Here is a 60,948-nt window from a genome sequence, read left to right as displayed (position 1 = left end):
AGTTGATAAAAACAAAATTCTAATTTTAACGATAGTAACAAAATTCTAATTCTATGATGAGTTCGTAAACTCGTGGCAATATTAGGTGTAGAGCATAAGTATCTCTATGGTTAAAAACTCTTAAGAAAAAAGAGAGCCAATTTTTCTTCGTTATTGTTTATTTATTTATTTATTTTTCCATCCTAATTCCAAAACTAACATCCTAACTAATTGTTTTTTAAAAAAACTAACAGCCTGTCTTCAATCATTCTTTCTTAATCCTGGGCAAATATTTCTCATTTTAAAACTTTCTCATAATTAACTTCAAATCTATAGCAGCAATAATAAATATTGGCAACTATGTACATTGCACATAAATATTTATTTAATTAAAAGAACCTTAATACTGGCAGAGGTTTACACGGCAAACACGTGGAGTACTTTATAAAAAGCCACGCATATTTTATCCTTTTTGCTCGGAAATTGTTTTTACTTTTTAAATTTATTTTGTTTGTTGGAAAGTGTTTTTTTTAAATTGATTTTTCTTGAAAAATAAATTATTTTATGATGTTTGGTAGTGTCATGGAAAATAAGTTGAAAAATATTTTTGAGTGTTAATTCATGTCATGGAAAATGAGCTGAAAAATAACTTATTAATTTTTTTTCTATCATTCCTTATCCAACCTAAACATGTTATTGATCAAGAGTGGCAGGTTGCGTTCTATCTTTAAGTAACCTCATTTCTTGATGAAAGATTGAAGCTTTCCAAGTCTTTTCTGGTGATTCTAGCTTGGAAAAAAATCACAACTTTACCACTCAACTTCGACTTTATTAAATTTGTATTTTAAATTAACAAAAACCCAACAAAATCCTAATCACTAAAAAGATTTTAAATGTCACTAATCTTTAATCAAAACCCACTTAATTTCTAGCTCTCTTTAGGTTGTATCATTTTTTTCAAAACATGAATGGCAAGAAGTCGGATACTTTCGAAATCAAAGTGAGCAAGATAGAAATCAAATCAGCAAACAAGCAGGAAAATGCAACGATTTTAACAGCAATAACGGGGGGGGGGGGGGGGGATGATTACCTCAAGAATTTGTTGTTCTTTTATATTTTTGGTGCTGTCGAAACCTGCGTTTCTTTTACCAGGGTTTCTTTCTGGTGATAAAAGTTGAAACGATGATGGGGTTTCCGTTTTTTGGGGTTTCCGTTTTGTTCTCTCTTTTTTTTTAATTGTAAGCATGATTGGGCTTATTGTTTCAAAATTCGAGTGGGCTACATATTTTAGTGTGGGCCACTTACTGGGCTGGGTTACCTATATTTTTTAGAATTGAATTTGATTTTGTGGTCCACTTGGATGGGCCTGAAAGTAATGATACGGCCTACGCTCTTAATTAATGAATGCCTTGTTTTGGATATACGATTGAGTAGTGTTGGTAATTGTGTTATATTTTTTAAAGTTTTTTTATTTAAAAGTATATTAAAATAATTTTTTTATTTTTAAAAAATTATTTTTAATATTAGTATATTAAAATGATTTAAAAATATAAAAAAATAAACAAAAAATAAATTTTTTAAAAAATATTTGTAAAACGTAAAAATAAACAAATTTTAAAAAGGTTAATGTTTTCCATTGTCGCTTTATTTTTTATTATTATTGTTTAAAAGGTTGCTTTTTTTATTTAAATATCAACTATATTTTTTTTTCGATCACATTATTTCTTCCGTTGATGTCACTAACACTGTTAAAAATTGATATATATCGTACTTCCACAACATGAAATTTGCGCTGATATACATTTTGGTTTCTAAATTTGTTTTTCAAAAATTTAATTCGATCTTTATATTTTAGTTTTTTTAAAAAAATGTTTTTTTAAGTATCATTTTTTGACATTTTATTTTACAGAAAATATAATTTAATCTCTTATTTTTCTTATGTAATCTTTATATGTTAAATTGTAACAAACATCATCGTTTATTTGATAAAATATAATTTTCTAAAAATTACTTTTCAAACTTTTCAATATTTTTTTGCTATTAAAAAAGTTGGTCAACGAAAAATATTTTTTAAAAATTGTGAAAAATTTATAAATATCATATTATTTACTGATTATAACAAATTTAGTCTTCAAACTTTTGATTATTGTATATTTTGTTTTGAATCTTTTTTTTTTCAACTTCACCCTTTAAAATTTGATTTTATTTTATTTTTATATTAACTCTAGTTTTTATTTTTATAATTATTATTTACTTTTCTCGTATTATTTTTTTAATTAAAATTTTTTATCTATTAAATTTGATCCTTATTCTTTTGATTGTTACTTATTTTATTTAAAATAATTTATGAATTGTAATTATTATTATTTTAATTTCATAATCCTTCAATTTTTTTATCTATTAGATTTTATCTCTATTATTTTGATTGTTATTTATTTTATTTGAGATAATTAATGAAATTATATTTTTTTTCAATTTCATTCTCATTCAACTTTTTAACTTGTAAGATTTATATAAGTTTAGCTATAGTGTAAAGAGATCGTGTTAGCTCTTCGTTAGATTGGAAAGTCTCTTTTGTGAAAATATCGTTTTATATTTCCATTGGCAATGGTATAAAGAATTAGTTCTATTTTCGCATATACATTTTATGGGTGCCTTGGTTTGGCATGCTGCTTTATAGGAAGTTCAGTTCCCTTCTGTGTGATGATCTGTTGAATCGTAGTTATGTTTAGTGGTGCCGTCATTCAAAAAATGACTTGACATTCCCTAATTCTGTTGCTTATAGCTCTTTTGAATCGTAGTATTAGTTATCTTTCTTGGTGCCATGATACAATAATGTTTTTACTATTGCAGGCAGACTGTTTTAATATGTCAGAACATTAAGCAGAATAGTTGAGCTGTCAAAGATATTCAACCTGTGTTTTTCTCTACGGCATTCACCTCCTCCTCTTGTTATCCACATATCCGAATCTTTTCTTTGGTTTGAGTGGAATGACAATTTTGTTATCGTTGCCTTTTCTGATTTGAGAGAGGTTAGCCTATTGTATTAAATGCTTAAAACGAAATTCTTTGAATGAGATGTGCAGGTAATTAAGAGAAGTTTTGGAGGGAGAAGTGGAAGATGAAAGGTTTGGTACCAAAATTCCATACAAAATGTTTAGACTGAGCTCAGTGTAATTATAAAACTAACATTACTGAGAGGGTAAGAGAAAAAAAATCCGCGAATAGTGTTCAGCATTTCCTGATTGTGCAGAATTACATAAGAAAAGTGTGAGTCCATTATTTTTTTTTTGTTGAATCAAAACAAATGAAAAGTACTGGGAATCAAATTTGGGAACACCGACATCAAGATAGATATTTTTTGTCTTTCTTGGACTCAAGGCATGAAAATGATGCAGCTCTTTGTTCAATAGTTGCTATATCCTGATATAACCAATTTCATTTCTGTCATATTGGTTTTATTGGTATGCGGGGGACAGTGGACGATACCTTTACGACATACATTTTCTTTGGTATTCAGGACAAGGCTTGGAAGTATGCCATCAGAATCTGATAAGTGGGGATGGGAACATGTTAGTGTGTTTGGTGGATTTGACAGGGAAAGTGGTACAAAAAGGTGGAAATGTAACCACTGTAATCTACGATATAATGGATCTTATTCACGTGTCAGGGCCCACCTTCTAGGCGTCTCAGGTGTTGGGGTCAAAAGTTGTCCTTCTATCGACAGGTCTTTACGAGAAGCATTTCAGGTCCTAGAAGAGGAGCGTGTTGCACAGAAGAAGAAAAAGAGCTGTGTCATTGGGAAGCCTGGTAAACTTATGCGGACTTCTCAGCCAACTCTTTCCTGGAAAACCATCACAAGAGAAGATGTAGATGACATAGTAGCTAGATTTTTTTATGCTGATGGTTTAAATATTGATATCATCAACTCTTCTTACTTTCGTGAAATGGTGAAAGCAATTGGTTCTTTTGGGTCTGGGTATGAGCTCCCATCAATAGATAAGCTGTCTGATTCTTTTCTAAGCAAAGAGAAAGGGAGGATTGAAAAATCAGTAGCTCTAGTTAGGGAGTCCTGGCCACATACGGGATGCACAATACTGTGTGCAGGTCGATTAGATGGTGCATTAGGTAGCCTAAACATCAGTATATTTGTCTCCAGCTCAAGGGGACTTGTATTCTTAAAAGCAGTTGATGTGGATGATACTGATGAGGGAGAGCATGTGTTTACTAGTGCTCTCACTGATACAATTATGGAAGTTGGCCCCACAAATGTTCTTCAGATAGTCTCACATCCAGGCGATGCATGCAAATCATCTGAATCCTATGTATTGTCGAAGTTCCCTAATATATTTTGGTCTCCTTGCACTTCACATTCTGTGTTCATGTTGATGGAAGAAATAGCTGAAGTGGAATGGGTAAAACCTATTGTCTTGCGTGCCAAGGCAATTGAGGAATGCATGATCACATATCAACACAATTCATCATGTTCTTTTGGTCAAAATTTGAAAGAGTTGTCTGATCCAATATCTGCCAAATTTGCACCTTCCTATTGTTTTCTCCTGAGGGTCTTCGGGCTAAGGCAATCACTTCAGGATATGGTTGTTAGTGAGGACTGGAAGCAATGGAAGCATAATATTGCAGAGGATGTTGTAAATGTGGAATCTGCCATTTTAGATGACGGTTTCTGGAGAAATGCTCATTCGCTGTTGCAGTTGTATGAGCCATTTGTAAGGTTGCTTGCTACCATGGATATTGGCAAATCTGTTATTGGGGCAGCTTATGACTGGCGGTTTCAGGCACTTGAAGCCTTGAGGAGTCAGGCAATTGATGATGGCATATTGAATCAGTTAGAAAGGCTGGTTGAGAACAGGTGGGATGTTCTATTTTCCCCTCTTCACGCTGCAGGTTATTTACTGAATCCTAGATATATTGGGAAGGGTCAAACAAAAGATAAATCTGTAATGCGGGGCTGGAAAGCTACTCTAGAAAGATACGAGGGTGAAAGCACAGCCAGGCGTGTTCTCAGAGAGCAGCTCAGCTCATACTGGCGTCTGGAGGGATCCTTGGGAGAGGAAGATGCTGTGGATTGCAGGGATAAAATGGACCCAGTTGCATGGTGGGAAAACTTCGGTTTTGAAACACCCAGCTTGCAAACACTAGCCATAAAGGTTCTGAGCCAGGTTTCAAGTGTTGCTATGTTTGAGGAGATTTGGCAAGCTAATGACTTCTCATGTCGAGAAGCAGCAGGCAGGTTGGGAGTGCAGAAAATGGAAGATCTTTTTTTCATTCGCAACAATCTCAGACTTCATGGTCGAATAAATGGGAATTTATGCTTCTCATTTGCCCAAAGAAACGCCTTTTCAAGCTCCTCTTCTGGAGTTAAGACACGGGAAGGTCTGCATCTTGATCAATCTAATGCGATGGTAGATATCCATGAAAAATTATAATAAAGCTTTCTCCGCTTCTAAATTGGGGCTGGACTCCGACCAAAGGCGTGCTTTTATTAATCAGCAGGTTGCATTTCAGCTACCTGCATTCACTGGACTTTGCTGTGCACTGATCAGGATGATCCTTTTGAGGTTAGTAACATCTCTTTTGTAAAATGAAAATCAATTCTGTATTTGTACTTGAAATGGTACGTGTTTATTGTTCACTGTTAGTGACCTCAAGTTTAAAAGTTCTCCATCAAAGAATTATAGTTGTGGTAAAATCTAAGAGCATTTTGAAGCATTAGATGAAGTGGATTAGCAATAATTAATATCAGTGACATTATGCTTACTTGCCTGGCGGATCAAGATTAAATGTGTTGTCTAGAGTAAATTAGCACCAACATACTTGACAACCTATGAATATATATTTCCAGACATTGAAGTAATTCTATCACAGCAGTGTCCAAAACCTTAATCACAGTGGCCCACTATCATGATCAAAATTTCAACGTGGGGCATTCCATTGGTGATTTGATTATCCCCTTTTTATAGTCCTCTAGTCCATCTCTTACAACTAATTAATTAGGTGCTATTCTTTTTCTTTTTAATCTGATGTTGGGGTACATGGCTGTTGCATTCGTAGAATAATATGAACAGTAATGAAATTTTGTCGGCACAAAATGTTCCTTATTAGTTGTTACTCCATGTTGTCTGGTTTATGCCTGCAGTGACCTCCATACTTGTCTCGAAATCACTGATTCATCATTCATTATCCTGCTTAAAAAATCTTGAGTAGTGGGGTATGTGATTTGAAAAATGGGCGAGAAAAACATCTTTAACTGGTATCGAACTCTGTAAGTACATCATTTACGCAGGATTCACCTCTTTTACGAGGTTATTAAGAAAATGACTGCCCTTTAATGAACTAAACATATTTGTAACTTTTCTTACTTTTCTTTGAATTAAGTTATTCGCCGTCATGTTGACTTCAGGAAAATCGATTTCTGCTTGAATCTCAAGAGTGGAGAGATAAATAAGAAAAGGAGAGAGTAACCATTTAGACGTTTTACCCGTTTGGGAATGGAGTCAGCTGCACAGTTGGCAGCATTCCCAAACAAAGCCAAGTTGGTGAATCCAGAAAAAAGAAGAAGAAGAACAGAAAATGCCTTCAGGTCTAAGCATAAAAGAAGCATACTTTCTGTCCTATTTACTCGATGGTGAACCTCTTGGACCAGCCCTCACCCAGGATTTATGCCCTTTGATGTACGAAAGAAGAATAAGTGGAATGGAGCAGCAAGAAGAGGTCTCTGTATTAATTTGTATTTGTTGGATTCGAGAACATTAAAACATATTTGACTCTCGACCCCATTGATCTACACAACATAAATCACGGTGCCTCAGGTGTATTGATCTTGTTCTTTATGAGTAGTGGAAAGGGATTAATAATAGGTTATTATCAATTTAGAGGGAGGATATCTTCTTTACTTGGACATTACGAAAACTTAAGAGCAATATCAGCGGGAGATTGTCGATTTCCATGAACAAAAATTAAAAAAAGATTTTTGAGAAAAGTGGGTTTGCTAAGAAACAGAGGAAGCATAAGACGTGGGGATCCAATTAAGATGTAAATGAAGGATTTATTGAGGAAAATGGCATTAATAAAGAAAATCTTAGATTCAGTATCTGTGTCTGCATTAGAGACAAACATGAGGTGGGAGTACATAAAGCAGCATATCAAAACCTAACTCTGCATTACCTTCAGGCCAGTAAAGTGAAAGCATTACTGATAAAGTATACTACTGTACTGCATGGAGGGAAATGAACCAAAAAGTAAAAGAAAAAAGAAAAAGAAACTTTGATTTCCAAAGAAGACTTGGGAATTGCGGGATTTCAGCATCCCAAAAAAATAAAAAAATAATAAAGAAAATCCATGCCGTCGTTGAACGTGGTGCGCCGTATCCCTTTTCCGTGGGCTCTAATGAAATGGATCCAAGAAGGTATAAAAAATTGATGTCAACTTGTACGCTTGAATAGGTTTTACTTTGAACCATTGTTTTTAACTAAAACGATCGTGTTTTATTTAAAATTATTTTGATTTTTTTATTAAAAAAAACTTGAAATCACGTAGTTTTGGTTTTAAAAAATCAAATTAACTTGTTGATATGTTCACTTGATCAATCGGTGATTCATATTTTCACGTAATTTTAATATATTTTAAAATTTTTTATAATTTTATGATTTGATGATCTGTTTTTATAATCCGAATTTATTTTGTATTTTTTATATCGTGTTAAAATAGTGAGCCTTGGAGAACTACATGTACTATATTTCTTCCTTCGAAGCTTCCTTTACCATTCTCGTAAAAGTTGCTGGAGTCAAATTTTGTAGGAGTTACACTGGAATGATTGATATTGCACACCAAGAGCCTCGATTTAGCTTTTAGATACTTTTCAAACCAAGATAGTGATTAATGTTGGATATTTTTTAAAAGTATTTTTTATTTAAAATATATTAAAATAATATTCTTAAAAATAATTATTTTTATCATGAACATATTAAAAGTTTAAAACTATTCAAAAAAATATATAAAAAAAAAATTTTAAAAAAATCAATTATTTTAAAAGTACAGCTAGACAAAAAAAAAAAAACCTAGAACTTAAGACAATATGTACTTAATTAATTCTGCTTGATCTAATCAAATTCCCTTTTCTTCATTTTCGAGTGTCGGTATCAGGCTTCATAGTCTACACAACAGTTCCTTTTCTCTTTTGTAGCAAGAAAGCAGGCATTCCAATCACAATAAAGCAATTTTGTTTTAATAAAGATGGGGTGGGGTAGAATTTGGGATCCTTCCATGGCTAAAAAACTTTAAGGTATTGAAAGACTAACATATATAAAAAAATTAAACACACTATTTTCTTAATTAGATATATTATATAGCCACTGATCTAGATTACAATCAAATTCTCTTGACATTACATTTCTTGTTTAAAAAATAATATATAAAAGATTGTGAAATATTAAAAAAAAAACTAATTTGAAGAAGTTCACTAATTAAAGAGCAGTGGCCAGCCACTGCCTTGTATAGATAGGTCAGCACACAAACGTAAGATCTTTAATTAATCAAATCCGTGAAGGTTAGGTGACAATTATCAATGGAAAGGCAGCTTATATGCCTTTAATTAGTTTTGAATAATTCTCGTCTCAGTTTATTATTATTAGTATACAACGATGTTTTAACAGCATCAATTACACTGTAATCGTGACATTAATAGCTATAGACTGATAGTAATGTTGACATCTGCAAAACTCACATTAGTTTCCAAAGTATTCATCAAATATTCTCAACTCGATCCTAAACGAAGACTTCTCTTAACCGAGTGTCCAAGGTTTCTCAAATGTCTCGATAGAATCCCCTTGAACGTGTCCATCTAAAGTGAGAATTTTCAAAATTTGAAGATGATTTTATCAACCAAAAAATAAATAAATAAATTATAAATATCGTAAATTATAATTCTAACCTAAACCTAACAAGTCAATTTGTTATTTGTCAACTCATAGCCTAGATCATACCAAACCTAGCAAAATTTATAAATGATTTTGACATTCTCTATCAACAAAAATAATCATAAATACCTTAAATTGTAATTTTAAAAAACTTGATCAAACCTAGCAAGTCGATTTGTTATCTGTCAACTCATAACTTAGACTATGCCAAGTTTTTTTTTCCAAAACTATTTATTTAATTGATTTGATTGGACTTGGGTGACTAATCAAAATCTATAAGAGACTCAGTCAATACTTTTGGTCAAAATATTGTTTTGGTTTTTTTTTAAATGATATAAAGACTTATCTTTAGATAAAAAATAAAAAATAATAATTAATCTAGATCAATCTACTAACCCATGAATTGACTTATTTAATTTGTGAACCGATATGAGTTTCAAAATTATATTTTAGCCGAGGTGTCCATTGGAGTATTTTGAATAAATGGGCAACTCAAGCAACAAAAACTTTTGTTTGGGAACTACACTGAAACTTGGCAAAAAGTCGGGATACTAATATGAGGTTAGGTTCGCATGCCTCACAAATATTCTCAAAAGACTCAAACTACTGCATCTAAATAAAAAAAAATCGCATTAAATTTAAAATTAATTAGAAATGTATCATAAAAAGTTATAGAAATGTAATCAATTACATATGCATGAGACTACCTTGATAAATTCATGTTATATACGACAAAACTGCTTTGATTAACTCTAAGAATGTTTCTCGAACTCAGAACACGTCATTGTTAACTTGGTTTATCGTTCATCAGCAAGAATAAAAAGAAAGTGTTTGCTGTTCACCACCCGATCTCCTTCTCTGAAGCACATTGCCTCCCGCTTGTCTTAACAGGAGACAAGAAAAGGTGTGCTAGCGGTTCTCTAACACGAGATTAAATAAACTCTAAAAAAACAGGAATCCGAGGGTTGAAGAACCAACCGACAATCCTGGTATACAGGGAACGTAAGGGGTCGGGAGAGACGTGTCCTGATTTGTTTCAGAAAAAGAGGGATTACGTAAGAAGAAATGGAGAGAAGCTTCACAATTACTATTTATTTCTGCTTCTCAATCCTTTTAATAGCTAGGCTTTTGTGTACAAGAAACACATCTCCCATCCACATTTTTTATTTATGAGGGTCCATCAGCCTAATTATTGGTCTGACTTGGAAATCTTCACATTTTTTTAAAAAAGATTTGGAAAATTCCTTGTCGATTATTTTCTACGACATTTTCTATATTGACCAAGTTTAACATTGTCTGATTCAAAATAAATAAATTACAGTCTCAAATTGTACTTCTGTCCACTATAATGACTGCTGTAAATTCATCAACTAAATACTGACAAAGGCTTAATTAATGAGTAAATTATTTTACCAAAGCATGATGGAAAGGGATAGGACTCGTATATATTAATTCAAGTGTTAATTTGTTCCCGTTTTACCACTCCCTGTGTATAAAATTAATAAAGTAGTAACGGAAGAGAAAAACAACAAGAAAAATTAATTAGTCTCACATCCTTGTGAAACATATATATATTTTCTGGGGGTAAAGGCAGGTAGGGCATATAAGATAAGATTAAAGGGGCTGGAGGCTCCACAAGCCACACTCTCAATGTGGTAGGTCACCGTATGTCTTAACTTTTGACACATTATTATTGTGATTAGCCTCACCTTCCCAAAGCAAAAAAAAAAAAGAAGAGGAAATCTGGGCTACCTGCCAAAAAGATAAGGCATAGTCGGTTTGCCTATAACATGTCACTCGTGAGAATGATCATCACTATAACCAAAACCCTAATCCAAACTACCCTTTAATTTTCTCATGTGGCTTTGACCTGATGCATGCATGATAATCATCCATGTACCACTGCGCCTTCACCTAAATTAATAAGTGATGAATCAAGATTTTATTAAAAAAAATATTGAATCAAGAAAAACTTACGAGTATAAATTTCTCGGAACACAAACACATTTAATGAAGGTGTTTTGGGTCTGGCACTAGCCACATCCAGCCACAATTGGGCTTTGCAGTATGTCAAGCTCAAGACATGTTGGGTTTAGATCTTAGGTTTGATGCTAGTCAAATCCAATCATGATTGGACTTAATAGTGTATTAAGACCCGCACTTGTTGGGTTTGACGCTGACCAAACCTAATTACGATTGAGTTTAGTAGTGTACTGAGCCTTGGACACGTTGGGTTTCACCACTTCTAAACCCAAATGCAGCTGGAATTGACATTATCGCCGGACCTAGCTACAAATGGGCTTGACAGTTGATTCTTCCTTCAGCCCCCACTATTAGCCACTAGTACCTCCACCAATCTCATGCTAGACTAGTGACGATAGTTATAACCCTGCGCCAGGTGAGCTTCCTTTTCTCTAACACCAATGTTCGATCATGAATTATAAATCATGTTTTGTTGTTTACAATGCAACTTAGTCATTGGGTTGGCTAATGACTAAGTTGCGCTGGGCTGGACTCGTTTCGGCCCAGTTTAACCCACCCAAAATAGAGAAGAAGGGTTTATTGGGTTGCTAGTTGGTCCAATCCAACTGAGTCGGGTTAGACTCGTTTTGGCCCACCCTAGATGCCTTAATTGGTTCAGTCCGATATAATAATAATAATATAATATTGTAATAAAAAAACTAGTGGCACGCTTTAATACCAGCCATCTTAGCCTACCAAGTACCAAATATAAACTATCAACTATCTTGATTAGAAAGAACGAATAAGATTATTAGGATCAATTGATTAATTGACCATCTAACCCGTGAGCCTTGTTTCTAGACTACTTGAATTTTTGGTACTACATCAATGAGTAAATTTTGAATCCTCGCAACACCATTTGGTGGATGTATTAAATTCTAAACTTACAAGGAAAATTAATATATATATATATATATATATATATATATATATATATATATATATATATAATTTGACTCAATGATAGACATATGACCCATGTATCTAGATTTGTTGGCATCCCTGGTGACTGTTCTGTTAGTTAAGATAATTATTGTAGGCAGGGATTTAGCCAAATAATTTCCAAAACCCTTGATTCTTGGCCATGATGGTCAACATTATCACGGGATTACAAATTGGAATTGTTAATTTATTAGCAAAATCAGTATTTTTATTGCTAATTAACACGTGGATGCACGGGCCGGCTGTAGTACAACACTACTGTCTTTTAGCAACGTACGAAATTGCGTTGATAAAAAAGAAAAAGAAAATCGAAAAGAATGGCTTCTCTAGTTTTTATCTAGTTTATGTGGGACTTCTTTCAATTACCACAACTTTTGTATTCAAAGAGATTGAAAGAAGAAGAAGAAGAATCCTGGAAGAGGGTGGTGGGAAGGCAAAAGCACCTTCCATTGGCAGCGGCTTGTGATCTGACACGAGGCTCTAGGCTTTAAACATGCTCTCCTGTTGCTACAGGAAAAGCAAAGCAAAGCAAAGCAAATCTATACAATCAGAACATATGTTACCCTCTATTTGTTTAACAATCAAATCAATGAAAATAATTTCGATCCATTTATCTCCTTTTTCCTATTTTCTTAAGTGCTAGAAAGATTTTATTCTTAATAATATTGGGTGGGGGTATTTGAATATTTCCACATTCTAGCCACAATCAGACTTATCATAACCAGGTCCTTGGATTGGTCAAATTCATCCATGAATTTGTAAATTAATTTAAATTTATTTTAAAATAATATTATTTTATTTTTTAAAAAATATATCTGGAAAAGAAAAAGCTTATACTAGTCTATGAGTTATGCGAAACTTCAAATTTATAATTTATCTCATTGATATTTGAGCGATTGAATTTAAAGTAGGTTTAAAATTATGATAATAATTATGATTTAAAGTGTGTTTTTTTTAAAATGTATTAAAATAAATTTTTTATTTTTTAAAAATTATTTTTTATATCAATACATCAAAATAATCTAAAATCATAAAAAATAATTAATTTTTTTAAAAAAATTAAAATTTAAAAAAACACTGACATTCCCAAACAAGTTCTGTAATACTCATCGCTGCAACAGTCATTCACCTTTAATTCATGCTTAAGTTTGTCGGTCTGCCCTTGCTAACATCACTGGGAGGCTGTCGAAGGTCATATGGGTCCCTGGCAATATCATTAAATGGCAAGGGTGTCCCTGCCTTAAACACCTTCACACAGTTTGTACCAAAAAAATAAGAGTTTGCACGCACCCACGGTTTAACCGCTATATTTACACATACGGTCCTTTGAGATTTTTAATTTATTAATTTAACTACCTTACTAAAATTGTTCAGGCCCATCAACCCCTACGTTCCCAGCTCTTAATTTCATTTTCTGGGTGATGGTGTGCCCAGGATTTCAATAAAGGACCTAAATGATCAACATGAAAAATAGAGGGACCATGGCAGAAACAACGCTTGCAAGGAAATGAAAATGCCAAATTTAGATTAAAGCAGGGCTTGTTTTTCCTGAAGATTAGATTCGATATGCCTGTTCTAAGAACTAGGATTGCTTGAGTAGGGGATGCCAAAATACAAAACTATTAGGATAAATCTCAAAATAAGTTAAAGTTAGAAAGATAGAGTGAAATATGATATCTTTAGACATGCCAAATGCAAACAATTTTAAAATAAAAATAAGAAAAGAAGGGTCAAATTGAAAAATCTCAATAAAAACACACTTGAATTCACAGAAAACAAGAAAAAAGGCCATTAATTAATCCCAATCTCATTTTATTAATCTCTTCTTTAACATCATTTTTATCCACTCTTGACCATGCAAGAACTTTGTCTTTTGAACAGTTTTTACTAGTTTAATTGCATGGACTGGCTGACTGACTTATCATTGCATAAAAGGGAACAAAAAAACTAAAACTGACAAGGAAGAGGACCCCTCAGGCCTCAACCACCAAGGCAGGCAGTGGCCGCCTGTGGTCAATTTTAGACTGCGACCGCAGCGCTAGAAACCCTTGCGGAGTGCCATCATGTGCGGAGTGATTAATGTTAGTAACTATCTATTTAGCAGGAAAAAATCCCTTTCCCACCCCCGTTGATTATGAGAATTAAGACTGGAACATGGGATTGTCATATATATAGATTTTTTTAATACATCAAAACAATTCAAAAATTTGTAATATTAATTTTATTTGAGTCATGAGCTATTTGTTTCATAAAAAAAGAAAAGAAAAACCATTTTTGTATGTTATTTCTGGCTACGTACGTACTATGTAAAAATATTTATAACATGCTAATAAAAGAGAAAAATATACGATGGTATACAAATAAATAATTCACACAAATTTTAATTGACATTCAGCAAAACATAGTATATATATAGTTCCCTATTGATCCATTGCGTTTATTTTACTGAAATTCTTTTATTGAATATAAGAGGATTTGGGATCTCATTTATTGGAAAATATATAATGCTACAAAAAGTAATAATTCATGATACGTTCCTTTTATTGTAAAATATAAGAGCCAGGTTGCTAGAAAAAGATTAGTTTAGTTGTTTTTTTTTTGAAGGTTTTAACTGTTAAGATATTATCAATTAATTAGCTTTTACACACTCAAAGATAATATTAATTGTTTCGATAGATTTTATAAGTAGAAGATTTTTTCTGAAATAAATCCAAATTGAAGGACATAGATCCCATCATAGCACGTTTATTTTTTTTTAGCATAAAATCTATTAATTGGACATTAAATGTAAACCCTACTGGCAACACGCCATTTCCCCTCATTTCTTACTTGAAATTCAAGCCTGTACTTTGTCTCCTAAATAAGCTTACATTCTTCACAAAGTGGTGAGGTTAACACCAAATCAGCTAGCAATATACCTTTTGACACCTAAAAATGAATCATATCTCAAGTATTCTTTTCCCAGACCAGAAGATGAGTGGACCGTTAATTGATTTTTCTCACTCGTGGAGCTAGGAATTGCATACGAGCAGGCTAAGAATGGCGTGCGAGCCAAAACTTGGACCACAAAAATTAAAGGGGCAGCTGCAATAGCTCTTTCTTTCTAATTTTTGCCCGCGTAGTAGTGTTACCTGAGTGTTTGTTTTTATGTTGTAATTTTTAAAATGTTTTTTATTTAAAAATTAATGTTTTCTTAAGTGTTTTTAAATTATTTAGATATAATCATGTCAAAGCACTGTGCGCTACTACCTTGAGTTATTTTAATTAAAATCTTAAATAGATAATGATTTACTTAGATATATTTATTTTTATATATTTTATGACACAAAACGTAATATATATTAGAATTATTTGGATGGAAGTACTCCAACTTGGGACTTGAACCCAGCATTGAGTTTAGGTTTAGTTTTTTTTTACTGGATTAATACATCATTGGCTCGAGTTTTGACCCTCCTCACGTGTGTACTTTTATACTTTCAGGTACGGGCAGTTAATAACATAACCATGATGTGAACCTAAAACGGTGAAAGCTCTTCTACTTTCACTTGTTTACCCCTATATTGTAAATTTGTTATACATCACTGACTAGTCACAAAAGTCAACCACAGCACTTTAATTCGTTGTTTTTTTTTTATTTTTAATGTTCTGTTTTTTCTTTATCGGGTTAAAAAAAAAAAGTAAGTAGATATTTATTGTTATAGAATAATATAAATTATATTTTGAAATCTCATCTAAAACCTCAGGTTTTTGAGTTGAGATGATTCTTTAATATGGTATTAAAACTTTGATAATCAAGCGGTCACGAGTTTGAATTTCACCATCCTTATTTATTTGATAAAAAATTAATCACAAGGTAATATGAGTCTATGTAAATTTTAAACTCAAATAATTTTTACACTTGAGGAGGTGTGTCAGGAAATAATATAAATCATATCTTGAGACTTTATCTAAAAATTTAAGTTTTTGAATTAAGATATTTTTTTTACATTTATCATCTTTTACTCCTGTATCTAACTATTATATGCATCCAGTATTTTCTAAAATAAAACAGGTTTGAGACATAATTAATGTATTATTATTATTATTATTATGAAATTAGGGAGAACCACTCCATTTCTCCTCTGGATTTCCGAATCCCCCAATAAAAAAAAAAGGAGAAAATCTTGACGAGGCCATTTTGGTAATACAAACAATTCCCATTCTTGAAAGTGACAAACATATCCTTTCCATAAAATTCCATGCAGGGTATCTGTGTGCTGTAATTAAGACTCTACTTCACACTTTGTAATTGGAACGGTGAAGTTTATAAATCGTTTTCTGGGCAGATAATACTTCTTGCTAGGGCAAGAAGTAAATTTACTTCCAAATAGTACCAAAATTGACTATAAAATGACCACCTTTCTCTCTCCCTCTCACAAAACCCCTTCTGCTTCTCCCTCTCTCCCAGCTCTGCCTCACCTCTGTTCTGCCCCTGCTTCATTAGATCAAAAGAAACAGAAGCATTGGATGGCACAGATTGTGAGAGAGGAGAGGCATTGAAAGAGTGAAAAGTAAAGGTTTGTTGTTCTTTCCTTTTAAGGAGAGAAAGAGAGAGAGAAGAAACAGGAATACTTGAACTGGGGTTCTATAGCATTTAACCAAGTTTTCCTTGTAATCATAGCTCTGTTCCAAATATATATACAACCTTTATTTCTACCACATTGCTGAGAATCCAAAAAACCATACAAGAAACAAATTTACTGTTTCTTTTTTGTACTAGTCTTGATTGTTCTTTCTGCCAATTTAGCGTATCCCCTGTTTTTCCTCTGTTTTTCTCTGCTCTTTTGGGATAGAGAGAGACAGAGAGATGGCTGAAGTTTCGCCGAAAGTCATGATACCTGAATCATTTCAGTTTCAGGTATCAAGTTCTGATATTGCAGGTCAGCTTACACTCATCTGGGAGCTACTAAAAGCACCATTGATAGTTCCTTTGTTGACACTTGGGGTTTACATTTGCTTAGCCATGTCACTCATGCTCTTCATGGAGAGAGTTTACATGGGTATTGTCATAATCCTTGTTAAGCTCTTTTGGAAGAAACCAGACAAGCGTTACAAATGGGAGCCCATGCAAGATGATTTGGAATCTGGCAATCTTAACTTCCCTGTTGTTCTTGTTCAAATCCCAATGTTCAACGAAAGAGAGGTCTCTAGTTCCTTCTCCGTGTCCTCTGTTTACTTTATTTTCAGTCAGTTTGTTTCTTCTTCATACTTTATTCCTGGGATTTAGAGAAAAGTCTTTGAAGTTTAGAGCTTTTCTTGCTTTTCGTCATATAATTATTGTGTGTTTTGGACAGGTTTACAAGCTATCCATTGGTGCAGCCTCTAATCTTTCCTGGCCAGCAGATCGTCTTGTGATCCAAGTCCTGGATGATTCAACTGACCCTGCCATCAAGGTAGTCAAAAACAACAAAAATCACTTTAATCTGCCCCCAATGTAAATCTTTTATAATTCCTAGACGCCCCCTTTGTTCTTGATTGGTTTTGATCACATTCGCGTCATGTAAATCATTTTTGTTAAGCTTAGCAAATCGGTGTAGGCTCCAATTGGCTAATTTTAGTCCAAATTTATCAATTCCGAGAAGGACTGTTAAATCTCTGATCTGGGTTTTGCTCATGCACTTAAATTAAACTATTTTTTTGGTCAATGAGTCACGTGTTGTCATCAATGCAGCAAATGGTGGAGCTAGAGTGTCAAAGATGGGCGAGCAAAGGCATAAACATAAGGTACCAAATCAGGGAGAACAGAACAGGCTACAAAGCTGGTGCTTTAAAAGAAGGCCTAAAGAGAAGCTATGTTAAACACTGCGAATATGTTTGCATCTTTGATGCTGATTTCCAGCCTGAGCCTGACTACCTCCGGCGTGCCATTCCTTTCTTGATCCACAATCCTGACATTGCCCTCGTTCAAGGTCGCTGGAGATTTGGTAAGCTCGCTAAAAACAGCAAAAAGTTTTAAAAAATAAACACACCAAAACCCTAATTAAGCCAGTTAATTAAAGTCAGTTGATTATTTATTTTCTTAAATTTCTAACATTGTTTTTGCGAGTGTCGGTGGTCTTTATGTGCTATAGTTTAGTCCTTTTATGATAGGAGACTGCTTCTGCTATTCCTGCATGAGGGTGATGATGTGGGTTCACCCAACAATCACGGGATGGGGACCACTGTACCCTGGCTCACTTGGCCACCTTGATTTTTACACTTGGGGGTCTACTGACCGTCTATCACGCTGCCATGGAACCCACATGAACAAAAAAGAAAAGAAAAGTTCTAACGGGTTCAGCGAGTCTTTCCCATCTTTAATTTTGTTTCCAAATTATGTTATCAATCAATCAATTAATAATAATAACTCCCTAAAAAAAAAATACCAGTGTCTTCCTTTTCAAATTGAAGTTGCTGAAATTAAGAAAATTTGTTCCTGAAAATTGCTAATTGCCGTGGCATTTTAGTCATTTTAGATACAAGAAAACAAAAGTGGTCGTTTTGGTGTTCTTACATGGACGCCCCACGTTGCACGGATCACATGGACAGCCCATGCTGTGGGGGCAAATTTGTCATTTACAGTATCCCTTAACCTTCTGTTCTTCTAGCGGCAGCTAATCCATTATCTGGTCACGTGCGTTTTACCCTTTCGAAGTGAGTTCGCAGATGGGGTGGGACCCTCTCTTAAATTGCCGACACCTTCATTTTTTGTATTTTACGGTAAATGAATAAAAAAAAGAATATATTTTTTCTACTACAGTTAAAAAGAATAAATAAATCAAAGACCGTTACTGTGGATAGCCACTGACGTTACTCATGTGAAGACAAAGAAGTAAACGGCTAGTCTAATTCATTAATTTAATGTTTCATAGTTCATTAATTTAATTACATGTTTAATGATTAATGATGATACTAATGATTTTACTTTTGGGGGTGGTGAAATTTTTGCAGTGAATGCAGATGAGTGCTTGTTGACAAGAATGCAAGAAATGTCTTTGGATTATCATTTTACTGTGGAACAAGAAGTTGGGTCAGCTACTCATGCATTCTTTGGCTTCAATGGTAATTATTAAAATTTAATCTGCCTTGTTTCCATTTCGGTCTGGCTAAGTAGATTGATACGATAATATGATGATTCAGAGTTTCATCTGAGTCGGTTCGGGCTTTACTTTGATCTATTTTAATATTGACTTGATGGTATTAGATTAATTTGAAAGTTAATCTGGGTGATACTTAAAATGATTAATTCTAAGAATTTTTAAAAATATTTTGAACAAAATAATTAATTTGAATTGACCCGGGACGTGATTTGAGTTAGTTGTGAGAGTGAGGGCAACTTGTAATAATGATGGAAAGTGTTTCCTGGATTTAGAAACTTGACGGAGGTAAAATAATAAGAATTAAACGAAGGTGAAAATGTTACATAAAATTTATAACATCTAATGTATTTTGTGATGTGACCAATGAAAAGATTTTTAATGTGACGATGAATGCCAATACAGGGACTGCTGGGGTATGGAGAATTGCGGCCATTAATGAGGCTGGTGGGTGGAAGGACAGAACTACAGTGGAGGACATGGATCTTGCAGTCCGAGCTAGTCTCAGGGGCTGGAAATTTCTCTACCTTGGTGACCTCCAAGTATGTAATTAACTATCCTCAAGTACGTTCCTAATACTGGTTTTAGAACAATTCATCTCAGGTTGATGATCTTATTTTTTTAATTAACGGTTGATTTTCTTGGCAGGTAAAAAGTGAACTTCCAAGTACATTCAAAGCTTTCCGGTTCCAGCAGCACAGGTGGTCCTGCGGTCCTGCTAATCTGTTCAGGAAAATGGTTATGGAGATTGTTAGAAATAAGGTTTGGATCTTTTTATTCTTCATCTTTTGTTGCTAATTAGGATTAGTTTCAAATTAAAGTTAATATTTTGTGCTATACTCCTAATTAAATTTCTTTTTTGCGTATTTCAGAAAGTTAGGTTCTGGAAAAAGGTCTATGTGATCTACAGCTTTTTCTTCGTTCGCAAGATCATAGCTCACATGGTGACCTTCTCCTTCTACTGCGTTGTACTTCCATTGACTATTTTGGTCCCTGAAGTCAAGGTTCCGATCTGGGGAGCCGTTTACATTCCTTCTGTCATTACCATTCTAAATTCAGTAGGAACTCCAAGGTATGGTCATTTTTTTCAAAATTTTACTCGCAGATTTAAAGTTTTCTTCCAAGAATCAAGACAGTACTAATAAATTGAACGCGCAGGTCAATTCACTTGTTGTTTTACTGGATCCTTTTCGAAAACGTTATGTCTTTGCACCGGACTAAGGCAACGTTCATCGGTCTGCTTGAAGCAGGGCGAGCCAATGAGTGGGTTGTCACTGAAAAACTAGGAAACACACTCCAGAAAGCAGCAGAGGCTAAGAAATCAAACCCCAAAGCACCCAGAAAATTCCGATTCAAATTTACGGACAGGTAATAATCCTTAACTTTTAATTCCATTGGCACAAAATATTTTACCTGTCTCGGATCATAATTACAATACCTTCATAAATTGTAAGTTTGTCCTAGTTGTGCTCGCTGTAGTTTTTTTATTCACAGTCAAGGGATTTGTCGGTCTATGAATGGCTGGCAAATACCAAACTAACAAAATCTAAATATCATATAGAAATATTATTTAGCAAGATGACCAAATCCCACCATCCTAAAATACATTTTTGCTTGTTTTTTTGCCTTCTTTGTTGTAGTAGTTGAGAATATTTGCATTGTTATTAATTTATATGGATTTGATGTTGGATTCAGTTAAATGAGATCAAGGGCCTACACTATCAACTCTAGATTATTCAATAATTTTGCAGTGGACCTCTCTCTCTCTCTCTATGTATGTGTGTGTGTGTATATATATATATATATATATATATATATTTGTCATCAGTAATGATGATCCAAGCTTGGTGTATATAGCAATAGCGTATGTTTTTATTCTTTTAACATGCCTTTTGTTTTTCTTTTTTCGATTTTTTACAGACTCAACACATTGGAACTGGGATTTTCAGCATTCCTTTTCTTGTGTGGATGCTATGACTTTGTTAATGGAAAGAACTGCTACTTCGTCTACCTTTGGCTCCAAACAGTCACCTTCTTCATCACTGGAATTGGATACGTTGGTACCATTATTTAATAGCTCTTAGCAGCAGCAGCCAGAGTGACGCACAAAAACAGCAAAACCCTCTTTGTGCATGTCATGCTGCCATTTGTGTTTTTATTTTTTCTCCTCGACAACACAATATATAATTAAGTGGGGGATCTGTGAGCAACATTTGATTGCAATTCCTGCCATTTCAGCCCATTCAAGGAAACAAAAAAGGTCATTCAACATGACTGGCACAAAAGTCATAGCCAATGCCTTCAGAAGACTTAGTGTGAATCATTCTAGTGAAAGTAGAAAAATACCAAAAAGAGATGCTGTTATTGTGGAAACACACCATACAGATTCAAGGAGAAAGAAGCGTCAGAGACAGCATTAGGCAACAGGATTGTTATTTCAATTAAATAGATTGCTTGTAATTGTGAGATTTTGTTCCTTTTCCCCATTGTTCCTTCTGCTTAGTTTAAGAGAATAAGTTGAAGCAATGACATGGTGTATTTGTTGTCAAAGTTAATTTATTGTCTCCTTCCTCTGTCTAATTACATTTTTACATAATATTTTACTATTGAGGCCTGAAGGTTGAGAGTGGCAGTGGTCTGAACACCTCCATCCCTCAAACATGGCCCCCAACAACAAAACAAAACCAGCGGTCTTTTGATGGAGACTGTTTGCAAGAATGTTAACGAGTCCCAGGCTCTAATTATTATTAAAAAAAAAAAAAAAAATTTGTCGGTGAGGTTTCCATTACAAGAAGAAAGACTTTGATTTTGCTTTTAACAGACATTAGTTATAAACCCAGTTTTAAAACCCGAGTTATGAAATTGGTCAGGTTAACTCACATGTCGGTGGATCAACCTGACGTGATTATGAGGGCATGTTTAGCAACTTGTGATGCTACACTATACTCTGTCATCATCGTGAAGAACTGGAATTGATTTTTATATATATTTTAAAAACATTTTTTGAAAAAAATTATTTATTTATTATTTTAAATTATTTGATTTTAGTATTTTTAGATTGTTTTAATATTCTAATATCAAAAATAATTTTTTTAAAAAAATATTATTTTAATATATTTAAAAAATAATATCCTCGCGATCTAATAACCATCTTAGTCATGTTGTACGCATGTATAACGCGCTATTCTTGCAATAATTGTATGGTTATTCACGTTCTGGCCTAAGCACATTTTAGCAGTCCTGTAAATCCAAGTGCCTGGCAATCCATTAATGTTCTTTGTTTTCCTGTAGATGTAGACAAAAGCCTGGGACTTCCTTAATGGATACTTTTCATGCCTGGTGCCAGACATTTGTTCCCTGTGACAAGAATTATCTCTCACAGTCCATCCAATCTAGAGCCATGTTTTTTTACCACTTGCTTTTATGTGCAATTGTTTTGCTGTGTTACCCTTTCGTCATCTACAAGATTAATTTTGTTTCAAGGAATCACCTTTCAATGATTAGACTTGAAAGATGCTTCATGCTGCTTTCTTTCTTCTACTACAAGTGTCAATATTATCTGTGCTCAAGCTTTTTGCACTTGAATCAATGAAAGGATAGGGAGCACAATAATAGCCTGCAATTGTATTATACACTATTTAACTCCATTCTGATCAGAAACCAGAGATTTATAATTTAGTAACCCTAACTGCAAACAATATAAAAATGAATTATAAGAGTAATGATAATCACCATCTTAGAAAACTACTACTCTTAGTCATTGATTATGGAAACTTCCAAAGCAAGCTGTTTTGATAGCCTTTTAGTGAGAAAACAATGTGCTCAGATCATCACTCCCATCCCCACATCACTCTTTTCTTTATGTTCTTTTATGATCTTGGGGTGAAAGTATTTAAATATACAGGAGAACTCAACTCTGAGAACCCTAAATCTTAAGCCTTTTACAACTAGATTAATGCCTCATAATTGGCTATATTCTGCCCCCTTTTTTGGCCCTATATTGAATGGAATATACCGAACCTTGTTCATTAAAGAAAGATCATGGTGTGGTTAGACTAATGAGAGTAATGCCTCGTCTGCTACATTCCCACAATTAGTTGACAGTGTATGACCGATTCTTTTACATCAATAAATGGTCATGGTGAAGCAAGAGCAACTAATGCCAACCACTGAATTGAGCAACGGTGCCATTAAAACTCCTCCTATCATAACATTGCAGAACTTGTCCCTACCACCAAAACCATAGGGAAAAAAAAAATACCCACACACGAAAACAGAACACAAGGGACGTGGTGTATATAATGTGTGTCAGCCACCTTTTTTTCCTGACAAATAACAGCCAATCTTTATTGGGTTATCTTTCTTTCCAATTATTGTGCGAAAGAATCCTATATTTGATTGAGACAATTGGTGTCTGCCCTCATGTTGCCACTCATCAAACATTAACACCCAAGGCATGCAAGGTCCCCTAATTGGCTAACGAGGTGCCCTTTTCAATTGTTAGAATAACAACGAAGAGTTTTGAAGCAATGGCTTAAATCTCTGTATGACAGTTGTACATTCAAGGAAATCAAGCCATGGGGTAACCAGGGAATGAATGATTGCCCCAAAGGGTAGTCAGAAATGGCATCAGCTCTCCAGGAAATGGCAACGAAATTGTATCAACAAAGGGAACGACTCAAAGCTGTAGCCTTTTCTATGATAGGATTAGTTTCCAAAGAACCATTTTAATTGCTGAGTTTTAGAGCTTAATTTGAATGTTCACCTAGGGGAGTATGCATAATCTAATTCATCTTTTTTTTTTGAAGGAATCAAAGCATGCTAGACTGCATAAGTGTTCCAATCTCAGCGAGATTTCCTCTACATGGCACATGCTCTGTGCCCTTTCAAAATCTATAGCATTAGCCAACATGGATCTTTCACCATTGTAACAAGTTATAATAAATTAAGACAATTTGTCTAAATTCTACGGTTATTCTTCAATCAAATCAAAACAATTTATTATACTAACGTTGTTAAGGATCTGAAAACAGCTTTCACATGTGTCCTCCAATCAATCTCATAAACATCCAAAGATTTAAGATATTATAAACCAGTAAGTTGAAATGTCATCTCACTTGGTTGCCGTTCTGTGCTAAGCCCTTTTGGAATTAGCACTCCCTTAGTCTTACCATCTCTCCAATGACAACGTGACTTGTCAATTCTAGCATTGATGCATCGGGTTCCCTTACTCTTGCTGCCCTTAACGTGGGAGACCTTAGTCCCCCCATTTTTCTGCTACATGGGGTCAGTTCTTTATAGGCCCATATATTCTCAAGCATCTTGCTTATATTCTCCACCCAATGTAACTGTATGTATGAGAAATCGTTTTCTTGTTTATCCGCCACCTATCTTGCTGCTGCTGCTTCTTTTTTTATCCAAATTGCTTCAACGTTTCAAGTCCAGTTGTCGGTGGCGGTGAATGATCCTAAGCTGTGGGGAGTTTTTACAAGACAAGGAGAGGTCTCTCTCCAATTATGTAACCCCACAAAGGGACTGAACTGAAGTACCAGAAAAATCCTTAAAGGTCCGTATCTAATACGTACTGCATAGAAGGCCCATTATTTTCTCGTTTTGACGATGCAGGACGAAGTAAATAGAGCTCCGTTGGGTTGCCAGAAATACGTGTGACTTGTTGGAGAACCCAAAAGACAGGGAGAACAACCCAACTCCACCAATGTATTAAATCTTTTCATTGCCAATATACACATGAACACACAAAATTTTAATGCGAAAATGATTCCAAGACAGGGCCAATTCACTTGTTTTGCTGGGTCCTTCATGAGAATTTGATGTTTTGAACAGAACTAAGGCAAGATTTATTGATTTCGGCGATAGAAGGTAGATTATTATTATTATTATTTCAAGAAATATAATTATAAGATTTGGTTTGGATATGACTCGTTCAAGATCCGAGTGATGGGTTAGTGGGTCAATTTAGCAACATCGTTTAAGGTTTTATAACTATACTTGCGAATGCTTTTCGTGCCTTACTTTGTTGCAATCATTTTTCCCATGAGACATGAATTATGTCTCGAAATCCATCCAATCTGGAGCCATTCATTAATCTCTAGCTTAACATTTCCATTATTTTCTTGCGTGGCCCTTTGTCATTTGCAAGGCTAATCTTGTTTTAAGGAAAAACCTGTCAAATGATTAGACTTAAAAGATGCTCCATGTTGGTTTCTTCTGCTCAAAGCATCGATTCCATCTGTGCCTAACCCTTCTGCACTCGAGTCAGTAAAACGGCGGGGGGCAAAATGAGTCTGCTACAAATCAACAATATATATAGTCTGCATTACCCAAAACACGTCTAATTTCAAACAAAATAGAAATGAGATTTTGAGAGCAACAATTTTCTTAATCAAACAAAGGACTCATTAGCCCATAATTACCATCTGGGCCTTGTATGGAATGGAGTGTGCCAGATTGTGTTCGTTTAAAGACTAATGTCTTCATTAATTAGACTCTTTTCTAGATTAGTTTTCGAATTAGGTATGACGATACTGAATGGCTCATCTGCCATGTTCTCACAATTATTTGATACAGCATGAAATATTACTAAACCTTGTGCATTAATTAATAATGGTCGTGGTGAGGCAAGACTGCCTAATGCCAGGCACTGAATTGAATAACTGAGCGAGCCATTAAAACTGCTGTTATCATGACAACGGAGAAGCTGTCCCCACCAGCACCGAAGGGGAAAAAAGACACACAACAACACATGGTGGACTGACTGATAGTGTAAATGCGACGACGAACTCTTTTCTGAAAAATAACAGCCAATCTTTATTGAGCTGGTTTAATTTATCTTTCCAATTCTTGAGGGGAAGAGTCCAATATTCGATTGAGACAAGTATGGGCTACCCTTCTGCTGGCACTACGCAAACATGAACACCCCCCAATCGCCTAATGAAGTGCCCTTTTCAATCTGCACAGCGACAACGAAAAGCTTTGGAGGGGATAGCACAAATCCTGGCATGGCAGTTGTCTACTCGTGGAAATGCAAACCTTAGGGCAACTAGTGATTTTATGAGGCCTTATATACCAGGAAGGGTAACCAGCAACTAATGAAGTGCATAACGTTGCGATATAACAATGATATCGTATAATATATGAAATCACATCATATATAATTAGTTATTTCATGGACTAAGTTGTCTAGAAAATAAAATGGATATGCAGTACATAAAACAAAAGACTTGCATGAAAATGACGACTAAATAGTGACCGAACAACTCAAATTTACAATTACATGGTCACAACAGAAGACCAATCTGTCCAGGAATTTCTGAATCAACTGTCAATTGATCCTGATTGAAGGTGTTGCACATTAGTTATTGTATTCTTTCAAGATTTTATTCTTCTGAATAGAATCACTAATTATTAAAATTGATCTCATGTGGTGAATTCACTAGAAAACCCGCGATTTAAAACCTAGTTTAGAAAGGTTTTAAGTTGAATTAAAAAATATATTAACTTGATAAAACTTAATTAAATTAAATTTTTAATGACCCAATTAACTCGACTCTAATATTATTTTTTAAATAACAAAATTACACTGTTTTGACTAAAATAATTCAGGATGGACCAAGGACTCAACATCCCATACCCTTTCTCGAAATAAGTTCTCAAATCACATCTAGCAACTATCAACTAAACGACTCTCTTCCAGTTAGATCAGTGGATTTAGATTTAGATCTGGTTCAACTTGTTAAGATATATGGGCTGGATGGATAGAACTTAGAAGCCTTCACATCATGCTAAGCCTAACCCCCTGGGCCTCGAATTAGTAATAAACCACACTCCTTACTCTTTTAACCGCTACTTGGGCTTTAAAGAGCCGGACTCTTTATTAAAAGAAAACGGCGAGTACTTGAATGGTTTTTGTTGTCGTTTTCACTTTTCATCATGATTGTCTCTCTCAACAAATTAATTTGATTAGATTCATATTTATTAAGAATACATTCAAGAAGCGTTTGTAGTCCAACGGTTAGGATAATTGCCTTCCAAGCAATAGACCCGGGTTCGACTCCCGGCAGACGCATTATTTTTTTATTTTATTCCAAAATACAGGTAAATAAGTAAAAAATAAATAATGTTAACTGCTGGCTGTGGGGTTCGAACCCACGCGTGCTTATGCACAGAAGATCTTAAGTCTTCCCCCTTAACCACTCGGGCAAACCAGCTCGTTGAACAAACGGTCTTAAACAAATATATGAAACATCCTACAATGCTTCACGAAGCAACATTCTCCTTGGACAGAGAAATGACGAAGGCAAACAAAACTGGTATATCTGAATCCGGTGAGGAGGAAGCACAGGGAGAGAGAGTTTCCGGCGAATCATTTGCGGAGCGCTTGGCGTCGATATTTGGAACAGAGAAAGACAGAGTGAACTGTCCGTTTTACTTCAAGATCCGAGCTTGTAGACACGGTGACCGATGCTCTCGTCTCCACACCAAACCAAGCATCAGCCGTACTCTTCTCTTATCAAACATGTACCGGCGTCCTGATATGATCACTCTTGGCGTCAATGCACTGGGTAACCCTATCGATCCTCGCGAAATCCAGCAATACTTCGAGGTAATCATGACTCTAATTTTATTTATTTATTGTGTAGTTGAGTTTCAAGTAATTAATTTATTTTAAAAATTTTCAACTGTAATTCATTACAGGATCTTTATGAGGAGCTAAGCAAATACGGAGAAATTGAGAGCTTGAAGTCTGTGACAATCTTGCTGAGCACATGGTGACCATATTTTATTTTCTTGGTCTGGAAATTACAATTAGTATTCCATATTTATTTTATGTGTCTGCATAGGTGGGTGATGTTTATGTTCGGTTTAGAGAGCAAGAGCGCGCTTCCAATGCACTTGAGGATTTGACATGGAGACTTTATGCTGATCAGATTTTTTATGCCCATTTTTCAGTTTTTTGTATATGGCAATGCCTAGGGGTTTTTTGGTTTTGTTTTATATATATTTAATCTGAATGTGGATGACTGCAGGGCGTCTGATTATTGCGGGTTTCTCCACCGTGACAGACTTCTGTGAAGCCACCTGTAGGCAATATGAGGAGAACGTATGTAATCGTGGTGGGTACTGCAAGAAAAAGAATTGGCAAGTAATTTATTAATTTATTTGTTTGAGTCTTCTCTCGTGGCATGGGATTGTTTGGTGTTGGTTTTTATTTTCTTATTTTCGTTGATGTTAGGGAGTTGAGACGTTAATTGTTTGGGGCATGCAGCCATGAAGACCCTATAGGCATGTAGCCATGAAGAGTGTTCGCACGGTGGGCGAGGTTCTAGTCGAAGATATGATGATCGGGAGGAGTATCATGAAAGTCGGAGCAGGAGGCATAGGAGTATAAGCCCTGGACATTGGAGAGGACAGAGAAAGCGTAAACGAAGCCCCGTTAGGGAACGTAGTGAGGAGAGACATGCTAAAATTGCACAATGGAACCAGGCAAGGGAACAGCATGAAAATGCAGCTAATAAGGTAAAACGTTGACAATGGTAACAAGGACAATAAGCAAATGATCATGAATATCAGCAGCAGAAACCACTGCACTAAGGAGAATTTGGATACTGATCTACTTTTGATGTCTGGTTCGTTTTCTCTCTACTCTAATCATTTTCATTTTCCAGTTGCTCAGTTAGGATGTCATTTTCAGCGAATATCGTGTTTTTAGTGTTGCATGCATTACAGTTGGGGACTCTGACCAAAGCACATCAGGCTAGTGCAACATCAAATTTCACAGTTCTAAATTGGGTTTTGCTTCATAAACTCTCGTCTTTTTTTTTTTTTATGGAGAAATAAATAGAGGTCCCAACATTTTAATGAGTTTTGCAGGTTCAGGTATCCCTGCTTCTTCGAGACACAATTATTTTAGCTGCAGCTTACCATGAAATTTGTGTACAGGGTCCGAGGATCTGTTAGACTAAAGTTCAAAATCATCCAGAAGCAGATTGATTGTTCATGAGGTGATTTAGGATTTCTAGTGATAAGTAAGTCTTGTTGCAGATTAGGTCTGGCGTAGCGTAATGATAAAGAATTTAAGATTTGCATAACAGACTTCGAGTTCGAGTCAGGACTTATAATTTTTATAAAAGCCTAAACAGCTAGATTTTTTACTCACTCACTTAAAAAAATAATATGTAGAGATAAGTTTCCTCAAATCTAAAAAAAATAAATCTTGTAGCATATTAGGAGTCGCAGTTGCGTTTATCTGTCTTTTTGGGGCCGCTCTGAGCATGTTATTGTTAGACGTTCAATATTTTGACATTTGTAGGTTGTGCAAGATTTGGAAAAACGAAATCCATTCCAGCAAGTTTAAAATTTTAATTTGTGTGGATATTGCCGATTATTGTTTGCTATGCCAAATGATGTCGATCCCCCAAAATTACAACTTACTTGATGCCTAGACGCTTTTGCTTGGAGTTGTATAACCTGTCCGGTGGGTTAACCTAGTCACCCTAAATAAATTAAGATTTCAATTAATTTTCAAGTTTAAAAGATTAATATGTTTCTTATAATATCTCATCAATACCTTTGAAAACGCCCATGGGTATATAAATCTACAGCGAAACCACTGAAGCTTCCTCATATCAGTCCGGGATGAGGAGAGGAGATAATGATCGGCACTAGAGTTTAATTTCCTCATATCAGGAAGTCACCAGATCGAGGAAAGATATGAACGCAGAAATCGAAAATGTAACTATCCATAACCCAAATTTGGGGCGTAACCATGCACTTATTAGAGACCCTGAACACTTGCAGGCTTGTTAAAGAGCTAGGTTTACACTTCCAACCTGAAAGCCAGTTATCAATGAACTTCTAAACAATGCTCCACCAATATGAGGGCCTCAACAATCATAATTTCTAGAACAAGATTAAACCACTTGCAGCTAATAACATGAATCCTGAAATGATTTTTCAGCCATGCTAAATAATATAGTAATGAACACATCACAACCATTTCATTTAACTCAAAACATCATGCATAAAAAATATTTGTCCAAATGTTGATTTCTAACAAAATTTCAAAATGAGTTACTAACATAACTACTAAACCCTATAGCATGGTTCTTTCAATGAGATATCGTCTATAAATTAGTAGTCGTTTCACTTGGCACCATGCTTGGCTTGTGAGTGAGACTTCAGAGCACCATCAGTGCCAAATGCCCTGAGCAAGAAATACAAGCAGTCAGTCACCTAATCAAGTCACTTACGGATAGGGAACTGACGGGAATTTTTTTTCTAGAATGTTGCTTATGCACATACTTGTCACAGGATTTGCAAGAGAAATTGCCGCCAGATTTTGGGGACTTGGAGCTGTTGCCATTGGCTGCAGCTTTTCCCTTTGCAGGGTGAGGAGTAACTTGCCCGGCCTTCTTAGCATCTTGACCAAGCCAGAAGTACAACGAGTTAGAATGAAGAAAATCATACACAATGCATGCACTTCAGATGAGTAGATAGAAGCAAGAAAAAATTTTCCAGATAAAAAGAAAATAAAACAGAGGGAAAAAACAGATAAAGGAACGTATGCCATCTCAGAAACTTAAGAGAACCTGACACAACAAGAAAAAGGAGACTACTTGATAGTTAGAAATCTGTGCATGGGATACAAGAGATTTCCACATCAGACTACCCAAAGGACATAATCAGGGAATATTTAATGGAAAAATATAGCCACATTTAGGAAAAATTGTGGAATTAAGAGTTCAGAGTAAAGCATTAAAGCAAACATAAAACTCTATATCACCATAATAACGCATCTCAAAATCGAATAGGATACATTCAGCTTGAAAAAAGGCCCAGAGGATCTGTAACAAAACAGTCATACAAGAATATTAAAATAATACCTGTCTTTTGAGGAGTAGCTGTTTTTGCCTTCTTTGAGGACACTGGTGTCTTTGTTGCAGAATCATTAGCCCTCTTCTTGCTGGTATCAGCCTTCAAAGCATAAAATAAATTAAAAACACACTAAGAAACTATCTCATTTAATTAAAAACACACTAAAAAACTATCTCAACAGAATATTGATACCTTCTTAGGAGTCTCTTCATCTTCACTATCAGATTCATCATCTGAATCTTCATCAAGAGACATACCCTGCAGCACAAAAATTGATCAATTTCAGAGGCCAGAATGTACGAGAAATAAAAAGAAAAGAAAAAACACAATACATCATATTACATCATTTTATTCCATAAAAACTTGGTTACTTGATCAAATTTAAAAAGCCAAAGAATTCCTTCCAGAATTAAAATATGTCAAACTTTAGTGTGTGATCCCAGTCAACGTCTTTGGTTTGTGCTATATACACATCCCTGATCTGATTACATTCTAAAGATAAAAGGCGTATCTATGTTAGTTTCTTGGTTATGGGAAAAAGTAACAAGGTTGATGTCATCTAGTTACAAGAAGAGACCTCTTCAGAATCACCATCCTCGTCAGAATCATCCTCGTCAGAATCATCCTCGTCATCATCTATGCTTGGCTCTACAAGAGTAGCCTTTGGTTTTTCAGGCTTGGCAGCTTTATCCTTAGCTGTAGCAGCTTTCATAATATCAGCTTTCGCAAATTCAAAATCCTCTTCATCACCGGAAAAATCTGTATGCATTGAGAAACTCAGCAAAATTTGAAAAATAAAGCTAGAAAATGGCATATTGTAAGTATGTGTTGGGACTCACCAGAAGCATCATCATCAGGAATAACTTGGTAGCCACAGAAGAAAACACTTCCCTTTTTCCAGTTGTGAGAGAGCTCAAACTCTTTCTCAAAAACTAAATCAAAAGACAACTGAGGAATGTTTTCCGGAGAAAGAGTCCCCAACACAAGCTTCTTTTCATCGAATTTAACAAAAAGGGGAACAGATTCATTTCCTTTCTTTGACTCGCCAAGGGCTGCCTGAGGAACAAAAGTCGATAAAAACATTTTGTTAGATAAAAAAACCAAAGCTAAACTACTTTCAGCAGTAGTTGAATACTTCAATTAATATACATCTAACCTGAGAAAGATGGATCATGCAGAAGTCTTTGGGTTCCACTTTAAGGGGTTCACCAGCCTTGACTTCAACACCTAGTAAAATAAAGAGAGTTATGTAACATTAGTAAATGGAAACAATACCAATCCTAGACCTCATTACATAACAAGAAATAGGTAATAGAAACAAGACATACTAGAAATGTGGGCGATTGCATCAACCATACCACAAAACACAGAAAAATAAAACCCCGCTTGCATAAGATGCTATTACTTGGCTAGTAATTATCATTGTTCATCAAAACACACCATTAAAACAATCAGAGACAAAATCCAACACAAAATAAATCACATAACCGAAAACAAAAACAGTGAAAATAGCACGAACAAAACTTTTACATAAATGGGCATCCTTATTCCTTTGTTTCGTTCTATAAGCATGTACACATACCTTACATAAATACATTATAAAACCGATGTAAAAATAAAAAACCACTCCAAACTAAAAAGGACAAAAAAACACGAAACCAAAATAAAAACCAAACAGAAAATCAAAACTTAAACTCAAAAAACGAAAAAACCCAACACGCCCCATAAAAACTAATCCCACGCAGTGTATTTGATAAAACAACCTACAGAGAAACAAAAGGGCAGCTCCGAATAGCATAGAGAAACGCAGAAAGAAAAGGACCAAACAATCGATAACATAACACAACAAAAGGGATGGTCCTATTTCGAATAAAAAACAGGAAAAAAGATTTTAAAAAACAGTTTCCTAAAGCAAGAAGAGTAAGAAGCTGCTCACCCCAGAACTCCATGGACGACATAGTTGACGATAGATGAGAGAGCTTAAAGGGTTTTGAGGTTTCAAGAGGAGAGAAAGACTTCGTGGGAGTTGTAAGAGTGAGGGAGGCGGAGACGGGGAAAGGGTTTAAAGGGTTTTTATAAGCAACTTGCAGCGAGGTAGGAGATAGGGTTTTTCAAGAGAAAATGGCCCCCAAAAAAAAGTGCGTGTCAGCTGTCATTGTTATCAGGTTTGTCCGCTTTGGGCCTTTAATCATGCCCGTTAGTTATCTGTTTGGGGCCAATCTCATAGGCTTAACTGGGCCAGCTATTAACCGGATTCCTTTCTAATTAACTTGCGGCCCATGTTGGAAACGACATCGTTTTTACTGTAGAGCAGTCCCGCTAGCGTTGATTAATTAGTTGCAGCCGTCGAGAACTCGGATTATTACTTTCTCTCCGTCTCGCGATTTAGTTTTTGTTGCTTCTTTAGTGAATTGAATCGAAGGTGATGAATACGTTTTATTCCACTTCTTCAATATTTTTTATTTATTTATGTATTAGCTGAGTAAATTGGAAATTTGTGATCTGGAAACCCTAAAATTGAGCAGAGGGATCTTGAAAAAGTAAAAGAGATGGATTCTACACCACGAAGAAGTGGAGGAGGCGTGTTCGAAGGTATCTACAAGTTGATTATGCGCCGTAACTCCATCTACGTTACCTTCGTCATCGCCGGCGCTTTTGCCGGTGAGAGGGTAAGAATTTTTTATTTTATTTTTAGTAAGATTGTTTTATGTTTTATTGTGTATAAAATTGAAGAATTAGTAGAATTAGTGACTTACTTCGGAAACAGTGCCCTAACTTATTCGAGCATTTGAATTTTAATGAATTTTTTAAAAGAATTAATTTTTGTAAGAATTTGGAAATAGCAAGCTATAAATAATATTATTAGAATTCTGTTTCTCGTGATCAAAGGAAACGATGATCTAGAAACCAAAAGTTGTTGAAGAAACTTGCCAAGTGGAAACCTTTTTTTTTCTCTTTCCATGTAGAGCTCACATTTTGCATAGACGTCACTTGCATTATTGAAATCTTTCGGAGTAGCCGATCAATAGAGAATATAAATGAGCTTCTGTTTGCTTGAGAACTTTTCTACGGTTTGATCTGGAAATGATGATATGTGAGACAATGGCAAATGAATCTATAAATGTATAATTGGATTAGATTTTGCTTAAGAAACACAGACATATTTTCTATGCAATCTGATGGAGTGGGAAATCTTTTTCATGTTTTGAATCTGAAAGGGGCTAGTCTACTTGAATTGCACTTATTGATGCATTTTAAAAAAAAAATTTGGTAGTTCAACTATGTGAATGCCTAGCTGAATTTGCTGAATGCTATGGCAGTTGAATTATGCTTTATCGCTACAAAAATCTGACTTATATTTTGCAATTGTTTTTAATAATATGTGGTATCTTATCCCGGTTAATCATTGTTGATGCATGCAGGCTGTGGATTATGGTGTTCGTAAACTATGGGAGTACAACAATGTTGGGGTATTACATCTGCTATAACATGCTTAACTATTTGTTTAGTTTGCATGCATTACACAAATGGAGTTGTTTCTTTACCTTTCTGGTGGCAGCAACTGGTCCTATCTACTTATTATTTGATAATATCGAATGTCAAGTCATTTCATAGATATCTACATATATACAGAATTTCATATTTCTTTCTTTAGCCAAGGAGGTGTCACTTGCAGTTGTTAGTTATGATGGGATGTGGCTGACTCTTGGTTTGAGCTTCCAACTGTTAGAACTAGGCCACATTCATTTCCTTGTAAAGTAGTTAGGAAGTGTTGGAAATTTGGAAATGATGCCCCTGTCAAGTCTTGAAACATATGCAACAGATTTTTAGAGAAATTGTAAGTTCCAGCTGCTTCGGCAATACTGGCTCATATTTTTCTCTGAGTTGTATGATTTGTGGTTATAAAATTGGCCCAAATCTCCTGATTATACTAAAAAGATTTCTGGCTATACTGCTAGGCCTTCTTCAGTTAAGTAGTGACAGTTGTCGCTTACCTTCGTCTACTTGAGTCTCAGAATCTCAGAGCTGTAACTGGTCTTCATTAATGAATTAGTTGCTCTCCATTTGAATCTATGAAGAGCCAAACTCAAATGCTGTTGCTTAATTTAAGTCGGTGGTAAACTTGAATTTCATGAATGTGCTTGGTTTATTCCTTGAATGCCCCTGATATGTTTCATTTTACTGCAGAAACGTTATGAAGATATTCCAGTTTTGGGGCAAAGGCCAACAGAAGAATGAGCTTCTGAGTTCTTCTAGCCATTTTGAGGATTCAGAGCAAGCGCTTGTGCTGTAGTAAGCAATTTTAATTTTTGCAATAAATATAATTTGTTTGGATGCACGATTATTGTATTCAACAGGTTTCCTCCAGTGCACTCTGGGATTGTTGACTGGGTATAAATTGTGGAGGCTACAATGATTTGACAGGGAACATGTTTTTATTAAGTCTGCTTCAATTTCTTGTCAAGTCATGTTCTGGTTTTCGCTATATACAATGTGTTGTGAACTGGATCGTTCTGCAAGCCTAGAAAGTAGAAACTTCAAAAGCTTGAGGACATGTGAATAATAGTGCTAAAAAGATGCGGAAACATGCACTAGACAATCACAAAGCTGCCATAAAGAAATGATGATGCTCTAATTTTTCGACAAAATGTTTAAGACCAGGTAATCACAGGTTCTTATCGAGTTAACAGCTGTTGTAAATAAACAGCAACTGTAGCCTGAGATGCAAAAGACAAATTATCCAGACGGATAAAAGCTACATGAATTCATGGTGATTCCTCATAAAATCTTTGTCGTGTTCCCCTCTTCAAGATTCGCCTTGAATGTTTGCTGTTGATGTCTTCCTGTAATTCCTTTTGCAGACAAGAATGACTCCTTTGATCCTTTACAAGATTTGGTATCTAGTTTCTAGCATCAAAACAAGTTAATCCTCTTCTGCTTGTGTTTGCTTGTAGCAGCAACCCTTCAGTCTCAAGCAATCATAACACTATCATTCGATGGGTTTGGTGCAAAAACAATTGCAAACGAAAGAGAATGAATTTCACACGAAGTTCGATATGAATAATTTCTTCTCCTCTCACTACTCGATGTTCTGTGATATTTTAACTTCACAGGTCTGGAGGAACCTCTCTAATAAGCTGTTGAAGAAGCAATCGATTCTTAAGATATCATGGAATACAAAGCAACGGGCATAAGATTTTTCCCGAGTGTCGGGAGAAAATCTGTGTTTGCAATGCATGATTGAAATTCAAGACTTCTGAGAAATATTGAAAACCTAATTGAATTCACGAGCCTTTTGCTAATCCAGAAGTCCTGCGCACTCGACCAATTTATTAGAAAGCAACTCAAGGTTCGTCATCATCCATGATTGAAATTTGAATAGAGGAAAAAAAAAGGTTGAAAATTTGAAAAGAGGAAATCTGAAAGGTTGAAAGAAAGGGCAGCACAGATTGCACCACAATAAAAATATGATTTTTGGTGTTTTCTCGGCGAACCACCAGTTGCTCGATACCCATCCACTGGGAAGCATAACCCGCATGAAAGCACGTGTTTCTTCTTTCCTTTGAACGTAAAGTGAACCAGTTACAGAGGTATTTTTGATGTGTTCCGCGTGCAACTATGATAAGAAAATGAGTAATTTAATGATGTAGCGCCTCTATATACCAATAGTTAATTTCATTCGATCCTGTATATATCTATATATATTTTAAAAAAAAAAACAAAGAGAGAAATTGATATCCAGATTGATTTATGTTGATTTCATCTGATAATATTATTTTAATTTTTTCTGCTACGTGACTACTTCACGCTGAATTTAGTAAGAAAATGATTGTTGTAAGATGCAAAGAACAATTAAAAAAAATGATTGTAGTATTGTCTATATATTTGTAAAGATAATGGACCATCCTGCAACCACCACACGTTCATCAAGTAAAATAATTTTTATGAAATTAAGAGAAGTATAATTCTGGTCAAGTTTTAAATTTATTTTTAAAAAAATTAGTAGTTCTAATGATATAAATCTTAGAATCATTAAAGATTTATTTAATTGTTAATTTTAGAATCTTAAAAAAAAATTAATCTATATATATATATATATATATATATATATATTTATATAATGTGATACCGACAATCACAGTAAACAAAATTACAGGGGTGTATATTTGAACACGGTGACTTCTTGACTTTGTTCTGTTCGCTTGGACTGAAAATTAACCTGTGATGATATTGACCTGATCTTAGAAAAAAGTTCAAGAACTTTTACTTGATGACGAAAGCCAGTGGCAAGGCCCCGTTAGCCTAAGCTAATGCCAGTCCATTTCTAGGCAGCTTCCTTTGTCAATTTGGGGGGCAAGCAAGCCTGTAGGATGGTTGGAGTTTCCTATTATAGTCGTCAGAATCAAAATTATTGCATCGGAGTAGTTGAAAGGTTGTCCTAATTATAAAAGAAAATAGAAAAAATTTAAACATTATTTTATTTATTTTAGAAATTAAAATAAATCCTGAATTATCCACCAAGGCGCGTGACAAGCTGAGCTCTCTCAGATCTATTTTCGATGTTTTTCATTGCATTAGGGCCGGCTACAAAAGATAGGTGGAAGGCTTTCACGCACACTTATGTGGATGAAAACTAATTGTATGCTAGTGGGGCTGTCGCTGCTTTGTTATTTTCTTTTCTTTATTCGATATTAATTTATATTCTTAATTAATTTATGCATTGATTGTTATTAAATTTCTTCAAAAGAATATTTTCAATCTAATATGTTAAAAAATAATAACTAATTTTATTCTAACTATGGTCATTAGACTTGGCTCGAATATTGACTGAAAAAAAATCTAAATCACTAAATCAATTCGTTTGTTAACATACTACTCTTGGTCAATTATTTTTTTAAAATAATATTATTCTATTCTTTAAAAATCTTGAAATGTTTGACCTGAACATCAAATCTCACCTAAAACAACTGAATTTTAATGTATTAATTTTTTTCTGATTAGCTTGAACACGATTCAATTCAGGTTGGATTAATGTATCAGACTAGCTATTATTTTAATCATCATGACATACTTAGTAAACATTTACAAGAGGATTCATCCAAATAGAACTAAAATGGTTAAAGTATCGAATTATCAACTTTTTTCCCCACCGTAACAGTAAAAAACAACCATATCACCAAGCAAAAGTATAGGGAATATATAAATTTTGAGGATAGAGTTTAACTTATTATATTTTAAATTTATTTTTAAAAAGTTATATGTTTGAATCCCATAAATTTTAGGGTAACTTCAAACTTATATAAAGAGCATTTGATAACGAGGTTATGTCTGTGTTTTAAACAAAATATAGATGCAACCTGTTTAGTAAAAGAAAAAACTAGTTTACTGTTCATGGATTCCATGATATTTTTGTGTCCGAAACGCAGGGAAAAAAAAACAAGTGAATGTTGCTTCCTATACACTATTTATGCTCATTAATCAGTATGAATAGTAAAGTATGTTACACTATTTGTGTGAATCTTGAGAGATTAGTTGGAATACATATAAGTTGGTCTGAATACGCTAATTAAAAACAAAAATGGAGAGAATATACAGTAGACTACGACTCTAACTAAAGGTTGGGTAATAGGACAAAAGTGTCACATGTTTTGTTGGCCCTCATCACATAAAATTTCATCTATCGTTATCATACAATATTTCCATACATTTCACATTTTGAATGCTAAAGATGTGTTTATTGAGAAGGTAGTAAAACAAATAAGGAAATGATCGATTCCGATTAAATCTCGTCTCGTCTCATCTCATCTCATCTCATCTCCTTGCATATTACGAATTGAAATCACAGAAAAGGAGGCTGCGTGTACATATCACTTTAAGTTTTAGTGCATGGTTAAAGCACGAATTATTTTACCATGTTTATATTTATAATTAGCGTTATCACATTAATTATTTTATAAAACTTATTTAAAAGAAAATAAAGAGGCAATTACTAGAGAAAAATCCTATGCGAATATATTATTATTATTTTTAATGGAGCATGGATTTTATATTTTATATTTTTTTATATTTATATTTTTTTATAAAGTAAACCGTGATGAATAATTAATATGATATCATTAGTTAATTTCTGATAATTATAAAATTTTTTATTATAAAATTTTAAATTCGATAAATTTTATTATGGTTAGAGAGGAACTAGTTGTATCTAATTAGTTACTCTTTAAATCCATTTTAAAGAAAAAACATTAAAAAAAAATTATACATGACGAAATATAATTTGTAATATAAATTAGGGTTTAATATTAAAAAATTAAATTAAACTCGGATAGAAAAGCAAGAACTTGTGTCAATCCAAACCATGTCCTTCACATTTTTTGGATTAGACTGACGCGTTCAAAAAAATTAATAAATTATTTTTAAACAATGAACCTAAAAGCCAAGGCTGGAAAGTGAAAAATAAAGTAACATGTCCTTAACCACCAAGTGGATCTAAACTAAAACCCTCACAAGCTGCGAGCCAGGGCCAGAGACGGGTAGCGGTTACCTTTGCCTCGAGAGTGAGAATATGAAAGGTCAGGATGTAGATGATGCCGTTATCAGGTCTTCGAATTGAGTTGGAAGACGAAGACGATGACGATCCTGGGGCCATGTAGGAGAGTTCTTCACGCCGGGGCAAGCGAGTTGACAATGGGGGAAGTGGAAGGGGACCAATCAAGTCGCAAGTGGAGGTAACTCTCTTCTCATTTCACCCACGATGGGCCGTCTCCAAAGAACTCCTTGCGATATTATCTGTTCTGAGTTCAGCCGCTTCGGTCGATGCTTCCTCATTCAAGTATCGCTGGTCCCCCGTCTTCGAATCAGTTTGCACATCAATCCAAGTGATTTGGATATTATCAGTGATTTATTTGAAAAAAAAATTAATAATATGAAATATGATGTATCGTGGTTTCTCAGGTTTCCTCTCATTGTAATCATAAATAAATAAAGAAAAGAAAATGTTAAACTACAAGCTCAATATTTTGGTAATTTCCATAAAACCATCAGAGCATGATAATAATGAAAAAAAAAAACAAAAAAATGTACAAACCTCCATTCACTTCTCCATTGATTCAAAGCAACAAAAACATAGAGAGGAAAATTTATAGGTAAACAATCCACCACTGCACATTTCTACGCCACGACTGCATTCAAGAATCTCTTGCTCTAATTTGACCTAACAAATATACCTAACGGTCTAATACCTAATTTACCCCCCAAACCCATTTTTACACCCACGATTTGCATTAAAAAAGACTACGAATAATAGCAATTCTGATAACTAATTAGCCAGCAGGCATCATCTGGTGGTTAATTAATCACAGCAGGAAATCCATGAATTTGAGCCAAGGATGAAACCCACTCTTAGCAGCCTCCTCTTTAACTTCTTTTGAGCATGACGGAGACGACGTCGTTGTCAATCCTCCACCACGACTACAGCTTGCACCGTCCATCCCCGATTTTTTTGGACACAGAAAGAAGTTTCTTGAACCCAACGCCATTAGTTTCTCATCCCTATCCAGACCTGCCAAGAAAAAACATTTTCAAAGGTTTCCATCAGTCTCCGCCCTACACGTGTCCACCTCTCAAAATTAACAGAGATCAAAGCGTGATTTGTTGATGATTAATCTTACTTTCTAAACTAAACTGCGAGTAATGGAGGTCGAATCTGGAGGAGTCATTGGCAATGATCGAACGGCGGCCTTCCTTCATGTACTGCTGGATAGCTGCGGCGATTAGTTCGCCGACGGTGGATTCAAGAGACATCAAAACCTGCACCGCACCAACGCTTCCTTGGACAGTCACGTTGAGTAAAACCTTCGTTAACTTCGGCCTCACATCCGGTACCGTAGCAGGCAATTTCTTTCCGGCCAGCAAGTCCGGGAGTGTCTTCGGCCGTCGAATCCTCCCCTCCGGCATTTCCGCCGGTATCTTCCCGTGAAACGACAACGCTTTCTCATTTAACCTATTTTTCCTGTTTCTTTCCAGTTCCTGTCCTCCTCCTCTCCGGTAACCCTTTGTTGGTGTTGGAGGCATAATTGTAAGCGACAGTAACGGTGTTACACGAAAAAATAAAAAAATACAATAAAAAATCTCTTTCCCTCCAGTTACTCTATTTCACCGGTTACCTCAAACGGCGGTAGCGAAGGAAACGCGGGCGAGGGAAACCGAGAGCAGGAGAGGAGCGTTGGCTCTCAGGTTTCCGGTAGCTGTTTACTATCATAACCTGTAATGTAAGACCGTGAGTAAAAGGAAATCAAGGGGTAATTGAGAAGCGAATTATAGGAGATGGACATTCTGGGCTAAAAGGCCTAGCCAGCGCTTGCCTATTTATAAGGAGAGGACGGTAAGAAACCAGCGCGTATTTTTTTTTCAATTATCTGCTATAACCGGATGCAGAGAGAAAACGGATGGTTTCGGTTTAACTTAATCGATCAACAGTCAGAGAGGAGTGTTATTGACTGCTAATTGCCCCTAGTTAAGGACGTGTGTCGCGTGTGTGGTAATTTTTGAAATTGTTACTGATGCGTGTTAAAGTGCGTGTGGGGATGGTGTATAACTGTTGGTCTTTGCGATTTGTGGTTGACACGTGGATGGTGATCGTGCGGTGGTTTTATTGCGGATTCTGTGTGGTGGTCTGAGAAAAGGTGAGATGCCAGATAGAGAACGGCTGTTGCGTGTGGTCATATGTTTCCCACGTGTGGATATTACTAGTGGTGAGTCAGAGTAAGAGTAGAGTTGGCTACTCGGTGAGGCACTGCCTCGAAGTGTCGAGAACAAAATCACAGAAATAGCGTTGAAATCCTCAGTTTTACGAAGGAGCAACCTTAATTTAGCTTCCTAATGCATTACTTTAATATCATTTGAGTCCAAAATACTTTGGTTTAATCAATTTTACTCCAAATAGAATGAAAAACCACTAGTTAAATATTTCATTCGACTTGTATTAAATTATAAGCTCTAGTATACATTTTTACCATCAAATTATAGTAATTTTCACCACTTCACTGGCTCATATAAAATGAAGATTTACAATTATTTGGTGATACAATTATTTATTATAATATATTGAAGTTTATTTTAGTATTTTTAATAAAAACACTTAGCGGACATGTGTAAATAGAAAGATATTTAACCATTATTAACAATAAATGGATTTAAGGGTAATATCGTTTATTGTTCATTATATTTTAGGTGAAATAGATAAAAACATAAAACTGAAATGGCAAGACAGCAATATATAGGAGCTAGCATGATGTTTTTCTCTCTCCCAGATTATAAATCGACGTCGTCGAGGTAAATACGGTGGAGTGTGGCACCAATCTGCACCTCCGAGACACGTGTCAAACATCGAGTGGGTCATATCTGGTCCCGCAACCACGTGGTGGGATTGGGCGACGAGAAATTCCAGCGCGCGTATGTTGGAACGTGTAAATAGACTATTGGTTAGATAACCCCACGTAACCTCCCCGGATTGGATCGATGCTGATTTCATGTAGCTTGTTTTCCTGTCATTAACATAAACTATATGAGATGGTGCATTTTGTCATGGCATCAATTATTGTGTTAATTGCGCTGATAATCAGACGGGATTGTTTATTCCCTTGTTAAAAGGAAGGCGTCTACGTTTTGTAGTCGACAACTTAGCTGTGAAGGAGGAAAAAAAATGGACCGAAATGAAATGAAAGTTGTGTATTATTTTTTAAAGTATTTTTAATTTAAAAATACATTAAAATAATATATTTTATTTTTAAAAATTAATTTTTTATATTAAAACAAAATAAAAAAATTAATTTTTTAAAATACAATTTCAACCACGGTCCCAAACTAATCTAGAATTTGATAAATTTGTGTGTATATTTTTATGGGTAGTAGAAAATTTGTGTTTTTTTTAATATTATGACATATTCGTACTAGTTTATATGTTATTTAAAAATAAATTACTCTCTGAGCAATTTTAAAACCATATATTCTATATTGAGGTGGTATATTTAATATATTTTATTAATAATTGCCCAGTGATTAGTAGAAAGTTTGTGTATGTTTGGTGTTTCATGCCAACTTTATTAACCAAATTAAAGTATAATATCTAGACGGAATGGAATCAATCTTGTTACTTTTTTTTTTAATATTAATTATCAAATCATGATACATCATATTTCATATTTTTTTTCTTACAAAAAAATCACTGATAATATCCGAATCACGTTTTAAGGGAGCTTTTGTCTTAATTATTTATGAGTGGGATTGCACATGTGAGGTTTTTCAGATTAGGAAAAGAATATATTATAAAACTAGGTAGTATCGATCCTTTGAATGCTGATCTTATCAGAATATTCTTTTTCAAGAAAAATTCAATCCCGTGCTTGATATTTTTTAAAAATTGATTTTGGAGATTTTTTATGCAACTAGCATTACTTTTATTGTTTAATTTATTTATTTATTTGAGAAAAGTTTGATGTTTTCTATAAATGAGTAAGAAGTGTCAAAGAAAAAAAAATTTATATACCCAAAACTACAGTGTTGATATGGTTCTGTTTGGCCTTATATTTTAAAAGTGTTTTTAAAAAAATTTAAAAATTTTTTATTTTTTATTTTGCTTTAAATTAATATGTTTTTAATGTGTTTATATCATTTGGATGTACTCATGTCAAAAATAATTTTTAAAAAATAAAAAAAATATTATTTTAATGTGTTTTGGAATGAAAAACATTTTGAAAAGCAACCACAGCCACACTTTCAAATACAATTTTTTTTTTTTTTGGTGAATCGTGGACAAGAATATAAAAGACTTGAAAGATGAAAAACAATGTAAGAGGAAGAATAGCTAGGCCAAGAAATTTATGATATTTTCATTGAATATCGATTAACAAGTGAAAGAAGACTCTACTGTGAGGATAAGAATGAGCTATATATATATCTATATATATATATCTGGTTATGGGATTACGTCTGGTCTCAAAGAACTGAATTTTCCGTGCTTGTCGAGTTGCTAGCTAGCTACAAATTCAGCTTGGTTATATCTTCTATAATAGTTCTTGAAACCCAGCTCGAAATTTAATTTAATTCAAAGTTTAAATTGCAAGTCGATAACTCGAATCAATCTAAGTTTTTTAAGTGACTCGATCGGCCTGAGTAATAGTTGAATAAAAAAATTACTATCACAGAAGTTTATTATTATTATTATTTCTATTTTTGCACATATAATATTACAATGATAGAAGCAGCTGCGTTTTGAATATTAAAGTTACGAGGTTTATTAGCATCCAAATATAAAAATACATATGTTGTTGTCATGAAGCCAATCAAGCTCTCTAAGGAACATTATATTATATTAAATTAGAGCATCAAACTCATTAATTTCTTGTTGTTTGACAGATATTCCTATTAATTTATTCAGGCAGAGTATCCTATTAATTTATTCAGGCAGACCGCCTCATTATTTGAGATATTCCAAGTTTCCAGCAACCTACTTGGGTTTCTTAGTACAAGAACAGGAAGTTGGCGAAAAACAGCTCCAACGTTTTGGTCTTGACAACGGGTTGGATTCAATTGACTGAGCCTTTTCACCTAGGCTAAGAGTGAAATGTTTTGACCGATACTCTGTCTTCTTTCCCTTTTCTTTTGGCCATCATTGTAATAAATCTTTTCGGCATTAAAACAAATCTATTAATTTATTGAGCGGAAATGTTTTGTTAAGAATCCAATTGTTTCATGAATTTCACCTTAAAAAAAATGTATCCCATAATTATTAGATTAAATATTTATTGATCATATAAAAGTAAATCTCGATTAATCAATTCTTCATATAAAAGAAATTATTGATTTATACTGGATTATCGGGTTGATGAGCTATGTCTAAATAGTCTTATCTCTGCTTTAAACCCAAGTCATGCATACATCCGTACGTGCACTGAAGTGGATTAGAAGGAGCTCAAGTTAATATGCCGATATGTGTTTTTTTCCTATATATCACAAATAAACAGTAATTTTAGAAAATGCTTATAACTCGGATAAGGTTGGATTGAAGTCAGAATCTCATAGATTTTTTATTCTACTGATTCCATGCATTAATATTTTGCTAGCTCAATCCATATACTATTGAATATATATATATATATATATATATATATATATATATATATATATATATATATATATATATTGGTTATAACAAGTCATTACTTGCAATTTTAAGCTATTGTCTTAAATCATATAATTAACAATTGAAAATAACTTTAAGAGATGTAACTTAACTGATCAGGTTGTAAGTTTGCTTCGTAAAGATTACCTGTTCGAGTCTTACAAATCTCAAGGTCACTGAAACTATACATGGTTGTTAACTTCAAGATCCGTAAGATTAGTCGAAGTACACGAAAGCTGACCCAATACCTATATTAATTAAAAAAACAATTAGAATATTGATATGGACATGGAGCTGAAGTACTGCAGCGTCCGATAAGCAGTAAGGGGAGGCCAATGAAGCCTAAAGATTGGGATTAAATCAACCAGGATAGCCTCGAGGAAAAGAAAGATTAAGATTTGGAGTGTCTCGCCTTGATCTTTAATTCAAGCAATTAATTAACCCCGAGATTTCTTTCTTTTCTTCCAAGTATCAACAAGAATTAATTACATCTGTGTATTTATTTAATGATTAAGTTATTTTCGAACGTTTTTTATATATACCAGTAAGAGTTATTTCATGATCGGATTCTAAACAAATCGTTTACATTTAAATTAGTATATTCATGAGTATTTCTTCCTCACAATTAGCACACGCGTGTACACAAACTTTTCGAATGAACTATGCTAATTATACCTTATATAAAATTAATCCAGGCTATTGACATGAAGAAAATGACATGGTATCTGGGCATGCTAAACTCTACGGTTGGGTTTGAATATAGTATTTTAATAAATATGCATACACGCAAAAATAACAAAAATATATTTGACTCAAGAAATGATTCTGTATTTAAGACAATTTTAAAATAAATTTTTATATTTTTAAAACTAGAAACGCATGAAAATACATCATTTATATCTCCACTACTTGAATATTTTATATTTATCAAGAGAGTATGCAAATACTATTTAGAATACATCACACAAAACATTACCAATTCCACTAAACTTCTCCATGTCATTCGTAATTATTAATTTAAATTTGTCCATGGTTTTGTCACATGGCTTTATTAATTGTCAATAATTTATGGTCTTCAAATCATATTTGATTGCGCTAACATTGATGGCTCTCCCACCCCAAAGGAACACTTAACTTGGTGTATATTCTTCTTCTTCTTTTTATTATTATTATTATTATAATTATTTGGGAAATAGTTTCTCTATTATTATTATTATTATTATTATTATTATTATCATTATCTAGGGGAGGCAATATTCCCAGGCTGGCATCTTAGTTTTGGGGGGTAAACAAAGGCCACACATTTGTGAGACTAGAAAGGATAGATAGGAGGACAAAAGTCTAATCTTACGTCTGCTTGCGATCCAGATCATTCTTGATCATGGGCATAAAGGGAGGGTTCAAGGTAAGAACAAGAACACGAAAACAGCAGGTCCATAAGACAGAAAATTCTAATATTTGAATCCCAATAGTACGTAGCTCATTAGAAAGGATTCGATTTCAATAAATCTAAAAAACAAACAAACAAGTGGATAATAATTGGCGATCACAAAAGATTTCAATAGCTAATAATTAATTTCTTATTATTTAACACAAATATGTAATAAAAGGGTGGGGATTGTACGTCCTCATTTCCCAGACTGAAAATGAAAACCTTAAAGTTTCCTTCCTCCTACGTAGTTATCCTTGAGACCAGTTGCATGACCACCAGCACCTTAGTTTTGCCTCGTATGGATGAGAAGTTCTTTAGAATCCTAAGCTTCAAGGTGGACATGATTGTGATGAATTCATAGGTGGGTTTTGGATGCTTCAACTAGTCAACAGTGCAGCTGCCATCAAGAACGTGACACCATAGTATTTCACAAAGAATTAAGATGGCCAAAATGAATTCAATCAATTTGAGTCACGGTCACTATAATTAGGCTTTGGTCCCCCTTTAAGAGTAGTCTTGTAGTGAACAATTTGCCAATTTGGTAGGGCATGCAAAATTGAATCATGGTCCCAGAGAATACTCCCTCATGCTTTACAAATACTTGGTCTATATTTTATGTGTAAAAAAAGAGAGCAGGAAAAGTGTTAGTGAATTTCCATTGGATAGCATGTGATAATAAGCAAAATTAAAAAAATAAAATAAGGAAATTCATAACCTAGTTGGGATAGATATTTATTATAATAATAAAGAGCTTAAAAATAAAAATTTTAAGAAAAGTAATGTAATTAATACGCTTTATCAAAATAAAAGAATTTAATTTGTTTTTATTTTATTTTTTCAGATACTATAAAGTTAGCTCTAATAGTTAAAAAGAATAAAACTCTTATCTTATGAGTCATTATCTTAAAATTAATCCGAATTAAGTTTATTTTTAAATTATATTAAAAAATAACTTGATCAAATTCAAGTATATTAACGAGTTAATTTATAGTTTGGTTGAGTCAAAATTTCAATCCATAATACAATTGGTCATACCAAGCTTAGATAAGGCTCAGCTGGATCAACTTTAAGAATTTAATTTTTATATTTTGTCCAAACAATGTTTTGGGATGGGTCTGAGTTGATTGATTGCCCTAGAGATTGGCAAGATTTGAGATACATGGCCTTCACCATCAATCATCACCAAAGAAGAAAAACCCATTTGATTACACCGAATGGTTCTCATAGGCAATTATTGAACCTCCAAGGTGCAGCCATGTCCATTCTGCTAGTATATATGTTGCATGGATATTACAAATGGCCGAAGCAGTCACAAATGGGCATTAGTAATCGGTTGAATGTGAGCCACCAGCCTAGATGAGGTTATGATGCCACAATCAAACTAGAAATAAACAAGCCCAAGATAACAATTACTCAAAGATATAGCACCCTCTGTCTTGCCACTATCTGGCAGACAGGCACTCTTGAGATTTCAGTAATTGCTGATATTCCGTCTGTCTCCATAGGCAGCTGCTGACTTGAGGCAGCTTTCAACATTCTGTTGAAGATAGGTGGGGGCGGGAATAATCAATCTACTTTAGTGGTTGGATCCTACTGCTAAAAAACGAAAGGTAAAGACACACCAGCCCATTTTGACAGCATCACCTCCATCTTGGGGCTCAACAACTGGTACTAAAAAGAAACGTTTCGTGAAGCATCATTTACCAGCACTTGCATTGAAAGAACACTCGTGAAAGAAGCCCTGGGGTTTCACAGCAGCCACGGAAATCCGAAAGTAGGCACAGATACATGGCAAGAAACATCCAAACTTCCAAGTTCCAACAATTTGCATTCTCATATGTTCCATCACCTTATCCGAAGGAAACCAAAATACAGAGTACATACAGACATTTTGCCAAAAAAATGAAATGTGGTCTACAAAATTGGCCATCTTGCAATATCATGGAATTCCTATCTAATTTAAGAGAGGAAGAGGCTCATATTTAATTGTATTAGTATATGATTCTAAATAATACAATTGTGTCTGCATTGACAATATGCTGTCTGAATCTCTCTCTGGTGCTGCATGCAACCAAGGATGCCTCTGTTTTCTTGGCTTTTTTAGATTTTCTCTGGGGTTCACAGAAGCTGAAGGATGGGATAGAATTCGTGATAAGGAATGTAACCGAGACATCTTTCTGTTGGAATGGTTTGTAGCTTGAATCCTCTGATCTGCACAACTTTCAGCTCTCAACCTTCCCTTTTGACCAAGGACTGGGGGGAAACTGACTGAATTAACCATTCCAGAGAGGTCATTAGGGCTCTCCACACAAAGGGAAGGAGTTGCCTTCTGCGGCAATCTTTTCTTCCATGTTAAAAACGATTGCTGTAGCCTTGAGGGAACCTGCAAACCAGCCGAATGATAAAATCAAGTCAAGCCAGTGGAAAAGGTACAGGCAACGGTCAACAGATCAGAAGGGGGAGAAACAAAAATAAGTCTTCACAAAGAAAAGAACATCCATATAACTGCATGCAAGTCCATCTAAAACACAAGTCATCTCCTGATGGGAGAATAAAACTAAGCATCCACAGAACTGAACATCAAACCACTCTAGCCTAAACCAAACAGCTTGCATTGTCCAACTAAAATACATCTCCCAGAGGAAACCAATCAATATTCCAGAAGTTGATGAACATCAAATCTCATAACCCATTTACTTGGGTGCTAAACGAGATGGATAGATGAAGAGGGAGGAAAAGACAGGGAGAAAAAGATCACCTTTTTTGGTTGGATAGATATACTCCCCAGGAAGGAAAGAAGGATCAATCCTACCTTTCAAGCTTACATTTTTCAATCCATCTGATTTGGATGAATTGATACATCATAGGCGCTTTTTTTTTTCTAACCCTTGACCAATTTATTTTCTTTTTTCTAACCCTTGACCAATTTATTCCAAACAAACAAACAAATGGTGTTTGAGATTCAACAAATACTTTGTGACCGTTTTACATAGAAAAGTGAAAGAAAATCATGGTTTGGATATTTAGAGGATTGTGTGATGCATCAGGACTAGTCAGGTAACTTGAAAAAAAAAAAGAAATCAATGGGATTGCAGACATTTTCCTTCTAATGAAATGTAAGGCATCAGAAAGCAGATATTCTTCAAACCTCGCATATTACGGCTTCTTTTCTTCTAAACATTGGAGTGCATTCAGACTGACTGCTAAGCACATGGAAAAGAATTCATGGAGTTTTGAACTTACTGTTGAAAGAAGACTACAGGAAGCAAATGACAGTGATGATGCAGAAAATGGAGCTCCTGCAGGTCTGTTTCCTTTCTGGTCATTCTTTCTTGGGTCCTCATCTTGGGTCACAGAACCAAAACTTGATGGTGTAACATCATCATCCTCCTCTTCCTCCTCCTCCTCTTCCTCTTCATCTTTAGCTAGAGGTTTCTCCTCCTGTTGGGCTGACACAAAGGTATTATCTTCCCCCTGCAAACCAATCTCAACCTTCTCTTCCTCCTCTTTTTCTCTCATCTTCAGCTCCTCGTCCAAGTCTTCCATGGTCTCCTCTAAACACAATTCAGCCTCTATCAACTCAAGTTCCTTTTCATACAGCTGTATTTTTATCTCGCTAGCTTTCTTCTTCTCTTCAGTCCATTTCTCTAGTTTACCACGCACCAGCTTGCCCACATCATCAGCTCTTTTTAGAAGTCGCTGCCATATGTTTTCCTTCTTTATCACCTCCTCTTTTCCATAAAACTCATCAAAACCAAGAGGTAGGAATTGAACTTTATCAGGATCAAAATCTTCCCCATCTTTCAGAGCTGGCTGCCAAAATAACCGAACCCCATGTTCCTCATCCTCAACCCAATCAATTATTCGTCCAGTTGGTGTGTGTAAGATGACAGGATCTTCAGTATATATGCGCCTAGATGGATCTTCAGGATCAGGTTCTGGTTCCTTGTCAAGAACAATGAATTCAGGAGTCTCCTCTGTCCAAACAAATGTAAAAATGTAAGCACCGAACAAAAAGGATAAAAAAAAGAGGCAGCATTGGGACTCAACCACGAAAGCACTAGCAATTAGCCTAAAAACAAGTTAAATGGACTATCTTCATTAACTGGTTTGGGCTCCATGTATGCAAGCTAAATTTCTCGCAAGGACTAGAGAGAGAGAGAGAGAGAGAGAGAGATGATACCATTCTCCCACCAGTATGAAAGCTCAGCGGGCATAGGCAATCTCAGTGGAGCTTTATAAAAGGAATTTAACCACATCTCTCTTTCTTGATCTACCTCATGTGCATATCTTTTCCAATAATCAGGTACCTGCCAAACAAGCACATTTGTTCTCATCCTCTCCATGGGTTACAAATAAGTCTAAAAGCAGGTTAACAAAGTAACTTACTTCGTAGAACTGGTTGATGAAGCCTGGCGCCATCCACACATCTTCTTCCTCATAGAAATAGGGATGTTGAGGATCACTATATGGACCAAACGCTTCCCTAACCACTGCAAGAAAACATAATACCAAAAGAAGAATAAATGAGAGATCACATAATCAATACATTATGGACGAATTCTACAATAGAAAATTGGATCTGCAAATGGCAAGTTAGCAGTTATAAATCTAGTGACAGTTGGGATTAGAGGCAATAACTGTCATAATTCAGTGAGGGGAAACATGGATGTCTAAAAGATGAACAGAAGCTTAAGCATTCAAGCAAGCAAGCTCAAACCCAATGCTATATCCTGCATTCCCAATTCCCATGCTTCAACATGTATGATGTCACGATGCTTAGTTTGAATGCTTGAATCCTGTCTCCAAAGAACATTTAACCAGCAACATCTAACAAGAAGACTTTGTAGCCATGACGATAATATTTTTGAGAGATATGACAGCATATACCTTGGTCAGCCATCATATGTGCATCTCTAAATCAATGACCAAGGTTGTGTTGTCCATCAATTTGTAGAGTATAATCTACGTGATTACACAAAATGGATATTATATTTCATCAGTCATTGATTATCACCACATAACAAAAAAGTCAAACCCTGACTTTCCAGCCCCGGTCGATGCATTACTTTGTAACTCAATTGCTACTATTCTGTAACTCTATTGCTACTCTCCATTAAAAGCAATATTTGGAGTAAAAAAGACATACTTCCATCTGGTTTATTGACAAACATCCTAGCCTTTGCAGCAGCTACTTCAGCTATTCCTGCGTGCACCTGTAAGACCTTTTTGTAAGAGAAATATCTTAGAAAAGTTTAACCTTTAAAAGAAAGTGATAACATACCGCAGAAATGTCTTCATCACAATCAGTAGCATCCTCTACGAACTCTCCAAAGTAGAACCTACCCTGTATGTACACCGAAAATAGGGGGTCACTCTTTCATGAAACTAAAATGGAAAAAACAAAAAAGCCGTTATCCCGTTATGGTCCTGCCACAGTGCAGTGCTGGGAAGGAAGGTTTGGAGACAGTATATCCTTCAACATATATGCATGAAATAATTGCTTTCAAGACTCCACCTGCAGCTTTGTGGTTACACCCATGGCTTCCACCCAGGCAACAAGTGACCAAGCAATAGTTACTTTGACACTTTACCAGGAATGGAAATTTTACTGAAATATTAAGAGTTGCAAAAAACAAAAAAAAGAGAGCAGACCAATTACACACATCAAATTTATTGGCTGTGCATATCTGTGTTCATGAAATTTCTATCACCACGGTGCATACTTTCAAGCTAACGGGTTTGATTTAATTTCAAGTCTTAAATAATCATTTCCAACTATGCCACTTGTTACTTGAAATATCAACTCTTATGATATGGAGCACTAACAGAGAAAAATTGGATTCAGATATTATTTCAAGTTTGTGTTGACCCTTCCAACAGATTGGCATTAAAATTACATACATGCCAAGCTCTGAAATATGGTTTTAATATTTCATGAACCTACAAATATGGTGCGCTCGTTGACTTCATAGACACCGCAACCATGCATCCTTCCATGCTTCCATTCACCAGCATAACGGTACCGACCTTTCTCCCTGACATAGAAACACTATCAACATTAATTAATTATCACATGAAACATGCATTCACCAAAATAAAAATTCATGTCTTCTATGAGAAAAAACCAAAAGATTCATACAATACAGTAGCACTTCTTTTATCTTTAGACAAGATAATTGTATAGATAAAGATCGTTCATACTGACACCAATAAAAACAAAAAAACATATCACTTGGCATCAAAAGGATGGTTAATTGATGATCATCTATTACTCCATTGCCTAGTCGCTTATCAGATTGTCTCCATCTTTTCAGTTTCTGGGAGTCATTGGATTATAGGGCCATCACTTCTAGCAGCTTGGAGAGCAGAATCCTTGACTCATTGCCTTCGGATGGATCCTTGTAAGATGGGAGGTATGCCCGAGGAGTTAGTCAACACATATGCTCCAATGCTGTCATTGTGACCTTGAAATTCAACTTTGGTTTTGTTCACCTCTTTGGGATTTTATGGTTCATGGCAATGGTACCACAAACACCAAATGTGTGTCTGGAAAATGGAAATAGAGAAGCATCTTCACCTTAAAACAGCAGGCCTGTTTACAGTTTCCTGCTCTTACTAAGACTAAGTGTGCAGCAGCTTCTAGCTACATTTTAAAGGAAACTTTGAAAGGATGCAACGCACGTGATCTCAAGTTCAAACCAAAGTAGCATGCCCAACTCATTGACCCTCAGATAAAGGGAAGAAACCAGGCACTTATGCAAGCAATGGGATTGACATTAAGATAGGTTGAAGATTTGAAAAACATAAAAAGTTAGGTAAAAGATGTGAACCAATGTAACAAGAACAGAAAACAAAAATAACTCACAGCTGAATACAAAGAACTTACGGTTTTTCCCCAAATTGTCTAATCCACTCATCATTCTCATAAAAAGGTATTTCATACTGCCCTCCAGCCAGACGCATGCTATCTTCAATATCCATCTCCAGCCATTTCCTGTCCTCCGGGGACATAAAATCTCTAGATATAATTCTTCCCTCAGCACGCATCTTTTCTTCAAGCCTGAAAAGATAGTCATAACCAACTCAAGTTATTTATTCTGTTTGGAAAAAGATCACATCTTAATCATACTATGATTATGAAGAGATATGGATTGTGAACATACTTGGAACCTGGTATAGGTTCTATATCAGGTATATCAACTTCTACCACTCCGTGCCCTTCCATGTTGTTCCGGAGCCACTCACCTTCATACCTACAGTAAGGGAATATCATAAAAGTCTGAGTAGAAGGCGCATTGCTAATAGGCCAAGCAAATTCTTTATGATGGATAGATAGATAGAGCTTTAAAGTGTTTCTATCCTGGTTTGAATCATCAACTACAAATTTATGGAGCCTAATACACATCAAAATCTAGACAAAAAGGGGCTGTGAAAGTGGCAAGCTCTCTAACAGCATATGAAAAAATAAACTGTTTAGTAAGCTTGGAGTTTTTCTGACTTTACTACGAAAAAAAAAGAAAAAGAGGGAGGGAGAGTGGGGGGGGGGGTGCTGAAAAAACATGTATTTTCATTACTAAATTGCATCCAAGGAGCCTAAATACAGTCTTTGCACATCATGTAGGGGTTTCTTCAGCTATGGAGAAGCTTCCTATATACATCTACCATACAACATTATTTCCTCTTTTTTCCAAGGTTGCTAAATCACAATGATCATTCAAAGACTAGGATGAAGTCAAATAATTATCTGCCACGTGTTCCTTTTTCTTTCCTTTTTTTTTTCATAACTCCAAGTTCTTAGTTTCTAAAAAAGTACTTTTAATGCAGGCATAAATCTCAGACACTCACACGCTAGTTTAAATTATATTGGATATTTGATAACAACATGCCATGTACTAGCTAGAGAACTATAATCGCAGTGCATCAGCACTTCTATTTTCTTGATGACAGTATACATCAATTTGTGTCACTTTTCTGTTAACTTTCCAATGGATAAATATAAGTGCAAGTGCAACTTTTAAGATAGAGTACAAACCTGACTAGCCCCTGTTCAGCAACATAAACACCCTTGCCATGTGCCAAGTCATCCCAAACAGTGCCTTCATACCTTTACAAATCCAAAACACGATATAACAAGTAGGTGAAAAGAATTCTCATGTGATGAACTAGAATGGAGAGATCATGGAAAGGATCAAATATACATTCAGACCAGACTGTACATGAGCAATTAAAGGCATATTCTATTAACCTCATAAATTATAATTGTGATAAATAAAATCCAGTCCATTAGTCACACCCACACCCTGAGCTACTAGACAAACAAATGAAGAGTTCAAAACCGAAAAACAAACTGAATCATCTGATTATCACCCATTGAAATCATCTCAAAACTAAGGGAATGTTTTGTGGTGTGTAATTTCATTGCAAGCTAGCAAGCATACCATGGTTTTATCACCTTTAACAACTTAAATTGAATGAAGAATTATAAACCACGCGTAACAAAGCAGTACACGAAACAACATACTCCGTTTTCTTTGCACCAAAAATAATCAGCAGGAATTGAACATAGACTCACGAAACCCCATCCAAAAAACTGGAATAATCGTGCATCCAATTCCTCTAAGAACACCAACGCAGATTTTAACGCATTTATACGAAAATTACAAGATCAAATCCCACCATAAACTAAGCAAAAATCACCAACCATTCATCCAATTGCTCTCAATATCACCAACGCAGCTATAACCACAAAGCAAATTATCAAAAAATGAACAAAAACCTATGTAACAAAACACAACCAAAAAACAAAAAACACAACAACGAGCAAGCTTCACAAGCACTTACGAGCTACCATCTTCGAAAATGTAGCTAACCCAAGTCAAGAACTCCTCAATCCTATCCAGTTCTTCAATAACAGCTTTCGGATTCGAGATATCATAATGATTATCAGGAATCACCGGATATGGCCTCCTATAAGGCACGTAAAAAGGTGCAATAGGCGGGTCTCTCCCTTCTTCTTTCATCTTCCTAACAATATCCCAATCCTCCTCATCTGCCCACACTGGGTCCCACCCTGGTTTCGTAGATTCCCATGGAGGGTCAGCCCACAGCTCCTTCAAATCCTCTTCCCTCCAATTCTCTTTGTCCCTTGGAAAATCAAACAAATCCTCGTAAAAAACATAGTTTCTGTCTTCTTCTTCTTTCATCCTCTTCATCCTTTTGCTCTCCAAGACATCCGCGAACCGCGCAATGTTTTTCTCCGGTGTGTTTTCCGATTCTGGGATTTCATCTCCCGGTCTGGTGTAGGTGACAACGCCGTCCTCTTGGTTGGTGGAGGATTGAGTGTAGTCGTAGTCGTAGTCGTAGTCATAGTCGGAGTCGGAGTCGGAGTACGAGGAAAAAGAGAGGTTGTTGTCTTTGTTGGTATCAGCATTTGGGTCTTCTTGTGGGTTCGGGTCGGGTGAGTCGGTGGTTTGGTCTGCTGAGTTATCGCCGGCCATGTTTGGAGGATAAGAAGGAAATGAGTGAGGGGGAAGGGTGAGAAATGGATAGCTGTTTTTAAGGGGGAAGGGTTTTGGGGATTTTTGTCCGTTACTACTAGCATTTTTTATTTTTATTTTTTCAGTCTTACAGTTTTACTGTCTTTTCTTTTTAATCTGGAAGAGAGTTTGTTTTTCACTTTTCTTTTTGGTAAAATCACCTTTTGTTTCCGAATTCGATGGATTGGTGATGAAAATGGGTAAAATGTAGATAAATAAAATGGTTGCTGTGATTTCATGGTTTTTTCTTAAAACTAATTTTTAAAAATTAGTATCATATTTTTATTTACAGAAATAACATATTTCATGGATTTTTAAATAAATATTTATATTTTATAAACTTCGTGTAGTGCATTTTTTTTATTTCATTAAAAAATATATTTGTTTAAGATGCAAGAGTTTTTTGAAAAAATAAATATTTTTTAATCATTATTATCTCTTTATTTTTAGTTTAGGAATTTTATTTTTAATTTTTTTATTTAGTATTGTTATGCCTTTTGGTTTAATATTTTTGTTTTTTTATTAATAAGGTTTTATCTAGACCGGCCCGACGGGTTGACCCGGTGGCTAGACCGGTTCGGGTAAAGTAAAAGATCAGAATGAGTAAAAATACAGTTGATCCATAACCCGAGCGACCCAACAAAACCTGATAAAGATATTTTTTTAATGTGTTTTTTTTCATAACTAGAGACCCTTTTTTATATATTTTTTTAGTTGGTTATTAATCTTTTTCAAAGTTTTATTATATAAATACTATAATGATATTTTATGTACTATATGTTCACAATAAAAAAAATTATATTTTTTAATATGAAATAAAAAATCTTTTTGATTCAAATACTTCAACTTAAAAGGATAATATAGTATTTTTTCAATATGGAATAAAAAATATTTTGAAATAATCTTTTAAACTTCATTATTTACAACATGTATATTCTATATTCACATATATTATTTTTCAATTTTTTCATATGAAATTTTAAAACTTCAAATGTTTTTTTTAATTTTTCTGGGTTGATTCGGGTTGACTTGGGTCAGTCCATGTAACCCGAGACCTGGATCCTTGACCGGATCAATTCTCAAATCGGATTTGATAACTATGATTTTAATAACTTTTTTAACAAATAAGAATTTAACGAATAAAAAATAAATATTTTTTGTGTGTTTGAATAAGTGATTTTGATCCTTAAAGGTTTTGACTTTTAATAAATTTCATTACCTTGTATTTCTGGATATGTTAATTGATACTAGATTGATACTATGGTTAGCTATTGTTATGCTTTTTTTATTCAATATTTTTATTTTTTATTAGTAAGATTTTCTAGTTTTTCTATATGTAAAGGGCTGTAATAATTTTTTTAACAAGTGAGACTTTAATAAATAAAAACTAAATGTTTTGAATAAATAATTTTGATCCTTAATTAAAGGTTTGACTTTCGATAAATTTCATTACCTTTTATTTATTGTTATGTTAATTGAAATTAGAGCTCAATAATTCTTGGCTTAATCACGAGATTCTTGATGGGATACCTCAGATAAACGTAATAAAAATCTACTATGAGGTATCTTACGTGTAAAAGAATTATTGAGTTTTCGGATAAAAAAATTCTGCTTAAAAAACATTATGATGGACGCTTTTATGATGGGTAACAGGTTTTTATAGTAAAGGTCCTACCTCACAAACAATTTGAATTCAACGATGAGTTCCTTTCGATTCAGATAGATTGATGTAATTTTTTTAAAAAAAATTTTTTCTTCTTTCTTAGTTAAGGAATTTTTTTTTGTATTGTTCTTGATTTCATATTCAATTAATAGGGTTTTTTTTATTTCAATATTATCAGGGCCATGTTTGTTTCTAAACTCTCATGTGTTTGTTTGTCACTAGAAAAGATGACCAACGGAAAACACTTTTCAGTCAACAAAAACACTTTCCGGTCAACGAAAAACACTTTCAAATCAAAGAAAAATTTGGTTTGATTTCCAGAAATATGTTTTTCCTTTTATTACTTTTGATTTTCTAACTTTGAAGGGAATAGTTTTCTATTTCTATTTTTCTATTTAACATTAATAGGGTTTTCTAACTTAATTTTTTGGGATGAAAAAGAACTAATTGTTTTGGATGTCCTCTCATAGTTGCAGTGCTTTTTATTTTTTTTAAGATTTTAAACTGTAACAAACTTCTTTATCACTTATTCTAACAAACAAGTTTATTTTATAAAATTTTAAACAGATTATTTTTTCTTTTAAATTCTTACAAGCTCATAGATAAGCTTATTTTCAAGTTTTTTTTTTTTTTAAATTGCTTACAGGTCCAATTCAATCAATTATATCTTAACAAACTAGTTTAAACTAAACTCTTACACAGGTAAGTTTCTTCATTTATATCCCTGACACCAGCACCAAAGCCAAGAAACCTAGATTCCTAAAATTATACACAGGTATTTTCTATGTTACATACATACATACATACATATACATACATACATACATATATATAAAATGAGATTTGGATATTTATTATTATTATTATTATTGTATTGCCCGGCTCAACAGGAAAACATGAATCTAGATTACTAGTCATGGAAAGAAAGACAGTGCATCAAAAGAGACTGGGATCAGAGAGAGCAGCAGCAGCAGCAAGAGAGGGGGGCATGTGTATGTCTATAATCAAGTTGGATAATTTATTGAATTGTGATATGGTGATGAGATTTTATAAAAATATTTATAATTTAAATTAATCCTGATAGATATTAATTTAAACCATTTAAATTTTTAAGATATTTAACTAATAAAATACGAATATTATCAAACACTATTCAAAATCTAAGCCAAGTAAAATTTGATGTATACAAATATTTAGATATTTGTATCACGCACACATATATAATATTTATATTTTTTAAAAAATATAATATAATATATAATATCACTTTTTTAATCGAGGTTAAACTATAAATAATATTTAAATAACGGGTATTCAAATAAAAACTCAAAACTGGATAAATAAAACAAAAATATTTAAATTTTGTATTTGATAATAACGAGTAAAATATAAATATCGATTCGTGCATGCTGATTCTCATTATACTTACTTCCCTCGAAGACTATATTCAAGTCCAAATCTGTATCCAAGTGGTGGCTTTCTCCTATATCTCATCCTTTTTTGCAACTTCCTGTTATGGATCGGGTGGTAGACACGTACAAATTCATTGCGAGCACGGGACCTTCTTTATCAGTATCTACGTCCTGCAGGTTCTGCTCAGAATCGGATTCCTGCGTGTCTCCATGTAGCATTCAAACACCATTCCTGAATTCAAATCGCCAAATCTCTCCCTTGAATTCTTGGCACGCCAACTACAACAAGACCCCTCCTCAGCACAAAGCATTGGCTTGCATTTTCCCCTAAAACAATCACAGCGTATGATCCAAACGATAATCCTCGCCTGTGCCCGTTGACGACTTGCCTAGAGGCAGTAGTGTTGGTCCCGTTCCCGGATGTGTTGCGAAAGCCTCTGCGATCTCCATGTAGAATTCTATAATCAGTGCCTGCGTTTCTGGGTACTCAAGGGCTATATATGATGCTGGAGAGCGGTGTTTAAGGTGCGAGAGTACTCCGTTGAAAGATATGAACGACAATGGAATCCAGACCTCAAAACACCTCTCTCTAGATTTGTTTCACGAATTCTCTTCTTCTTTTTTCCTTGTATTTCTTTCTCGTCTCTCTACCAAATTAAGCAACCACTATACGGATTTGAAGCTGACAACAAGTACTCCAGCTTGGTTGGATTAAATGAAAAGATGTTTCAATTTTTTCTTCATTTACGAATTGGTCCTCAAAACTTTAGAACTTTTTTTTTTTCATTTTCTCTAACTAACTTGGTGTTATTATCTAACTCTTGAATTCAGTTATATACATAAACGTTATATTTCAGTCGGTCTTCTTGTTACTTTAAAAGCAATCTAAATAATTAATAAGAGCATAATTTTGTTCAAAGTAAATATTTAAGATGAAAATTTTTAATAATAATTGAAACGACAACATGTTAGATTGATTCGGGTCAATATAGGTTAACTTGTCAATTTGTATATCAAATCATGAGATCAAGATAATCTCATGAAAAATAAATCAAAACAAATCATGAATCTTAATTTACAATAAACTTAATGTTGAACGATGAAACTGAAAAAAAAATTAATTAAAAAAATTATCCGAATCAATCCATGTTAACTTGTCAAACCCATGATTTGGGTCATGAGATCAGGATAACCAAATAGAAAGCAAATTGAAATAAATTATAGATCTCAATTCTCAAACAAATTAAAATAAATCATGAAATTTAATTTTCTATTAACCCAATATTATATGATTAAATTGAGGGGAAAAAAAATCAAATTAACCAAATTAACCTATTAAACTTGAAATTTAGGTGATATAACCTCATAAAATTCTCAATAAACAAATGATAAAATTATATATATATATATATATATATATATATATATATATATATATATATATATATATATATTGAGCATGTTGTCTTGGAAGTTAGTACCAGTCTCTTTTATGGAGATTTGAACCTACCTGCTCCACTCTACTCCGCTGCTACTTCACCCCCTGTGCTCCTGGAGAAAGGCCCCGGGCTGTAAAAACCTGCTATCTGATGCCCCATGCATGCAATCTTTAACAAGGAAATGGATACCTTGAATCGGAAGCCTTTATTTCTTTCAAGGATTCGGGGTGTTAAAATTATTTCCATGCACGGTCTTTGACAAGGAAATTGGTGAGAATAAGACTGCAACATGAAATTTGTTGCCATTTTTTTTTTTTGCCAGTTTTTGTCTTATTCCTGTCAGCCCCCAATGTCATTCTGGGTCTACAAATAACAGCCAAGTGACAGTAACA

The 60,948-nt window shown here is 34.5% G+C and overlaps 7 protein-coding genes and 2 non-coding genes across 11 annotated transcripts; 5 read left to right on the top strand and 4 right to left on the bottom strand.

Annotated features, from left to right (window-relative positions):
- Nucleotides 1–2,498: 2,498 nt before the first annotated feature.
- LOC133679767 (uncharacterized) lies at nt 2,499–6,833 on the top strand. 2 transcript variants are annotated; one of them, XM_062102455.1, is made up of 3 exons: nt 2,499–3,107; nt 3,500–5,558; nt 6,401–6,833. In XM_062102455.1, exon 2 carries the CDS (start codon nt 3,516–3,518, stop codon nt 5,424–5,426), a length of 1,911 nt encoding a protein of 636 aa, XP_061958439.1. In that variant the 5' UTR covers nt 2,499–3,107; nt 3,500–3,515; the 3' UTR covers nt 5,427–5,558; nt 6,401–6,833. The 2 variants fall into 2 exon arrangements, with proteins under 2 accessions (XP_061958439.1, XP_061958438.1); XM_062102454.1 differs by having other exon boundaries at nt 2,499–5,558.
- A 9,444-nt stretch (nt 6,834–16,277) lies between these two features.
- LOC133679766 (glucomannan 4-beta-mannosyltransferase 2-like) lies at nt 16,278–21,574 on the top strand. Its single transcript, XM_062102453.1, has 9 exons — nt 16,278–17,061; nt 17,213–17,311; nt 17,590–17,842; nt 18,849–18,959; nt 19,400–19,536; nt 19,643–19,756; nt 19,867–20,066; nt 20,153–20,362; nt 20,915–21,574. Exons 1-9 carry the CDS (start codon nt 16,726–16,728, stop codon nt 21,066–21,068), a joined length of 1,614 nt encoding a protein of 537 aa, XP_061958437.1. The 5' UTR covers nt 16,278–16,725; the 3' UTR covers nt 21,069–21,574.
- Nucleotides 21,575–27,008: 5,434 nt separating this feature from the next.
- Nucleotides 27,009–27,080, top strand: TRNAG-UCC (transfer RNA glycine (anticodon UCC)). The gene has a single exon. It is a non-coding gene; the product is annotated as a tRNA-Gly (tRNA).
- A 59-nt stretch (nt 27,081–27,139) lies between these two features.
- TRNAL-UAA (transfer RNA leucine (anticodon UAA)) lies at nt 27,140–27,222 on the bottom strand. Its single transcript has one exon. It is a non-coding gene; the product is annotated as a tRNA-Leu (tRNA).
- A 20-nt stretch (nt 27,223–27,242) lies between these two features.
- On the top strand, nt 27,243–29,387 carry LOC133679124 (splicing factor U2af small subunit A-like). Of its 2 annotated transcripts, none has more exons than XR_009836106.1 (4): nt 27,243–27,617; nt 27,710–27,783; nt 28,042–28,157; nt 28,248–29,387. XR_009836106.1 is itself a non-coding variant. In XM_062101634.1 (4 exons), the coding sequence occupies exons 1-3, from the start codon at nt 27,252–27,254 to the stop codon at nt 28,085–28,087; spliced, it is 486 nt and encodes a 161-aa protein (XP_061957618.1). In that variant the 5' UTR covers nt 27,243–27,251; the 3' UTR covers nt 28,088–28,128; nt 28,248–29,387. The 2 variants fall into 2 exon arrangements, 1 of the variants encoding a protein (XP_061957618.1); XM_062101634.1 differs by having other exon boundaries at nt 28,042–28,128.
- Nucleotides 29,388–29,987: 600 nt separating this feature from the next.
- LOC133680323 (histone deacetylase HDT1-like) lies at nt 29,988–33,013 on the bottom strand. Its single transcript, XM_062103185.1, has 8 exons — nt 32,826–33,013; nt 32,046–32,116; nt 31,729–31,945; nt 31,467–31,648; nt 31,082–31,147; nt 30,898–30,988; nt 30,317–30,434; nt 29,988–30,218 (listed from the first exon to the last, which is right to left on the bottom strand). Exons 1-8 carry the CDS (start codon nt 32,845–32,847, stop codon nt 30,158–30,160), a joined length of 828 nt encoding a protein of 275 aa, XP_061959169.1. The 5' UTR covers nt 32,848–33,013; the 3' UTR covers nt 29,988–30,157.
- A 139-nt stretch (nt 33,014–33,152) lies between these two features.
- LOC133680324 (cytochrome b-c1 complex subunit 9-like) lies at nt 33,153–35,354 on the top strand. Its single transcript, XM_062103186.1, has 4 exons — nt 33,153–33,311; nt 33,415–33,558; nt 34,312–34,359; nt 35,078–35,354. The coding sequence occupies exons 2-4, from the start codon at nt 33,439–33,441 to the stop codon at nt 35,126–35,128; spliced, it is 219 nt and encodes a 72-aa protein (XP_061959170.1). The 5' UTR covers nt 33,153–33,311; nt 33,415–33,438; the 3' UTR covers nt 35,129–35,354.
- Nucleotides 35,355–39,968: 4,614 nt separating this feature from the next.
- LOC133680530 (uncharacterized protein At4g22758) lies at nt 39,969–41,252 on the bottom strand. Its single transcript, XM_062103534.1, has 2 exons — nt 40,561–41,252; nt 39,969–40,451 (listed from the first exon to the last, which is right to left on the bottom strand). The coding sequence occupies exons 1-2, from the start codon at nt 40,961–40,963 to the stop codon at nt 40,246–40,248; spliced, it is 609 nt and encodes a 202-aa protein (XP_061959518.1). The 5' UTR covers nt 40,964–41,252; the 3' UTR covers nt 39,969–40,245.
- A 7,059-nt stretch (nt 41,253–48,311) lies between these two features.
- LOC133679311 (protein TIC 100-like) lies at nt 48,312–56,069 on the bottom strand. Its single transcript, XM_062101857.1, has 11 exons — nt 55,348–56,069; nt 54,539–54,610; nt 53,670–53,759; nt 53,393–53,566; nt 52,451–52,541; nt 51,788–51,850; nt 51,653–51,719; nt 50,893–50,996; nt 50,687–50,813; nt 49,747–50,480; nt 48,312–48,886 (listed from the first exon to the last, which is right to left on the bottom strand). Exons 1-11 carry the CDS (start codon nt 56,001–56,003, stop codon nt 48,458–48,460), a joined length of 2,607 nt encoding a protein of 868 aa, XP_061957841.1. The 5' UTR covers nt 56,004–56,069; the 3' UTR covers nt 48,312–48,457.
- Nucleotides 56,070–60,948: the final 4,879 nt, after the last annotated feature.

The sequence above is a fragment of the Populus nigra genome, chromosome 19 (assembly GCF_951802175.1).
Source record: "Populus nigra chromosome 19, ddPopNigr1.1, whole genome shotgun sequence".
Taxonomy (NCBI): domain Eukaryota; kingdom Viridiplantae; phylum Streptophyta; class Magnoliopsida; order Malpighiales; family Salicaceae; genus Populus; species Populus nigra.
This window is presented reverse-complemented; position numbering and strand designations above follow the sequence as displayed.

What these genes read in the sequence shown, in the direction of transcription:
- LOC133680323 (XM_062103185.1), bottom strand. Translation starts at nt 32,847, where the DNA reads ATGTCGTCCATGGAGTTCTGGG. An exon ending in ATGAAGAGACTCCTAAGAAG is followed by an intron (nt 30,989 to 31,081) that starts GTATCAATATTC and finishes TATGCTTTGAAG; the next exon opens with GCTGATACCAGCAAGAAGAG. An exon ending in TCTTGCAAATCCTGTGACAA is followed by an intron (nt 30,219 to 30,316) that starts GTATGTGCATAA and finishes TTTCTTGCTCAG; the next exon opens with GGCATTTGGCACTGATGGTG.
- LOC133679311 (XM_062101857.1), bottom strand. Translation starts at nt 56,003, where the DNA reads ATGGCCGGCGATAACTCAGCAGACCAAACCACCGACTCACCCGACCCG. An exon ending in AGACAATTTGGGGAAAAACC is followed by an intron (nt 52,542 to 53,392) that starts GTAAGTTCTTTG and finishes TTTCTATGTCAG; the next exon opens with GGAGAAAGGTCGGTACCGTT. An exon ending in TGTCAATAAACCAGATGGAA is followed by an intron (nt 50,997 to 51,652) that starts GTATGTCTTTTT and finishes GTTTTCTTGCAG; the next exon opens with TGGTTAGGGAAGCGTTTGGT.
- LOC133680324 (XM_062103186.1), top strand. Translation starts at nt 33,439, where the DNA reads ATGGATTCTACACCACGAAGAAGTGGAGGAGGCGTGTTCGAAGGTATC. An exon ending in GCGCTTTTGCCGGTGAGAGG is followed by an intron (nt 33,559 to 34,311) that starts GTAAGAATTTTT and finishes TGATGCATGCAG; the next exon opens with GCTGTGGATTATGGTGTTCG. An exon ending in GGGAGTACAACAATGTTGGG is followed by an intron (nt 34,360 to 35,077) that starts GTATTACATCTG and finishes ATTTTACTGCAG; the next exon opens with AAACGTTATGAAGATATTCC.
- LOC133679767 (XM_062102455.1), top strand. Translation starts at nt 3,516, where the DNA reads ATGCCATCAGAATCTGATAAGTGGGGATGGGAACATGTTAGTGTGTTT.
- LOC133679124 (XM_062101634.1), top strand. Translation starts at nt 27,252, where the DNA reads ATGAAACATCCTACAATGCTTCACGAAGCAACATTCTCCTTGGACAGA. An exon ending in AAATCCAGCAATACTTCGAG is followed by an intron (nt 27,618 to 27,709) that starts GTAATCATGACT and finishes AATTCATTACAG; the next exon opens with GATCTTTATGAGGAGCTAAG. An exon ending in ACAATCTTGCTGAGCACATG is followed by an intron (nt 27,784 to 28,041) that starts GTGACCATATTT and finishes GGATGACTGCAG; the next exon opens with GGCGTCTGATTATTGCGGGT.
- LOC133679766 (XM_062102453.1), top strand. Translation starts at nt 16,726, where the DNA reads ATGGCTGAAGTTTCGCCGAAAGTCATGATACCTGAATCATTTCAGTTT. An exon ending in TGCATTCTTTGGCTTCAATG is followed by an intron (nt 18,960 to 19,399) that starts GTAATTATTAAA and finishes ATGCCAATACAG; the next exon opens with GGACTGCTGGGGTATGGAGA. An exon ending in AATTCAGTAGGAACTCCAAG is followed by an intron (nt 20,067 to 20,152) that starts GTATGGTCATTT and finishes TTGAACGCGCAG; the next exon opens with GTCAATTCACTTGTTGTTTT.
- LOC133680530 (XM_062103534.1), bottom strand. Translation starts at nt 40,963, where the DNA reads ATGCCTCCAACACCAACAAAGGGTTACCGGAGAGGAGGAGGACAGGAA. An exon ending in CTCGCAGTTTAGTTTAGAAA is followed by an intron (nt 40,452 to 40,560) that starts GTAAGATTAATC and finishes TTTTCTTGGCAG; the next exon opens with GTCTGGATAGGGATGAGAAA.